The sequence below is a fragment of the Leucoraja erinacea genome, chromosome 1, assembly GCF_028641065.1.
Source record: "Leucoraja erinacea ecotype New England chromosome 1, Leri_hhj_1, whole genome shotgun sequence".
Lineage (NCBI taxonomy): Eukaryota > Metazoa > Chordata > Chondrichthyes > Rajiformes > Rajidae > Leucoraja > Leucoraja erinaceus.
In genome coordinates, this window is record NC_073377.1 from 24,111,020 (window position 1) to 24,171,967 (window position 60,948).

The window sequence follows — 60,948 nt, forward strand, 5'->3', positions numbered from 1 at the left end:
GTGTTTGTAATTCATGTTAGACTGAGCCTGTGGTACAATACAGGAAATATTGGATTGGTCACCTAATATTCAAATTCATCACAATCATTGAAATGAAAGATAAGGCACTGTGTATATAGAGCAGTTCAAAGTTATCTATTCTGGACTACCAACAAAGATGAATTTGCAGGACTTTTGAATTGTGCCATTTTACAATAAAAATAGCAAAATCGAGCAGAGGTTTAAAGTGTATACTGCACCACTAATAAAATTATACGCACTTCGTAGATTTGTACGTGAACTATTATGGTAACCTCAAATTACTAAAATTATGGCTTTATTATTAACAAATGTTTAAAGACATTATGGCAAGAACTCTGAATAAACATGCTGGGAATATACAACAGTATTACAAAGACTTCCCACGCATTTCTCTGACAAATGAGATGATGGCTAATTAGAAATAACATATTTAGAATCTTAGATCCATTAGTTATTATAAGTTTGCAAATTAGCTTGGCAAATCCTTCAAAGATATTTTTCACATTTTGATCAAAATAAATATGTGAATATAACTGCCAATTGTATAAAAGCTAAGAAAATCTGATTCTCATGAGGGACAATAATTCTGAGCTAAAAATAAAATCCAGAAATAAATAAGTATAAGAAATAGTAGGTTATGGTGAAAAACTAAGAATCGATGGTTTGGCCAATCTTTTGGGACATCAGAGTTGATGGCGCTTATGGTCATGTACATTTTGCTTCTGGAAAACAAGCATGATTTTGATTATATTCCTTAACATCATTTCAGTTTAATCTCAGGACCACATCCTGTTCTATTCAAGCTCATTGGCATTGCTGATAAATTATAATAATAATCTGAAACATTGTTATGCAATTAACGATGTGATGGCTTAATCCAAAGTTTGAAAATTGGCACCATTTTAATTAAATTTCCGTTCTAAAGTACAATCTGGAGGTTGCCAACCACTCAAATAAAAAAATGCCAGGTATTTTAATTATACTTGCTATTCATAGCGCTTTGCAAGAAAGTTTGGAAGGTATTTAACTGCCCCTTACAAGAATAATTGTCCCTTTGCAATCACGGTATCTTTAATGTATCCCTGTCACCCTAATACATGTTTTCTTTTCAAGTATAAGAGCTCGATAAAAAAGTCACTTATTTCAATGTCAATCACATTAGTTAATGTTATAGCAGAAGACTGCTATATTTTTAAGTCCATTCCTATGTATTAATTTCTTGAAGAACATCTATGGCAGGATTCTCCTTGTTTATATGTTGTTAATTATTCTCCTGGCAAGTTTATCTGTTAACACGAACTGGTCCAACCAAGAAGATTCCTTCAATAAATATAGAATAATCTGCATCTTCAAAATAAGTGGATCTGCGAGGGCGATCTAGATTCCTTCAATCAATATTATCTTTCAGTGGAAGGAGGGGAAGGTAGCAACTCATCATTTAAATTCCATCACACAGGGTTTAATCAGTTAGCAACATTAGAGACATTACACTGGATGAGAGTATATCTGTCCGTAGGTAAGGAGTAGGCTGTGAGGGTCCTTGAACATCATCCTGCAAATAATAACGTGTTCCCAGCAAACAACTACACTAAGAATTAAAGCAAAATGTTAGAAGTCTTGCAAACTCATAGAAATGACAAATTAATTTTGAAATACCAATTTGTCTCCTCGAAAACAATAAATAAACAAATAAATAAAGACTGCTGGGCTTTGAAATAATATTTCTCCAGGTGAATGCTGCAGAGAGCCTAGAATATTCTATGGACACATTTATTTTCATGACTGTCCCATTGTTTTATTTTCTTGTCGTCATTCATGTACATCTTATTTCACAACATTTTACTATACCACCTTATCACTGGGTGCAGCTATGATACATCCATTTCCTTATACTGCAGTCATGGCGGGATGGTTCATGTTGAGTGCATCATATGAGGTTATCTGTCTTTACTTTAGTGTGGCATCAAATACAGCGTGTTCAAAATCTGTTATATTAATTAAAAATAATTACAATAAAGAAACCTTTAAAGTTTTATCTTTGTTTGATGCTGATGAAGTGGCCACTGCACCGTAATTCCATTCCCAGAGTTTATAATGTCACTGGTGATAGAGAGTTGCTCACTAAAGTTCCACACGACACAGAGCAGGTGGTTGGATGGGTGGTTGAAGTTGTAGCCGTGTACTCTGGCCAACGCTTGCCTGTGAATATGATGGCAGGCATGTATCAACTGAAAGTAATGAGGGTCCAGTACCTGAAATGTTAGATGGAAGTATTGGAAGCCACAGTAACCCAGTGGAAAGGTGCCAAGGTGCTTGCACATTAATAGCATGCATTTGGCTAATGAGTCCTCCAATTTTGAAATTAATTGAAATGGCTGTCCTGTCCTTTCCATAACATCTGATCAGGCTGGGAAACTTTTCAATGCCCATCTGTGATACTAACCCCCCACCCATATACCCAGAGGGTATTGTGTATAATTTTTGGTCAGGCTAAAATTGAGGCCTCACCATGTGGTGAGAGACATACCCGGAGACCAATGAGTTACACCAATTAGATGGCTTAACGGAATCCCTGCTATCAGCCCATTAATCTAGAAGAGCCAGCACCAAAGTTTCAGAACAGAAATCACCATAACTACCCCAGCACTTAACATCAGTTTAAATAATTTCAAATAAACCTATGTGGAATGTTGCCGTAATGAGACTGGACACTTCTCCAGTCTCATTCAGTTATAAATATAAAAAGCGTTAAATTGTTTAATGCGGTATAACCAGACCTTCAATATATCACCGAAAATAAGACAGCCCCCTTCATAGACCTTCTCAGTCCTTGCTAACTTTAATCTGTTCGTCTTTCAATATTTGAACTAAATTTCATACTTTATATGTGGATGTTATAGCACAAGGGATCACAAACACCATTATAACGTGCTTTTAAAGACTATGCAAAGGAAAATGAAGTAAATTATCCAAGTCTACTCCATTCTGCCTGTCATGTTTGCAAAAAGTGGATGAACAGAATAATATTTGACATTAACTTTCTTTTCATTCCTCCAGCAGTTTGATTAGGAGGACAATTTTTTGCGTAAACTCACATTCTCCTTTAATTAATTGGTATAAATAAACACACAATTTTCATTGTTAGTTAGGTTCTTCTCATGTTTTTATTATTTATTAAGCTTAATGTCTGCGCCTGACGCTGTGCAATATCCGTAGCTGTGTAAAACGCGAGTTACAACCTGCTGTATCAGTGTTACGTGTTTCAACTATTGCATAGTTTAAGCTTTTATTGTTGTTGATGTTGACGTATCTGGGCACTTTAAAAACCTTTGATAGGTTCCCAATCCTTTAGTTTCAGTTGCTTGTTTGTATACTGTTTTCTTGCTGTTTAAACATATGGCCTCCATCAGGCGCATAAGTGTTGTCTGCATCATGCTGGAATATGTTTTTTTAAATTATTTTAAAAATTTTCGCTATCATCAAATGGTAGTGCTGTAAATTCTGCAATTATTGTCCAATAAACTGCTTTTATTCATTCCAGATTGAATTTGGAGTAGTTTGTTCCTGCAGTTTCCCTCCTTCCTCTTTATCGTTCTGGCAAAATAATATTGTTTGATGAGAAGTTGAAGTTCAACTACTTTTTAAGTAAAGGTGATACCTCGAAGGGAAAATAATTTGGTCTTCTAATTTACTAAATATCTTGTTCTAAAAGTCTTATACGGTACCATTTATTCTGCTATTCGGATGATAATCCTAGGTTGAAATCTTGGCCGATTTTGGGACTGTTTTTGTAGGCTATTGCTTCTATTCTCAATTGAAACCACAGGTGATTAAACATCAAATATATAGTAAGTCCCAACATTTGTGCATTCACTATCTGATCTTTATTCAGAGCACAGAATCGGTCAGTTTGACCAGATGAAATCCAGACTGGATGTAATAGCTCAATTTAGGCTCGGATCACCACTTGAATCTTACGTCAGGTCATAAACCTGATTAATGTCAACTGGGACCTTCGGGCAAGGGATTAAGAGACAAACATGCAGGCAAATTGCTTTCTTTAAAAAAAAATGTTTTTTTAAATAAATCTTTATTAGAGGCATCTGCATATCATAGTCCAAACCAATACAGACTTTGTTTACCAGCTACATATTAAATATCCAGGCTTCTAGAGTTACCAAAGTAGCTGGGATCCTCCTTTATCGGGTACATATTAACATTGCCTCTAATTATTTATTTATATTTATAGATAGAAAAAATAAAAAAAGAAAGAAATTAGAAAAATAGGATAAACTATCAATAATACAACTTAGGAGATAGGTCCGTAGGTCAGAGAACATAACTATTCATCTAGGCCTGGGTTCAGGCTTCAGTCCGGCCTAGGCGCCGGTCCAATCTACCCCTTCAAATAATCTATAAATGGAGACTGCAAATTGCTTTCTTACACAATTTCACTTTAATTTTTAAGATCAGGGGCATTTATAATAGGCTTAAATCAATTATAAATTGTCCATCTGACAAGAGTCCCATCTCTACCTTTGATAACCTTCACAAGCATCGGTCAAAACCACACTACAGGGCTTCAGGATGCAAAGGTCAGTGGACAAGCTCAGTGCAAGTATTCGGGGGGGGGGGGGGGGGGATGGGGGGGGGGGTGGGGAAGCATGAGAGAAAACTGAATATTATTACTTAATCTCAGGTGAGGGAAGAAAGGTGTAAAATAAATTACAATTCTGAAATGGCAGGTCAACAATTAGAGTTCCTGTTTCTGATCACCTTCAATGGCTCTTATTTAAAATACTTGTCCATGTCGGATTCCACTGGGAAAGTAGTTGGTCTTGGCATTGATTGCCTATTTACTTTATCCACTGGCCAGACATACAGTACTCTTGGAATAATTCACGTCAAGTATCAGATATAAAAACCTCTTCCTGGAATCAACTTCCACCAGGGAGTCTGCAGTAGATCAGAGGACGAAACAAATTATCCAGGTAAGGAAGCTTCTTCACACTCCACAATCCAGTCCCATAATGTGTCATATAATGGAATTGCATCCTGACCTAAGCATTCATATTGTCAAAGTGATCCAAGGCTGAATGTAGTGCAAGACTCTGCCGATCTATTTGTCCTGTCTGTAATTTGCAAGTGTAGATGGTCTGGAATACTGTCACAGATTTGGGCTTTTACCAATCATTCAAAAGAGTTCATAATGATCGATATTAGAGCAACTGGGTGGTAATCATTGAGACAGGTCACTTTATTTCTTATAATACCAGTGTATTAAAATGTTAAACATAACCAAAATAATTTAAGAAACTAAAAGGACCCTAACTTTTCCTTTGCTTCCTTTCCTGTAATCATACCATTCCTACTGAAATCAATTGGATCATGCATCCTGCACCCAATGCCGAATCCAAGAGTTTAGAACCATCTCCCCAATGTGGCTCAGTGTGAATCTCAGTGAGAATTAATTCTGCAGCAGGGCTCCACGAGAAGTTCAGCTGAAGAGTGATTCAGCAGATACAGAACATGGGTTTGACTACACATGTGCAGAAATCCTGGACTTGCTGGCATTTAAATAGTTTAGGCCAGTTACCAATTTGAATCCAGGGCATTTTCCAATACACAACATCAACGCCAACTGAGACATGTGACTATTTTGTACTATAGGTCAAATCACCAATATCATGCCTATTGAGACAGTCAGATATTGGGAAGGTCAATATTAACAGAAAATTGATTAGAGGAAATAATTACATAAGATTAATCTATATGCTTTCTGATCTGCAATTTTTATGCAAAAAAATTGCCTTTCCAGCCTATTATTCAGTGAACATTTTCTATGTGCATTACAACATTGGAAAGATTTCATTTAATTTTACTCTCACTTTTTAAATGTAATTCTTATCATGCAACTGGATTGCTAGTTTTGTTTATTAGTTCATTGTCACATGTACCGAGGTACAGTGAAAAGCTTTTGTTGCGTCCTAACCAGACAGCGGTAAGACAATCTGAAGGGTCTCTAACCGAAATGTCACCTATTCCTTCTCTCCAGAGATGCTGCCTGTTCTGCTGAGTGAACAGATACATAATAAGGGAATAACGTTTAGTGCAAGATAAAGCCAGTAAAGTCCAAAAAAATAGCCTGAGGGTCCCTGATGAGGTATAGTAGTTCAGGACTGCACTGTAGTTGTGGTAGGATGGTTCAGTTGCCTGACAACAGCTGGGAAGAAACTGAATCTGGAGGTGTGCGTTTTCACACTTCTACACCTTTTATCCAATGTGAGAGGGGAGAAGGAGTGGCCAGGGTGTGACTCAACCTTGATTATTCTGCTTGCATTGCTGAGGCAACATGAAGTATAAATGGAGTCAATGGATGGGAGATTGGTTTGGGTGATGGTCTGTCCTCCCAATTTGCTGCAATTGCTATACCCTGGATTGTATGGGATTTATCAAGTGCTGTTGCAGCAGCCATTTATCAGAAGAGTATTCTTTGACACTACTATCTGTACAGCCTGACTGAAGAATTGCTGTGTGATGTCAGTAAACATGTAACCTATGGCATTAGTGTAATTTTGCTCATAATTTATAAGCCTGATTGTTGACCGACTTCAGAACATCCTTGAGAGGGAAGGGGAGCAGCCAGAAGTAGTTGTGCATGTAGGCACAAATGATGTGGGTAAGTAGAGGAAGGAGGTTCTGCAACTTGTGTACAGAGAACTAGGTAGGAGGCTGAAAAGCAGGACCCCTAGGGTGGTTATCTCTGGTTTGCTTCCAGCACCTCGTGCTGGTGAGGGCAGGAGCAAGGAGATGAGGGATCTGAATGTGTGGCTGAGGATTTGGTGCAGGGGGCACGGATTTAGATTTCTAGACCACTGGCATCTCTTCTGGAGCAAGGGGTGACCTGTACAAAGGGGATGGGTTGCATCTTAATTGTAGGGGGACTGACATTCTGTCATGCAGGTTTACTTGTGCTACACGGGTGGGCTTAAACTAAACAGTGGGGGGTGGGGTCAACAACGTGGAAGCGTATGCGTGCCGTTAACGGGAAAGGTAGCGTAGGAAAAGACACATTTAAACTAACAGGGCAAGGACATGGGAACCAATGCAAGGAGACAGAGGGCCGTAAAAGGAGGACAGAGGCAAAAGGTAGAAGGGAGAAAAGAAAACAAACATGAAAGCTTTGTGCTTTAATGTGAGAAACATTCATAATAAGGTGGATGAATTGAATGTACAGCTAGTAGTTAACAGATATGATATAGTTGGAATTACGGAGACATGGCTCCACGGTGACCAAGGCTGGGAGCTAAACATGCAGGGGTACTCAGGAAGGATGGACGGAAAGGAAGAGGAGGTGGGGTGGCATTAAAGAGATTAATGCAATAATAAAGACATTAACTTGGATGGTGTAGAATCGGTATGGGTAGAACTGTGAAATAGCCAAGGGCAGAAAACACTTGTTGGAGGTGTATACAGACCACCAAACAGCAGTAGGGAGGTTGGGGATAGCATCAAACAGGAAATTGGGGATGTGTGTGGCAAAGGTACAGCAGTTATCATGGGTGACTTTAATCTACATATAGATCAGGCCAACCAGATTGTTAACAGCGCTGAGGAATCTCATATAGATAGGGTGGTAAAGAAAGCTTTTGGTATGCTAGCCTTTATAAATCAGAGCATTGAGTATAGAAGCTGGGATATAATGTTAAAATTGTACAAGGCATTGGTGAGACCAAATCTGGAGTATGGTGTACAATTTTGGTCGCCCAATTATAGGAAGGATGTCAACAAAATAGAGAGTACAGAGGAGATTTACTAGAATGTTGCCTGGGTTTCAACAACTAAGTTACAGAGATAGGTTGAATAAGTTAGGTCTTTATTCTCTGGAGCGCAGAAGGTTAAGGGGGGACCTGATAGAGGTCTAAAATGATGAGAGGGATAGACAGAGTTGATGTGGACAAGCTTTTCCCTTTGAGAATAGGGAAGATTCAAACAAGAGGACATGACTTCAGAATTAAGGGACGGAAGTTTAGGGGTAATATGAGGGGGAACTTCTTTACGCAGAGAGTGGTGGCGGTGTGGAATGAGCTCCCAGTGGAAGTGGTGGAGGCAGGTTCATTGGTATCATTGGATAGGCATATGATGAGAAGGATGAGTTATGGATCTTGTGGGGAAAAAACATGTTCATGGACCCCTGTTTCTTGCTGCATATGGTGACAATAATATGAAGGATTTCCTGGAATGTATGCGGGACAAACCATTATGTGGAGGAACCAACTAAAGGGCAGGCCATCCTAGACTGGGTATTGTGTAATGAGGAAGGATGTTAGCGATCTTGTTGTGCAATGCCCCTTAGGCAGCAGTGACAATAATATGATGGAATTCTGCATTAAGATGTAGAGTGACACGGTTAATTCAGAGACTAAGGTCCTGAATTTAAAGAAATTAGACTTTGATGATATGAGACGGGAATTGGCTAGGATAGACTGGCAAATGACACATTGGCAAGAGTTGACGTGGAGATGCAATGGCAAAGTTTTAAGGTTCGCATGGATGAACTATAAAAATTGTTCATCCCTGTCTAGCGAAAAAATAAAACAGGGAAGGCGGCTCAACCGTGGCTAACGAGGGAAATTACGGATAGGAAGAGGCAAATAAATTGACCAGAGGAAGCAGGAAACTGGAGGACTGGGAGAAATTTAGAATTCAACAGAGGAGGACAAGGGAGTTAATTAAGAGGGGGAAAATAAAGCATGAAAGAAAGCTTGCGGGGAATATAAAAACTGACTGTAAAAGCTTCTTTAGATATGTGAAGTGAAAAAGATTAGTGTAGACAAATGTAGGTCCCTCACAGTCAGAAACAGATGAATTTATAATGGGAAACAAGGAAATGGCAGACCAGTTAAACAAGTCTGCCCTCATTAAGGAAAACACAAATAATCTCCCGGAGGAACTGAAGGAAATCTACATTAATCAGGAAATGGTGCGAGGTAAACTGTTGGGACTGAAGGCAGATAAATCCCCAGGGCCTGATGGTCTACATCTCAGAGTACTCAAGGAGGAGGCACTAGAAATCATGGATGCATTGGTGATCATTTTCCAAAGTTCTATAGACTCTGGATCAGTTCCTGGGGGATAGCCAATGTAAACCCACTTTTTTAAGAAAAGAGGGAGAGAGAAAACGTGGGAATTATAGACCAGTTAGCCTTACATCGGTAGTGGGGAAGATGCTCGAGTCGATTATTAAAGATGTAATAGCAGCGCATTTGGAAAGCAGTGAGAGGATCGGTCAAAGTCAGCATGGATATATGAAGGGGAAATCATGCTTAACTAATCTCCTGGAATTTTTTGAGGATGTAACAGGTAGAATTGATAAGGAAGAGCCAGTGGATGTGGTGTATCTGAAATTTGAAAAAGCCTTTGACATGGTTCCACACAAGAGATTAGTGTGCAAAATTAGAGCACATGGTATTGGGGGTAGGGTATTGACATGGATAGAGAACTAGTTGGCAGACAGAAAGCAAAGAGTAGAAATTAACGGGTCCTTTACAGAATGGCGGGCAGCGACTAGTGGGGTGCCCCAAGGCTCAGTGCTGGGACCCCAGTTATTTTTACAATATACAGTGCATTCAGAAAGTATTCAGACCCCTTCACTTTTTCCACATTTTGTTACGTTACAGCCTTATTTTAAAATGGATTAAATTATTTATTTTTTATCATCAATCTACACACAATACCCCAGAATGAAGAAGCGAAACCAGGTGTTCAGAAATTTTTGCAAAGTAATTAAAAATAAATAACTGATAATATCAGTTTTACATAAGTATTCAGATCCTTTGCTATGACACTCAAAATTGAGCTCATGTTCATCCTGTTTCCATTGATTATCCTTGAGATGTTTCTACAACTTGATTGGAGTCCACCAGTAGTAAATTAAATTGATTGGACATGATTTGGAAAGGCACACACCTGTCTATATGAGGTCCCACAGTTGACAGTGCAAAAACCTAGCCATGAAGATGAAGGAATTGTCTGTAGGCCTCCGAGACAGGATTGTGTTGAGACACAGATCTGGGGAAGGGTATAAAAACAATTTCACTCCACCAATCAGGGCTTTATGGTAGAGTAACCAGACGGAAGCCACTCCTCAGTAAAAGGCACATGACAGCCCGCTTGGAGTTTGCCAAAAGGCATGAGAAACAAGATTCTCTGGTCTGATGAAACCAAGATTGAACTCTTTGACCTGAATGCCAAGTGTCACGTCTGGAGGAAACCAGGCACCATTCATCACCTGGCCAATACCATACCTACGGTGAAGCATAGTGGTGGCAGCATCATGCTGTGGGGATGTTTTTCAGCAGCAGGAACTAGGAGACTAGTCAGGATCGAGGGAAAGATGAACAAAGCAAAGTACAGAGATCCTTGATGAAAACCTGCTCCAGAGCGTTCTGTACCTCAGACTGGGGCATAGGTTCACCTTCCAACAGGACGACTGTAAGCACACAGCCAAGACAATGCAGTAGTGGCTTTGTGACAAGTCTGTGAATGTCCTTGAGTGGCCCAGCCAGAACCCGATCGAACAAATCTGGAGGGACCTGAAAATAGCTGTGCATCGATGCTCCCCATCCAACCTGACAGCTTGAGAGGATCTACAGAGAAGAATGGGTGAAATTACCCAAATACAGGTGTGCCAAACTTGTAGTGTCATACCCAAGAAGACGTGAGGCTGTAATCGCTGCCAAAGTTGCCTCAACAAAGTACTGAGTAAAGGGTTTGGATACTTATGTAAATGTGATATTTCAGTTTAATTACTTTGCAATTTTATTTATTATTGCTTTATTATGGGGTATTGTGTGTAGATTGATGATAGCAAAATAATTTAATCCATTTTAGAATAAGGCTGTAACATAACAAAATGTGGAAAAAGTGAAGGGGTCTGAATACTTTCTGAATGCACTGTATATTAACAATTTGGATAAAGGAATTAAATGTAACATCTCCAAGTTTGCGGATGACACAACGCTGGGTGGCAGTGTGAGCTGCGTGGATGCTATGAAGCTGCAAGGTGACTTCGATAAGTTGGGTAAGTGGGCAGTGCAGAATAATGTGGATATATGTGAGGTATCCACTTTGGTGGCAGGAACACAAAGGCAGATTATTATCTAAATGGTGGATTAGGAAAAGTGGAGGCGCAACAAGACCTTGGTGTGCTTGTACATCAGTCACTGAAAGTAAGCATGCAGGCACAGCAGGCAGTGATGAAAGCTAATGGCATGTTGGCCTTCATTGCGAGATAATTTGAGTTTAGGAGCAAGGGGGTCCAACTGCAGTTGTACAGGGCCCTGGTGAGAGCACACCTGGAGTATTGTGTGCAGTTTTGGTCTCCTAATTTGCTCTTGAGGGAGTGCACCGTAGGTTCACCAGGTTAATTCCCGGGATGGCAGGACTGACATATGATGAAAGAATGGGTCGACTGGGCTTGTATGAATACTGGAATTTAGAAGGATGAGAGGGAATCTGATAGAAACATATAAAATTCTTAAGGGATTGGACAGGCTAGATGCAGGAAAAATGTTCCCCATGTTTGGTGAGTCCAGAACCAGGGGGGTCACCGTTTAAATACGGGGTAGGCCATTTTGGACTGAGATGAGTAAAAACTTTTTCACCCAGAGAGTTGTGAATCGTGGAATTATCTGCCACAGGAGGCAGTGGAGGACAATTCACTGGATGTTTTCAAGAGTTAGATTTAGCTATTCAGGCTAACGTAACCCTTTTAGATCATTCCTTCCCAGAGGGAACATACGGAATCAAGGGATATGGGGGGGGGGGGGGGGGGGGGGGGGGGGGGGGGGTGGGGGGGGGGGGGGGGGGGGGGGGGGGGGGGGGGGGGGGGGGGGGGGGGGGGGGGGGGGGGGGAAAAACAAGAACAGGTTACTGATTTTGGTTGATCAGCCATGATATTGAATGGTGGTGCTGGCTCAAAGGGCTGAATGTCCTACTCCTGCGCCTATTTTCAATGGTTCTAAGTGCCACTTCGTTATCTGTGGTGTTCTGCATAAAATTAAGCATTACAGAAGCACCAGGAAGAACAACACTGACCTTATACTAAAGGCAAGTGATACCATGGGTGGACCTTAGGTACCAATTACAGCAAGGGATAGGCCAGCACACCCCAGTTTATTAATAAATTAGCATGAGTGCATGTAACAACCTTCTAATTCAGCTTGGAGGCAGTTCAGTTTATTGACACGTGCACCGAGGTACAATGAAAAGCTTTTGTTGCACAGCAATCAAACATGGCAGTAGGCAAAGCAATTTCGTTCAAATGGTTTTGAGGCAAAGAGAAGCCCTAACTACTGACGAGGCACTCAAATAATTTAAATTCAATTCATTTAAGGAAACTATGACTTTAGTGGAATGCTGATTGAGTTAATCTGAATGTTAACATTTTAACTTCACATATTGGGGAAACTCCAAAGGGAACTATATAACAGAAACCCATTAATGGGCTAATTCCATTTTGAGCATTCATGGCAAGTCCTAGGAATGCTTTGCTGTGAACTTTACATCATTGTTCAATTCAGAATCATAGTGAAGGAATCAGCAGCAATCTGTTAAATGCAAAGACATAATGAAAAGGAGTCCGACAGCACATTTAAAGGTGAAAAAAAATAGGTGGGGAGGGGAGTGGGGGAGGAATTGATAAGAACCTGAGGGGCAACTTAAAAAAAAATACACACAGAGGGTGATGGGTATACGGATCGAGCTGCCAGTTGAGACGGTACTATCACAACATTTAAAAAACATTTGGACAGGTACATGGATAGGATAGGTTTATAAGGATATGGACCAACTGCAGGTAAGTGGGACTAGTGTTTCAGGGGCATGTTGGTTGGCGTGGGCAAGTTGGTCCGGAGCATGTTTCCATGCTCTATGGCTCTAGTGCTGGTCTGAGAAAACAGATGAGATGCCGACAAACTCAATGCATTCCACATTCGCTTTGAACAGGTCAGTGAAATAAAATCACCCACTGCAACAGCCTCTGGTACAGCTGCACACAATCACCGATGCGGAGGAAAGATGAGTGAACCACAGAAAGCAGCAATCCGAGATGGAGTCTCCAGCCATGTCCTCAATGCCTGCATGGAGCAGCTGGCAGGAGTATTTTACAGGTATGTTTAATCTCTCCCTATGTCAGTTTGTATTTCCTAGTTGCTTTAAGACATCTATCATCCTGAAACTGGGTAGCCTGACAATGACTACATGCCTGAGGTTCTAACATCTACTGTCATGAAGTGCTTCGAGGCTGGTCATATCGCACACCAACTCCAGCCTCTGGGACAACATTAATCTGCTGCAACTCACCTACTGCCACTGGAGGTCTGCAGCAGATGTCTCCTTTCTGGCACTACACTCATCCCTGGAGCTCCTAGACATCTAGGTCAGACTACTATTTATTGATTATTTTTCCACTATCACCATAATTTCAACCAAACTCATCTCCAAACACCTGGACCTAGGATTTGCCACCACCTTCTGCAACTGGAAGCTTCATTTCATGAACGATAGACTGCAATCAGCAAGAAGCAGCAAAGCATTCTCTATGATGATCTTCAACACTGGTGCACTACAAGGCTATGTCCTCAGCCTACTTAACACTCATGATCAAATTCTGCTCTAACTGATACGTTTGTGATATGACCTGCGAGGTCCACTCCCAGATGAAGTCTGCAGCTTAGAAGTTAAACAACCCCAAGGGATACAAGAACTGGATGGTTTAAAGAGAGAGTTAGATACTCTAGGGGCTGGTGGAATCAAGAGATATGGGGAGAAGGCAGGCACAGGTTATTGATTGGGGACGATCAGCCATGATCGCAATGAATAGAATGGCCTCCTCTTGCACCAATTTTCTATGTTTCTAACTCAATCCACACCTTCATGGAGCCTTTAAGACTGCCAAGAGGGAATTCTTCATTGAGGAGGAGAATCGGTGGTCCCCGCAATTGTTTCGTGATTGGTAATGATCTAGTAAAGTCAGTGCTTTAGACTGCAGTTGGCTTTAATGAAAGGGATAAAATACATATTTTCTATTCTTACTCCCTATTCATTGACCACTGCTTCCACATATGCAATTGTGAATGCCAATATCTGGTACCACTAGGAATAGTGAGAAATTAAGCGTACTTAAAGCAAGTTGCCAATTTTATGCCCATACCTTAGTTAGAAAACAAACCACCCTGAACACTAATAGCAAACAGATAAACAAATATATATTATTGGAATAACTCTTATCCTGGGACCTCCCAGTACCATTATTTTTTTCTGTATGGGCCAACTAAATCTTTTTACTAGAAAGTGTTCCTATCACAGTGAAGACCAATAGCAACAAGAATAGTTCATTGCTCCATCGCTTCTCATTTTTTTATTAGCATCTTGTACCACATCAACAAGGTTACCATAGGATTAAAGCTATTGCTCAGAAGCAATGGAAGACTGTTCAAATAATGGCAACAACACTCAGGAATCAAATCTCCTGTTGTCCATGCAGATGACACTTGTATTGGAGTCGTTTAGAAAACAGAAATCCAAACTATTGAACACTGATGTACACAACAAATCTTGCAGACTTTGCCTGCATGGTTTTCAAAGTGTCAATGTTACCAATAGATTTAGGACCCCAAACTGCTTACAGTATTACAGCTTACTCAGTAGGTCTAACCAAACTCTGATTCCAGAGACAAAAGTGCAATTTCCTGTCACTGTATGCATTCCAAGCGCTCATCTGTTCCAGCACATGTTCAACCTAAATTTTAGATTTCCTGGAATGCAATTTGAACCCAAAATGCTTTCACATGAGTATTAGCAAATGAAGCAAACTGACATTTCAAATTTGTATCAATGTAACTTAATCTACCAAATAACCAGCAAACAAATTCTCTACCATACCTATCATCATTAGGTTTTTTCTCTCCCTATAAAGACATACAAACATTGTATCAAATCAATGGTGACGGCTTACAACATTATTTTATTTGCAACAGAAAACGATGTTAGAATCTCAATTTCAGATGAAATATCCAAACTCATTATTTTAAAGATCAAGAGGCACTGATTTTTACTTGAAGGATTATCAAAGAGAGAACCAAATACAATGAAAAATATATTTTGCATTCTTGGCATTAACACATAAGAAGGACTGTAAAATACTATTTGAATATGTAATTTAGGTGAAGAATCATCTGGTAATTCACTCGAGCTTTAACATATCAGTTCACAAATTGTAATTGTGCTTTATTGAACTACAGTTCAATGCATACAAGTATAAGTCCGTTATATCACAGCAACAAGAACGCATCAGAAAAAGTATCTGCGTAAAGTATCATTCAGCATAGAGCAATGTATCCACTTGGAACTTATTTTCCAATTTTAAAAGAAACAATGAATTAGCATTAAATATTGCTAGCAGGAAAAAATCATGCAACTTAAGGAAGTGATTTGCAATATATGGTAGTCCTTGATGAGAATGAAATGAACGGTATGTTTATATAAACTTAGAACATGTAACAGGCCTTTTGGCCTACAATGTCTGCGCTGAGCATGATGCCAAGATATTGCAAAGTGAACCTCATTAATCCTATGTATTTCACCTTTGATTAAATGGTGGCGTAATTTAGCTAAGAGAAAACGAATATTAAAGTCAGATTTCAGAATGTGCAATCTAAGGTTAGCATTGTGTTCACTGCTCTTGTTAATCTGCTAATAGTGTGAGGGATCATCAGATCATGTGTCCTGCACTCTTCCGTCAGGGATAGGAAAACGAGATAGCTTTCAAAGAGACAACCTACTCTGGTGGGTCAAGCTCTTCTACAATAATACAGAATGCTGATCACTTTTCAGCACAATTCATCTTAAAAATTTAATTCAAGAGTTAAGGGCATGTCCCACTATGGCGACCTTATTTGCGCGTTTAGGAGAGTTTGCGCTCGCCACAAGCTCGCAGCATGGTCGACACATGGTCGTAGGTGGTCACTGGTAAGTCCCCTTCATGGTGGAGAGGAGTTCCCGCATAGTGGTTGCTACTCGCTTTGGTCGAGGAAATTTTTTCAACAAGCTGAAAACCTTTCTGCGAGTAAAAATTGGTCGGCATGGAGAAAATCGATACTTTTGAACTTGTAGTGCAGTGGTAGTGGGGTCGCCATGTCGTTATAGGTAGTCGAGGTAGCCGTAGGTAATCTCCTTTGCTGACCGGGCATTTTAATTGGCTCATTGGGGGAAAAAAAAACATAAGCTCGAGTTTAGAGAACCAAGGAAAACCGACCGGTAATGTTAAATACCCGCTAAACTTCATAGCTGTGTATCTCTGGCTTATTAAAAGCTGTCTGGCTTCTTAAAAGTGTCTCCCCTCCTTCTTTCCTTCCCCCCCCCACCACCTTCCCCCCCTCTACCCTCCCCTCCCTGCTCCTTTAAAGGACTTACCGTACACTGTGCCAGCCGTCTTTAACCTTCCTGTTCATCGCGGGTATCACATTGGCTTTGCACCGTGTGAATTTCAGACAGCGCTCCCCTGCTTTCCCTGGCCCCCGCCTTTGCGATGTGTGTGTGTGTGTGTGTGTGTGCGTGAGTGTTTTCAGTGCTGCCGGTCGATCCAGCTCTCGGTTTTTCAGGCGAGTGCCCTCGAGCTTGAAGGTCGAAGACAGTTTGCTGAAAAGCCGCGTAAGTGGAACCGGCCCTTTATTTGTTCAATATAAACTCAGTTAGTCGCGGTCATAAGCCAGAGATAGTTTGCCATTCCAACCTACTTTTATAGATCTCCATCAGCTATTAAGCAAAGCTGATAGAGTTGCTGCAACAGAAGATCTCCCCTTTGCCAATGGTGGGTAAAATAAGTTCACTGCCAACTCAATCTCCATTTAAAACAAAATTGAAACATTGTAAGTGACTAAAAGAAAGTTGTGGATATTGAAGAATAGTTTTATGATCCAACATTACTGTATATGTGAGCATATAATACCCACATTATTTAAATGAACGATGTCAGAAGTTATTTTGTAGGTAAAATAGATAAGGCAGTACATTACCATACAACAGCATGGAAGTACATTTTCTAATGTATATTCAATGTCAGTCTTAGCAACAGATTTTGCCTTGGTATATTCCATTAATCACCTGCTGTATTTTACAGCATATTAATGGTCTCCACAGGCCATTAGTATAAATAATTGCTTGATAAGCAAATTTCAATGTATAATCATCTATAAAGCTGGTTGTGGTGCAAGGCCATTGTAGTTCACATTCCACCGCAGTGCGTACATAATTTGCTTCTCGGGTTTCCATTCATACAATATTACCTATAGTGCAGTGGGAAGAGTTTATAGTCTAAAGAAGAGATTCTCTACTGAAAAAGAATCAACATATATTAACAATGAATCTTGTTTTTTCACAGACCAAGTTTTTCCATGCATAATGAAGTCATGCAATGGGGAGAATGGAGTTGGGCAGCGAGGGAGGGTCACGGAGACAAAAAGGAAGAAAAAGATGGAGCAATAAAGACTGTGTAAATATGCCTTTGCACCAGGAAAAAACCATCATGGTAGACTTGCAAGCTGCAGATCTGGCTGGTCAATTTCTACTACACACAATTGCCTGATGGGTAAGCACAGCCATCACGTGCTTAAACCCTTCGTGTTATAGGAAAAGTGTTTTAATCTGCTTAGATAATATTGTACAAATCGATGTTTCCAATAGTTTGGCCATGAAATTGAAACATGGCAACATTTCCTCAATTTCCATATATCTGGTTAAAATTTAAGCAAAATTGTTCCATAAATGTTGTAAATACCCAACTCTCACACAGGTAAAGGTGCAAGCATCCTTAATGTTCATACCAGTATCAGATATGCAGTACATCATACATTCAGTCTGCTGCAACTACTGAATACAGTAGGCAAGTTCTTACACTATAAAGCATGCGCTAGGCGGAGTTATTCTGATTGGCTAACATGTAATAGCCAATCTACATCTCTTCTTGTAGAAATAAAAAGCAACTAAGGCACTTTAAACAATATGCTGAGGGAATATGGTGGGTTAAACAAAATCGCCATATCTAGTGGGTGGCCTACTAACCCACCCGGTCCTCGTGCGGCAGGGGGCTGCCTCATCACCCTTTCTGTCCGTAAAGATGGGGACTGGGGTTGGCAATGCCGCAGGTGACCCGATGGGCCTGAGGGGAGAGACCGCCACGGGGGAACCGGGGGTGGACCGACGCGGGTAGCCTGGGGTGCCGGCTACAACAGGAAACGCAGGGGCAGACCGACGCGGGGAGTGAGTGGTGTTGGTTGCAACGGGAAGTGGAATAGCTGCAACAGGCGTTGATTTGAACACGAACGGTGGGGCATTAGGACCCGCAGGCGCTGGACGAGGCTCCTTCACTAGAAGGAGGTGTTGACGGGGGGTTGCGTCTGTAGAGGACACCATCCACTTCGACCAGGTAGGAGAGTGGTTCCTTCGAGGGGCCGTGAATGTGCTCTGGTTTGGTGTGTCCTTTGTCAGTTTGTAGGCGTACCACTTGTCCTTGTACCAGTGGTTTAAGTGGTTTGCTGGGCTTGTCGTAACACCGCTTTTGCATGTTGCATTTAAACTGCACTCGCTTTTGTACGGCGGTGGGAGAACGGACCTGCGGCTGCAGCTGTTGCTGGGGGACTGGCAATGGTGGACGCATCTGGCGCGACATTAGTCGCTGGGCGGGGGAGCCGAGAACCCTGTCCCTTGAAATGTTCCGCAGGTTGAGTAGGTCAAGATAGACGTTAGATTTTGCTTGGTAGGAGCGCTCCATGAGTTGTTTAGTGCTCCGAACAGCGCGTTCGGCAAGTCCGTTGGACTGTGGGTATTCTGGGCTGCTGGTCACAGGTTGAAAGTTCCACCGCTTGGCAAAGTTCTTAAACCTTTGACTGGTGAATTGAGTTCCATTGTCAGTTTGAAGGTGGATGGGTACTCCATGCACGGACAGGTGGATTGATAGTTTCTGGATCAATATCTCAGAAGTGTTGGGAGTAGGTCAATTTCGAACCAACCCGAGTAGGAGTCCACCAGAACAAGGTAGTGTTTCCCGTGTCATTCAAAGATATCGGCGGCCAGTGAAGACCATGGAAGGGAGGGAGCAACGGCTGGGGCAGGTGTCAAACTGTTGTCAGATGGCGCACGATTCCGTGTCTTTTCGCGTATGTACCAAACCCAGCCTGTCATCCCGGGGCAGTAGATCATGTTCTGGGCCCTAGTTATAGAGTGGCCTCCGTGCCGGGGACCCAGCCTCCGTGGATGTCGTCGTAGTATCTCGATCTCACTCCTTCAGCTCTGCAATACAGTTCCGCAGCAGCTGGTGGGGATGACTGCCTTGTGGCCTTTGATGATTATTCCATCTTGTAGCACCAGTTTGTCATGAAGTACGAAGTAGGGTCGTGTTTCAAACGGGGTGCTAGACTGTTTGTTGGGCCATCCGTTCCTTATGACAGTGGAGCTGAGTGGTCTCACCCCAGCTGACAGGATGTACTGCCAATAACAACTTCATCAACATTTCGTAGTGGGTCTCATCAGTGACAATGATGAATCAGCAGTTGCAAAGTTTTTGTCTGCCGTTGTATGTTCGACAAAGCGGCGTAGACGGTTGGTGGGCACGAACGAGACCATCAGGACTGAGAATTTGTGTTGTTCGATACGGTGACGTTCACTGGTAGTACGCGGGGCTCTGGGAAGCGTGTCTGCGATGTGCCGCAAGCAGGATGTCTTTACCTTTCTTGTATACGATGTAGCTGCATCATCATGCGTTGTAGACGAGCCGGGGCGGCATGGATGGGCTTGTTCAGGATGGTGACTAGTGGCTGGTGGTCGGTCTCAACAGTGAAAGTTTTCCCAAAAATGAAGTCCTTAAGTTTGGAGCAGGCAAAGACGACAGTGAGCAGGTCCTTTTCGATTTGGGCATAGTGTTGTTCAGTGTGTATTATGGTGCGTGATGCAGTGGAGACAGGCATCACGTCCCCGGCTGTCTGTAGGCACGCTGCGTCTAGCCTGTACTGGGATGTATCGCAGGTGATGGTGATTGGCAGGTTGAGGTTGAAATATGCCAGTGTTGGTGCGCTGGCTACACAAAAAAGCTGGAGAAACTCAGCGGGTGCAGCAGCATCTATGGAGCGAAGGAAATAGGCAACGTTTCGGGCCGAAACCCTTCTTCAGACTGATCGGGGGCGGGGGTGGGCGGGGACATTCCAGAAAGGGAAAAGGAGGAGGAGCCCGAAGGCTGGGGGATGGGAGGAGACAGCAGGGGGGCTGAGGAAGGGGAGGAGACAGCAAGGACTAACAAAAGGGGGACGTTCGCTGTTAATTCGATGTTGCATGTGCATGTCCCCGGGATGCAGACTCCCCAAAGCGGAATATGAGGTGCTGTTCGGTCTCCAGTGATTTCCGGTGAAGTCTAATTTTCTCTGCACAGTGAGCTGAGTCCTTTTCGATCCAGCTTTTTCAGTGTGTATTATGGTGCTTGCGATTCTCCCCGCATCTGCAGTTCCCTCTTAAACCATTTGGTGCGCTGGCTAACTGGAGCTTGAGCGCCTCAAAGGCTCTTTGGTGTTGTGGGTACCAGGACCATGCATTGTCTTTGCGAGTCAGTTGTCGCAGAGAGGCAGAAAGTTCGTTGAGGCTGGGAATAAAATTTCCCAGATAGTTCACCATACCTAGGAACCGTTGCAAGCTGGTGACGTCGGTTGGAACTGGCAGCTCGATGATGGCTGCGGTCTTTAGCAGATCAGGGTTTAATCCATTGCTGGTGAACACATGACCGACGTAGGTGACTTCCGGATCCTGGAATTTGCACTTGAGAGGATTGAGTTCAAGGTTGATATCTTTGGCACGGTTTAGTATCTTCTTTAGGTTGGCCTCATGCTCGGCTAAATCACGGCCGTAGAATAGGATATCGTCAACAATGATGGCATATTCTGCCTACACTTGTTCCATAGCGCGTTGGAAGACTTCACTGGCCGAGTTGATCCCGAAGGGCATTCTTACAAATCTGTAGTGGCCGAATGGTGTGGCAAAAGTCGTCAGAGCAGATGATGCCCGGTCCAGTGGTATTTGCCAGAAAGAGCTTTTGGCGACAAGGACCGAGAATACCGTTGCGTTTCCAATTTGAGCAGCCACGTCCTCAGTAGTTCCCATCAGGGAATGTGGACGTTTGATTGCTGTGTTTAGAAACATAGAAACATAGAAATTAGGTGCAGGAGTAGGCCATTCGGCCCTTCGAGCCTGCACCGCCATTCAATATGATCATGGCTGATCATCCAACTCAGTATCCCGTACCTGCCTTCTCTCCATACCCCCTGATCCCATTAGCCAGAAGGGCCACATCTAACTCCCTCTTAAATGTAGCCAATGAACTGGCCTCAACTACCCTCTGTGGCAGAGAGTTCCAGAGATCTTTGGGGTTGATGCAAACCTTCAAATGTTCTTTGTTTTTCTTAGTAGTTACGACCATGGTGGAGACCCAGTCAGAGGGTTCGCTGACCTCGGCAATGACTCCGATGGAGACCATTAGTTTTAGTTCAGTGTGTATTCTTTCCCGCATGCCATGGGGAACACGATGGGGTGCGTGGACCACTGGTGTAACTGTAGGATCTACAGTGATTCTCTATGTTTTGGGCAGCTTGCCAAGTTTGTCGTCGAACAGGTCTTTGTACTGGGATAGCAGTTGCTGTGTTGGCTCCTCTGTCAGGCAGAGTTTGTGGACAGCACGTCCGAAATAGACCAGTCCTAAGTCATGGCATGCACTGATGCCAAGCAGGGTTTCAGAGTTAGGATGGATGATGTAAAACATCAAGTTCTTTGTTTGCTCATTGACGGTGCATTTCAAATCAGCTTTCCCCAGTGGGTGAACGACTTCCCTATCGTAGTAGGCATGTAGGGTCGAGGAATCCTTTTTCATGGGCTCCGTGCTCCTGATCTTGTTGAACTCTGCACCCGTGTCGACCTTGGCGGTCAGGGCCTTGTTGTTTATCACCATGGTCACTGCAGGGTCCAGCAGTTTGCCTGAGGAGCGTAGGAGAGAAAGAACGGCTGAGTCGTTGTCTGTGTTATCGGAATCATTCCCGTGGGAAGCATCGTCGAGTTCTTGGGAGTCGGAGTCAGACAGTTCTTGTTGATGCAGGTGCAGATTTGTCCTTGAAGTAGTGTTCCCACGAGATCGACAACATGTAGCAAAGTGATTAAGCTTCTTGCAGTTGTGACAAACTTTCCCATGGGCAACGCAGAACTGGCACCCTCTAGAGTGGAAATTGCAGTTGGGGCATCTCGTGGCAGGCACATTAGGGCTTTTGCGAGGCACATTTGAAAAATTCCAGCGAGAGTAGTTAGCAAGATTTACGTTATGTTGCTGTTGTGGGCTGGCAGGGTTAAAATCTGCGAGCGGGGCCACGACCTCTGCCATGCGACACGAATGAATGGCTTGCTCTAAAGTCAGTTCAGCGTTCCGAAGCAGTTCAGCTCTCAGCTTGCGGTCGCTCATTCCCCCCACAATCTTGTCGCGTACTAGCGCGTTAGTCAACTCACCGAAGTGGCACCGTGTAGCCATGTGTCGTAAATCATTGATGAAGCGTTCGACGGGTTTATCGACCTGCTGCTGTCGGGCGAAGAACCGTGTTCTCTCTCGAGGATGCGTTTCGAGGGCAGGTCGCATAGCTCTCTAAATTTTCTGAGTAGGACCATCGGGTTGTCGATAGATTCTGCCGGCACAAATACCTGGCCATTGGCGTCGTTGAGTGCTGGGATGAACTCGAAGTTGGCTGCACGAATCACTGCTTCTGGACCCGCTAGATTGAGCAGTAGCGATGTCTTCAGATCATCGGGGTCATTCCGGTGGATGATGCGAATGTAATGAGCATAATCAAGTTCAAACATTCGCCATTGCTCGGCTATGTCAGAGTCAAACACGAGGGAACTCGGCTTTTGACAGGAGCTGGCCATAACATTGAAAAATACAAAATAAAAACTGATAAAGAAAATAAATTGCGGTAAACGAACGTGAGTTGGACCCAGTTATCTGACACCATGTAAATACCCAACTCTCACACAGGTAAAGGTGTAAGCATCCTTAATATTCATACCAGTATCAGATATGCAGTACATCATACATTCAGTTTGCTGCAACTACTGAATACAGTAGGCAAGTATTACACTATAAAGCATGCACTAGGCGGAGGTATTATTGTTAAGCATTCTGATTGGCTAACATGCAAATAGCCTATCTACAATCGTATTAAATATTTTGACTCCCATCCCCATCCTCAAATCTTGTTCACTCTGTTTCAGGCTTTAGATTTGGAAGGGCAGGTAGATTTAAAAACCCTTTTATAAAGAAGGCTAAAATGTTAACAATTAGAGATTTCCCTTTTAATTTGTTAGAATTCGTTTTGGAATGGACAATATTTTTCAAGCATGCTTTATCACAATTGATGGACCTGCATGGAGTAAGGCAGCAATATAAATCGAGCACGAGAATGGAAAAATTAAGTGTGATTTTGAGCATAAATCATTAAAATCTTTGGGGCCTGTCCTATGATTGCAAGCAATCAAGCATAAATCATTAAAATCAATCTTTACTGGAATATGAATCATATTGAAAGGTCAGTTTAATAGCACATGTTGAAATAAACTATTGAAAGTCACATTCAAGTCATGTTCCTGTCATTCCTGTGCTTAAAAGGACCAAGAGGAAAAAAAAATGTATAGAGGTGACGGAATTTCAGCATCTTCATCCACACACGAGGCTTGAGAATAGTGCAACATATAGCTTCATTTAAGATCTGTTCATTATTGTAATAAAGAATAAAACTTTAAAAGTGAAACCCACCCATAGACTGAGCTTACTTTTAAAACTTAGCACAGATGATACAGTAGAAAGAAAATCAAAATGACCATTAGACAGAGACTCTTGAAGGGCAGAACAATCCGGGGCTGGTGATTACCATTTCAAAGTTTCTGTTTGGCAAAAAATGCCTTGGTTTCTTGACACACTGGATTAACACAAAGTGGACAACGTAGACCCAACTGCTTGGAAGAAGTTTCTGCAGATTTTAGATGAGTATTTACCAAGTCTGCCAGAGCCTAGAAATAGACAGTAAATGATGAGGACAAGAAATTCAACACTTTTACTCAGATAAACATCAATAAGATCATTCCCAAATATGCACTTCAAACTAATAGTAAATTCATAATAATAATACTAATAATAATAATTTCAAACAAATAATAAATAATTTCTTCTGATGGCCCCAGTTTTAAAAACACTCTCAATCACCACTTACAATGCTGCACAGTGATTTATCAGACATCGCTTACAATCATAGGACAGGCCCCAAAGATTAGAGATCGGACCTTTGTCGAATCAGGAACACTAAACGCACTATTCTTTACTACTTCCAATGGATTAGAACTCCATCTATTGTTTCCTCTTACAATAGATGCTTGTTATCTTTAACAACGATTTTTGTTAGGTTTTTGAGGGGGCATAAAAAAAATGAACCTTAATTGCTAGCTTGGAGCAGGCCATATAGCAAAAGTGGTTAATCCCAACATTAAAAGGCAGCAACAAACACAATTTATGACAGTTTGGCAGCTGACATGATTGAATTTGAACATATGACCTTTGTGTCCAATGATAAAGAGAAACAGAGATTATAAACGAGGAGGAAAAACGTGGTGAAGGGAAAAAGTGAGTGAAGAAAAGAATCAAAGAAAGAGAAACGGATAAGGAAGCAGCAAAAAGAAAGATACTGAGAGAAAGATGGATAGGTTGTGTTTATGTGGGTGGGAGGTTGAAACGGGGCTTGCTGTCTCTCCCTTCGGGGGAATACGATTTTTTGTCGTATCCCCCTTCTCTGCCTCCGTCTGCGCTGAGGCCTAATGGCGGAGCTGGCGACCTCGACACTCCGGAGGCAGAGCCAGTCAGGACTTGCCCTGGGCTCGCTCCCGTGAGGGCGGTCCGGCTCGGGGCTGGAACGGCACTCCCGTGAGGGGCTGTGACGCTCCCGTGAGGGCGGTCCGGCTCGGGGCTGGGACTCTCCCGTGAGAGCGGCCCAGCTCGAGGTGGAATGGCGCTCCCGTCGGAGCGGCCCAGCTCGAGGGAGGTACGGCGCTCCCGTCGGAGCGGCCCAGCTCGAGGGGAGGAACGGCACTCACGTGAGGGCGATCCGGCTCGGGGCTGGAACGGTGCTCCGGTGGCTGGGACGGCGTTCTGGTGGTGGTGACCTGAGTCCGGGGTCCAGGCTGCGTCCGTTGGACTGGAGGGCGGCAGCTTCAGCCACCCCGGGCCGCGGTGTTTGAGCCGGCCCGTTTGCGGGGTTCGGTGAGCCGCGGGACTGTTTGTACCATCGCCCGGTGGGGCTTCGCCTCAGCGCAGAGGGAGAAGAGGAGGGAAGAGACTGCAGCCCTAAGATTTTTGCCTCCACCAGAGTGAGGAGGTGACCTATTTGCAAATTTATGATTATTGTATTTGTAGTTACTAATGAACTTTGAATCGCCAAGTTATATCAAATAAGCTAATTTAATCTTCTCTGGTTATCGTGTTATACAGCATAGAAACAGGTGCTGTGGCTTATCTTGCCCATATCGAACAAGATGCCCCGTTTGCACTCATCCCACCTGCCTGCATTTTGCCCATATCCCTCTAAACATTTCCTTTCCCAGTGTCAGTTATGGTTATGGAAATTTAATAGTTTGAATTGCTATTTCCAAAGATATATTTCAGCTTTGTTTAAAAGTAATTTCTATTTTAGTTTTATCTTTATTGTGCATTCTAAAATGTTAGTTAAAAACTATGCGTTTTACATTGTGGCTTAAGGAGGTTTCAGAGGAATTGGCTACTCAGCCTGCTTGATAACCAAAGCTGTGAAATATATGCCTTGAATGAGATTTGAGTTCTGGGATGAGTTATTTTACTGAACAATCCAGTCTAAACTCACTGGAGGAAACACAAATTATGCAATAGCAATATTTTACCTTAATAAAAAGATGATTTCCATTTAGCGCTTCAGCTCGCCTAATATTTTCCACGCCGCACTGAAATGGATTTGATGGAAGAACGAAAGAGTTACACTGAAACATCTCAAAGACTTTGTTCATTTCCAGCTTTACATAACTTGACCTTCAGCAATAATAAGTGACCAATAGCTCATAATTTTGCCTATTTACCACAGAGATCTAGTGTGGACTGATGTGTAGTAATTAGTTTGCGTAGGAAGGAACTGCAGATTCTGGTTTAAACCGAAGATAGACACAAAAAGCTGGAGTAACTCAGCGGGACAGGCAGCATCTCTGGAGAGAAGGAATTGGTGACGTTTCGGGTTGAGACCCTTCTTCGGACTGGTTTGGGATAAGGGAAACAAGAGATATGGTTTTGCAGGCTTTCAGATAAAATTGATATGTTGACCACCATTTTTTCGAAGTTCATAATATGGCAATGACAAATATCATACACCCTTTACAAATTGAAAAGGTCTACATGTATTATTTGGCATGACATAAGAAAAGAAGACATATTGTCCCTCAGCCGCCTCCTCTGAGTAACTTGTGGCTGATTTAAACTTGGACATTGCAATTTTCCCTTTCTGTTCCCAGATACCCATAACTTCCCAAATGAAGAGATTTATCTCAAGGTTAAAAGTATTTAATGATTCAGCCTCCATAGACCTATGGGGTAGTGAATTCTAAGAATTTGCAATCTTCTGCCAGATGACTCCCGCCCGCACATGCAATGCACTGCACCCCCCCCAAACATAGCCTTCAACAATAAGTCACCTACAGGTAAACAGTTTACCCAGTATGACAAAGCGCTAAAGCACTATGATGATCATGAATCCCCAATCCAGAAAAAAATCCAAACTTCTAAATAAACTCCTGCGATAAAGATCATATATTGCAAAAACTCTGGCCACTTACCTCATTAGCTAAAACTTGCGCATATTCTATATCAAGTTCATAGAGCGTTTCAATATGATCACTGGTAAAAGCTATGGGGACGAGCAACAGATTTTTCCTTCCCCTCTCACATAATCCTTTGATGGTGACATCTGTTGAGGGGCCAAGCCAAGGCATGGGACCAACCTGTATAAAGTATTGCACAACAGATAAGGTAGGTATCATTTCATCTCCAAACGTTACAGCACAATGTAATCAATGCAAGTCATTTGTAATTTTTTGCACTTGTGACAAACTCAATGTCATTAAACATGCAAATGTACAAATGTACACCTGAACTAAATCAACTTTAATCAATGACAAATGCTAACAAATATCATTTGGCAGTATCACTTCACAATGCCTCCAAAACAAACTATTTGGATTTATATTACACCAGCTCCTTTATTGTCTTGTTCAACTTGGTCAATTAAAATGTATTCAGAATTTCTAACTGGGATAACAGCAAGACAAAAACTCAGAATTAAACAATTCCCAAAAGAAAGCTGCAAAGAGAAAGTGACATATGAAGTCCTATTAAACCTATGCAAGATCAATTGCCTCCAGTAGGTACAAGCACATTTCTCCAATGGAATTACATAATGAAAATAATAAAGGTTGCTGAGTTATTTCATTTTGATAGTCAAAATGTAAGGGATTCAGTACCATGATAATACCACAAATAGTTTGAAGCTACTTTGTTAATTCCCTCAAAATACAAGGTTGGATCACACTTAAAAGGTCTTGACTTTATAGTTTTATTCCAGAAGCTTCTGTAGAAACATTGTAATGGGGTACTTTGCAATAGGGTTAGGGAACTGTCAATAACTGTATAATGTGATCGATATGTGCGATTGGTTTGTAGGGGCTGCCACCCCCATCTAGTTTCGTGCCACAGGGTTCGATGACCTATAAAGAGTAGCCCCCACGAGGATTGGGGTCGATCTTCTGGAGGGGCGTTTTGGACTGCGTAACCTTTTGGAGGAGTCTGCTTGCAATAGGCTTAAGGGCTTGAACAAGCAGAGACAAGGATCGGACCCGCGGTGGTTAGGTGTTGTACAGGGAGTTCGTTATTGTTGGAAAGAACAGTGATCCGGTGCTTGACTCAGTGTTTTACTGAACTAGACTAATGGGGGTTAGCTCTAGGAGCATAATTACATCAGGGGTTATGGAAAGAAGGCAGGAGAATGGGGTTCGAAGGAAGAGATAGAAAAGCCATGATTGAATGGTGGAGTAGACTTGATGGGCCAAATGGCCTAATTCTGTTCCTATCACTTATGACCTTGAGACCTTGAGTTCCCTGGTTCAGTTCCCTCTTCTCCACATGGAAAATATAAAAGCTTGAAAGTATGTACCCGCAAATCCAGCTTCATTGATGTTGTCAGATTATTGAAGTTTATTATTGTCACATGTACTGAGGTACAGTGAAAAGCTTTGTTTTTAATGCTATCCAACCAGATCAGATATACCATTGATACAATCAGTTCAAATTCAAGTACAACTTTTCATGATCACGGTACACATAAATACAAATAACATTAGTGAAGAAAATATTGAATATATTAGTAGGTTACCCTGGACTGCCACACCAGCCTGTATGGGTTACTGAAATTTATTGTTTCCATGACTTTCTGGACAGTTGCTCCGACTTCCTGAGGATAAGGGTCACCTCGATTTACAACCTAAAATAAAAACAACACCAAACCTTTCACTCTCAACTCTTGAGATGCTTGGATAGGATAATGAACAGATAATATTTACAATATGCAGTACATCAATGTTCTTAGGAATAAGAGGTATCTCAGAGAATTAAACTTTGCTTCTCTCTTTGTAGATTGTTCCTGACGTCCTCAGCACAGGAAGGATGTGATTATATGATGTGGTGCAGATTCGCCAATACTTTGTCTGGGATGGAATGGCTATACTGGATTTGTTTGCCTTGGAGAAGAAGAGGCTGAGGGGGTACATGATAAAAGGGAATACAATTATGAAGCCTTCCTCCTTGGCCGAGGTGTCCAAGGCCAGTGGGCATTGGTTTAAGGCGAGGTATCATTGAATAAGAGGTTTAAAGGGAAGCAACAATATTTTGATCTCGAAGTTGTTGCAATTGCCTGAGAGTTGCAATGGCACGCTAGCACAGCAGTAGTTTTTGCCTTACAGCACCAGAGAACCAGGTGCGATCCTGGCTATGGGTGCTGTCTGTATGGAGTTTGCACGATCTCCCCGTGACCTGCATGAGTTTTCTCCAAGATCTTTGGTTTCCTCCCACACTCCAAAGACATACAGGTTTGTAGGTTAAATGGCTTGGTATAGATCTAGGCCCTAGTGTGTGTAGGGTGGCGGGTGTATGGAACAAGCTGCCAGAGGATGTAGTTGAAGCTGGGACTATCCTCTAAACTAAACTAAACTAAAAATGTGGAGGGGGCCAGTAGAAATTAAACAAGCCCAGAAATGGGATTGGTCCGATTCCGTCATCAGGGTCTTGTCACACCTCACACTTGCCCGATTACTCACAGACTTTCCCCTCTCCCACCATCAGGGAGACGAGCTCTGTATTTGCAAACAAGTCAGAGTTTTTTTATTTCAAGTTTGTTTTAAACTGTACCGACTGTTGGCTGCAAAATGTTAAAGTTCTTGGGGCAAAAGTGAGCAGCCTCGATTCTTGCGGGGTAGTTAAGGTGCAGTGCCTCGAAAGCCACTAGCTCGACATCCTGCTTTTTCCCCTTTCAGTTTTCTTTGATTATCTGCTGTTTCTCTGCCTTCCTGCTCATCGGAAGGGTAAATCGGAAGTGTCAGTATTGCAGTTGAATAAAGGGGACTATGGAGCCATGAGGGAGGAGCTGGCCAAATCTGACTGGAAAGATAACCTAGCAGGCAGGGGCGGAAAACCCAGGGGGGGGGGGGGGGGGGACAAAGGGGGGACACGTCCCCCTCATGTTTTGAGAGGTGGGGGACATCCCCCCCCCCTCCAAGTCTTTGTGATCCTGATTGTAAAATCGCCGTTTTTAGCGCTGAATTGAGCCTTCGAAGTCTCGCGCGGTTGTGTGAGCGTGCGTATGCGCGCGTGGCCGCCAAACAATTGTGTCCCCCGTCCCCTCCATGTTTTGATAGTGAGTTCCGTTCTTGCTAGCAGGGGATGGCAGTGGAACACCAATGGCAGGTATTTTTGTAAATAATACAGAAGGTGCAGGATCAGTTCATTCCAAAGAGGAAGAAAGATTCCAATGGGAGTAAAGAGCGACCGTGGCTGACAAGGGAAGTCAGGGACAGTATAACAATAAGATAAGAAGTGTAACATAGTAAAGATGAGTAGGAAGGCAGAGGATTGGGTAACTTTTAAAGAGCACCAAAAGATAACTACAAAGGCAATCCGGGAAGAAAAGATGAGGTACAAAGGTAAGCTAGCCAAGAATATATAAAGGAGGATAGTAAAAGCATCTTTAGGTATGTGAAGAGGAAAAAATTAGTTAAGACCAAAGTTGGACCCCTGAAGACTGAAAAAGGTGAATTTATTATGGGGACCAAGAAAATGGCAGGTGAGTTGAACAGGTACTTTGGATCCGTCTTCACTAAGGAGGACACAAACAATCTTCCTGATATAGTACTGGCCAGGTGATGGAGGAACTGAAGGACATGCACATATGGCAGGAAATGGTGTTGGGTAGACAGATGGGACTGAAGGCTGATAAATCCCCAGGGCCTAATGGTCTGCATCCCAGAATATTTAAGGAGGTGGCTGTGGAAAATGTGGACAAATTGGTGGTAGTTTTCCGATGTTCTATAGATTCAGGATTAGTTCCTGTGGATTGGAGGGTAGCTAATGTTATCCCACTTTTTAATAAAGGCGGGAGAGAGAAAATAGGGAATTATAGACCAGTTAGCCTGACATCGGTGGTGGGGAAGATGCTGGAGTCAATCATAAAAGGTGAAATAGCCGCACATTTGGATAGCAGTAACAGGATCGGTCCGAGTCAGCATGGATGTACAAAGGGGAAATCATGCTTGACTAATCTTCGGGACTTTTTGAGCATGTAACTAGGACAATGGACAAGGGAGAGCCAGTGGATGTAGGGTACCTGGACTTTCAGAAAGCATTTGATAAAGTTCCACATAGGAGATTAGTGGGCAAAAGTAGGGGCACATGGTATTGGGGGTAGAGAGCTGACATGGATAGAGAAGTGGTTGGCAGACAGGAAACAAAGAGTTGGGATTAGCGTGTCCCTTTCAGAATGGCAGGCAGTGACTAGTGGGGTACCGCAAGGCTCGGTGTTGGGACCGCAGCTATTTACAATATACATCAATGATCTAGATGAAGGGATTAAAAGTAACATTAGCAAATTTGCAGATGGCACATAGCTGGGTGGCAGTGTGAACTGTGAGGAGGATGCTACGAGGATGCAGGGTGACTTGGACAGGTTGGGTAAGTGGGTACCCAGACGTGGCGCCGACGGACGAGAAGCCAAAGCAACGAAGTGGAAGCCAAATAACCAAATGGAAATGAAGCCGAAACGCCAACTAACTGAAAGGGTGGGATGCCTAAAAGCAAACTAACTGAAAGGCTGCGTCACCTATAAGCAAACTCACCGAATGGCCACTCTGACGAAATGCCACCTACCCGAAAGGCGGTGTCGCCTACAAGCCAACAGTGCCGCTCAACAGAAAAGTCAAATAACGAACATGACGTTGCCAGGGGGCGGGACGTCAGTGATTGGTCCAGACCCCCGCGACCATCACATCACTGTGGAGTGATGAACATTGTCCCACACCTCCGCTCCATCCGACCCGCAGAGGGTGGTCGTGAGAGAGTGGGGTCTGTCCCGAGGGATGCACAACTTCGGCCGCTTACAACTTGGTGCTTTAGTTCAGATTGCCCAATCACCTATGGCTTGTGTGGGAAAATGACCCCCATGCTCCTGTCTCCCCCTTCTCTCTCTCCCCCTCCCTTCTCTCCTCCTCCTCTCTCCCCCCCCCCTTCTCTTTCTCTCCCCCTTCCTCTCTCCCTCCCTGTCCGCTCTCTCCCATCTCTCTCCCCTCTTTCTCTTCCCTCTCTTCCCTCTCTCTCCCCTCTCTTTCCCCATCTCCTCTCCCTCCCCCTCCTCTCTCTCCCCCTCTCCTCTCTCACTTCTCTCTAACCCTTTCTTTCTCCCCTCCCCCTCCTCGTTCTCTCCTCTGTCTCCACCAGCGGGAGGGTGGGGGTCATTTTTCCACACAAGCCATAGGTGACTGTGCAATCTGAACCCAAGCACCAAGTTGTAATCGACCAGACCAAAGGTGCGCATCCCTCGGGACAGCCCCCACTCTCCCTTAGAAAGCACACAGCAAGTTCCCACTCACAAAACACCAGAATCTGTAAACTGTTTTAACCAAAGATGGACACAAAAAGCTGGAGTAACTCAGCGGAACAGGCAGCACCTCTAGAGAGAAGGAATGGGTGACGTTTTGTGTTGAGACCATTCTTCAGACCTGAAGACTGGGTCTGAAGCGTCTCGACCTGAAACACCACCCATTCCTTCTCTCCAGAGATGCTGCCTGTCCCACTGAGTCACTCCAGCATTTTGTGTCTATCTTTGGTTAAAACAGGGGGAGAGAGAGGGGAGGGGGAGAGAGAGGGGAGGGGGAGAGAGAGAGGGGAGTGGGAGAGAGAGGGGGGAGGGGGAGAGAGAGGGGAGGGGAGAGAGAGGGGAGGGGGGGAGAGAGAGAGAGGGGGAGAGAAAGAAGAGGGGGAGAGAAAGAAGAGGGGGAGAGAAAGAAGAGGGGAGAGAGAGAAGCGAGAGGGGAGAGAGAAGCGAGAGGGGAGAGAGAAGCGAGAGGGGAGAGAGAAGCATTTCCCACACAAGTCATAGGTGACTGGGCAATCTGAATCCAAGCACCAAGTTATAAACGGCCGAAGGTAAGCATCCCTCGGGACAGCCCCCACTCTCCCAAGGCCACTCACTGCAGGTCAGGTGGAAAGGAGGTGTGGGACAATGTTCATCCCTCCACAGTGATGTGATGAACGCGGGGGTCTGAGCAATCGCTGACGTCCCGCCTCCCGGCAATGTCATGTCCATTATTTTCTGTTGAGCGGCATTCGGTCCGTTGGCTTGTAGGCAACGCCGCCTTCCGGGTAGGTAGCATTTCGTCAGAGCGGCTATTTGGTGAGTTTGCTTTTAGGCGATGCAGCCTTTCAGTTAGTTGGCTTTTAGGTATCCCGCCCTTTCAGTTAGTTTGCATTTAGGCATCCCGCCCTTTCGGTTAGTTGGCGTTTCGGCTTCATTTCCATTCGGTTATTTGACATTTCAGCTTTGTTTCCATTCAGTTATTTGGCTTCCACTTCTTTGCTTCGGCTTTTCTTCCGTCGGCGCCATGTCCGCATACAGGGTGAGTGGGCTGATGCATGGCAGATGCAGTTTAATGTGGATAAATGTGAGGTTATCCACTTTGATGGCAAAAACAGGAAGGCAGATTATTATTATCTAAATAGCGTCAAGTTGGGAAAAGGGGAAGTACAACGCGATCCGGGGGTCGTTGTTCATCAGTCACAGAAAGTAAGCATGCTGGTACACAAGGCAGTGAAGAAGGCGAATGGCATGTTGGCCTTCATAATAAGAGGAGTATAGGAGCAATGAGATCTTTCTGCAGTTGTACAGGGCTCTAGTGAGACCACACCTGGAGTATTGTGTGCAGTTTTGGTCTCCAAATTTGAGGATGAACATTCTTGCTATTGAGGGAGTGCAGCGTAGGTTCACCAGGTTAATTCCCGGGATAGCGGGACTGTCATATGTTGATAGAATGGAGCAGCTGGGCTTGTACACTCTGGAGTTTAGAAGGATGAGAGAGAGATGTTGGGGGAGTCCAGAACCAGGGTCCACAGTTTAAGAATATGGGGTAAGTCATTTAGAATGGAGATGAGGAAAAACATTTTCACCCAGAGAGTTGCGAGTCTGTGGAATTCTCTGCCTTAAAAGGCGGTGGAGGCAGGTTCTCTGGATGCTTTCAAGAGAGAGTTAGATAGAGCTCGCAAAGATAGCGGAGTCAGGGGATATGGGGACAAGGCAGGAACGAGGTACTGATTGTGAATGATCAGCCTTGATCACATTGAATGGCGGTGCTGGCTCGAAGGGCCAAAGTGGCCTACTCCTGCACCTATTGTCTATTATCGGAATAGATCAGGTTCAACAAATATCAAAAGGCAATGTCAGGATCTGCAATAGGACCTGTTCAAGTTTTTCATGCTTTTAAATACAAGATTGGTTTAAGCCACTTACAGACATAGGGAGAGAATGAGCAGAGAATAAAATGACTACATCATCCCTTTTATCCGGTGGAAATCGATCAAGTTCCTGCTGTACAAGTTCTGCAAAACACTGGAAGATAAATCAAAACTGTTATGCTTAATCCATTAAAAGTAAAATAACTTTACAATTACAAATATACAATAAGATAATAATAATAATAATAATAATAATAATAATAATAATAATAATAAATGTATTTGTATAGCACATTTAAAAACAACTCACGTTGACCAAAGTGCTTCACATCAGTGCAGGTACTAATTTGTTACATACAAAGGTAAACAGACCTAACAATACATACATAAACTGTTTACAGCGCCCCCTCAGAGGGGCTCAAAAATGCATTAGGGTGTAGAAATAGGTTTTGAGTCGTGACTTCATGGAGTCGATGGTGGGGGCAGTTCTGATGAGGAGCGGGATGCTGTTCCACAGTCTAGGTGCTGCAACCGCAAAAGCGCAGTCACCCCTGAGCTTAAACCTAGACCACGGGATAGTCAGTAGCCCCAAGTCGGCCGACCTGAGCGACCTGGAGGTAGAATTGTGGGTTAGAAGATTTTTGATATAGTGGGGGGGGGGGGGGGGGGGGGGGGGGGGGGGGGGGGGGGGGGGGGTCCGTTAAGGGTTTTGTATATGTATAAGAGGAGCTTGAAGTTGATTCTGTACTGTACTGGGAGCCAGTGGAGATAGGCCAGGATCGGGGTGACGTGGTCCCTTTCTGCGGCGTTTTGGACCTATTGCAAACGGGACAGGAATGATTGGCTGATGTCAATGTATAGGGAGTTACAATAGTCAAAACACTGGAAGATAAATCAAAACTGTCATGCTTAATCTATTAAAAGTAAAATAACTTTCCAATTACAAATATACAATAAGATAATAATAATAATTTGTGGAATTCCCTGCCACAGAGGGCAGTGGAGGCCAAGTCACTGGATGGATTTAACAGAGAGTTAGATAGAGCTCTAGGGGCTAGTGGAATCAAGGGATATGGGGAGAAGGCAGGCGCGGGTTATTGATTGGGGCGATCAGCCATGATCACAATGAATGGCGGTGCTGGCTCGAAAGGCCGAATGGCCTCCTCCTGCACCTATTTTCTATGTTTCAAGGTGGGAGAAGATGAATGCGTGGATGATTTTTTCAAGGTCATCGAATTTGAGGAATGATTTGATTTTAGCTATTGTATGAAGCTGGAAGAAACCAGCAGATTAATAAATCCGATTAATTTGCTCCATGTAAGAAATTTTAAAAAGAGTCTTGTCCAAAAAAATTTACATGAACTGTTTTAGTCATTGTAATTATAATAATGCAATTATCAGCTCCATTATCAAGACCAAATTAAGACATGGTATTTCGTTGAGTGACTTCCCAAAATCACAGCTCCCTTGACTGAGTGCTAGTTGTAAAAGAACACAGCAGACCCTTCAATGTTTCCAATTTTCAGGCTTCAACAAGAACACCCATGAATGAAACTAGAAACAGGTGCAAGACTTTGAACTTAAAGCTCCGAACACACGAATATATCCTATACCTTTGATGTCCAGCGGGTAGGTGGCAATAACCACCATGACTCTCATCATGCTTCCTGAAGTGAAGTCCCCTACCCTATAACCTATTTCCTACATACCTCGGGATGAAACTCGATCAGCATCTGACCTACAAGCAACACCTTGAAGCTCTACGTGCTAAAGTCTCGGCACGGAACAACCTCCTGCGTTGCTTGGCTGGATCTTCATGGGGTGCCAGGACATCTACTCTCCGAACCAGTGCTCTTACACTCGTGTACAGCGCAGCTGAGTACGCCGCCCCAGCATGGTGTCGCAGCGCTCATACTAGCAAGCTAGACGCCATCCTCAACAACACCATGCGGATCATCACCGGCTGCCTACACCCTACTCCGATGGATCTTCTGCCGGTGCTCGCAGGTATTGCACCCACAAAGCTTCGCAGAGAGTACTTCACCCACAGGCTGGTGTGCAAGGCCCCATCAGACGCCAAACATCCTTTGCACCACCTCACCCAGGACTCACAGCAACTGGGGTCTCAACGCCTGTTATCTCGTCGCCTCTTCTCCCGTCACGCAGCGAACCTTTTCAACACACTAGGAGCAAGAGTGGGTCGCCCTGAACCGGCTCCGTACAGGGGTGGACCGGTACAGCGTCTGGAGGGCGTTACATAACCTCTGCTGCCTCAAACGCAAGAGGAAGTGAATATGATAAAAGAAGCAACCAACAAAGGACATCTTACAATTTGTTTATCCACTACCAACCTTACCTGAATTAATAAGGGATGTGTTGGCCACCTGTCTATAGTACTCCATTTCATCTTTGGCGCGATACTCTTGCTGTTATAATATCGATAAATTGCATTTAAACTACTCCCTAAAAAGAAAGAAAGACAATAATCAAAGATTCAGTACTTGAAGCGATTTCAATCTGGTCAGTGTTCATGTTTCAACATCATCTTCCAACAGTAAATAATATGAGCAACACTTGTTGTAGTATATGTGTTTAATTTTAAATTGAGACAATATGTATGGGAGCCAGTGTGCTGAATTGTACCAGCAGTGATGCGCAAAGAAAGACCGTGAGGTGAGAAATTATTACACACTAACAAACCTTGAAAACGGTATGAACCCAAAGTAAAGAACTAGTTCTGTGAGAGGAACTCTAGTTCTTCCATTTTCAAAGCTTACGAGTCGGAAACTTGTGCGATTATGTACAATTTCAATAAGGGCCAAGGGAGCATTTTGACGACATCAGCAAGATTGAGATAGGAGTTTAAAAGCGTAGACCTCGTGGCATCAGTAATGAGGGTGAATGTGGACACAAGTGGTCAGAGTGATTTAATTCTGTTGTACATAAGTATATACATCAAGGTGATATGGGTACAGCTTAAAAATAAGAAAGGTGCAAGCACACTCATGGGATTGTACTGCAAGTCCTCCAAGTGGGAAATAGAGGAACAGACATGCAGACATATTACTGAAATATGTCAAAGGGTTATATTATTGGGCAAATTTAACTTCCTCAGTACTACCAAATGCTTAGATGGACAGACTTTGTTAAGTGTGTCCAAGGAGATTTCTTGAAACGGTACGTGGGTAGTCAAACCCAAGAAGGGAACATACTGGACCTTATGGTGGGTGGGAAGTGGGTCTGGCCAAGTGACTGGCATTTCAGTGGAAGAGCAAGGGGATGGTGATCACATCTCCATTAGCTTTAGGACTGTTTTGAATAGGGAGAAGGCTGGATTTTGCAGGAAGATACTAAATCGAGCAAGTCAAATTTCAACATTATTAGGCAGGAGCTCGGAGGAAGTGATTATAGGGCATATCCACATCTAACATGGGGGAGTCATTTACAAGCCAGTTGATCAAAGTTCAGAACTGTCATGTTCCAGTAAGGAGGAGGGAGAAGGATAGCAAAGTAAGGGAACCTTGGATGACAAAGGAGGATGTACATTTGGTCAAAAGAGAAGCGCATGCAAAGTTTAAGAAGATGAAATTAGGGCCTTTGAGGAATATAAGGGAAAGAGGAAATAATTCGAGAGAGGCAATTAAGGGGTAAAGGGGGCCACGAAATGCCTTTGTCGACAATGACTCGGTTGTAGATTCATAACTGGCTTACTGAAAGAAGATGAAGGGTTGTAAACATTGGTTAGTAAGTTTGTAGTTGACATCAAGATTGCTGGGGGTGGCAGATCGGGAGGAAGGTTGGCGCAAAGTGCAGTGGGATATAGATCAGCTACAGAATTAGATGTAGAAATGGCAGATGGAGATCAAGTTCGACCAGGTGTGAGGGGTTGCACTTTGGGAGGTTGAATGCAAGGGGAAAATGTGTAATTAATGCAAGACCCTTAACAGCATTGATGTACAGAAGGATCTTGAGGTCTAAGTCCATAATTCCCCAAGAGCGTTAAAGGAGGTATATGGTATGCTTGCTATCATTGGTCAGGACATTGAGTACAAGAGTCTGGAAGTCATGATACAGTCTTGAAAGGTCCCAACCCAGAACATCACCTATTCATTTCCTCCAGAGAAGCTGCATGTTTTGCTGAGTTATTCCAGCATTTTGTGTTTTCTTCTGCACATCCTTTCTCAATGGCAAAACAAGGAACGGTAGATGCTGGAAACTTGAGTGCTGGAGTAACTCAGCAGGTTACACAACCTCTCCAGATGAAATAGATAGGTATTTCTGACAAATAAGAAATTGAATGAAACATTTTGAACTTGCGCAATGTCAAAATCAGCAAAGGAGTGAAATTCAGGGGGATCTAAGTGTTCTGGTGCATGATTCATAAAGGGTTAGCAAGTGATATTCAGCAAGTAGTTAAAAAGGCAAACAAAATTTTGCCATTTATTACATGGGGATTAGAGTTTGAAAAGTAGGGAGGGTTAGTTATAGTGTAGGCTCGGCCTGGGATACTGTGCAAAATGTTAGCCCCCTTACCTAAAAAGAGATGTAGTAGCAATTGATGCAATCCAGATGAATTTCACAAGCTAATGTCTGAGATGAGAGGATTGCCCTATCAAGAGAAGCTGGTCACCTTACATCTGTATTCCCTGTAGTTTAGGAAAATGAGAGGTGGCCAAATTCAGCCATACAAGATCCTAGAGGGGCTTGACATGGCAGATGTTGAGATGCTTTCATTTTGGGAGAGTCATGGACAAGGGGACATAATTATAAAATAAGGGGCCAGTCATTTAAAAAAGTATGTGTATAGACATTTCTTCTCTCGGAGTTTAGCAAATTTCTTGAATTCTCCATATCAGAGTGTGGTGGAGATCAGACCTTTTGAAATAGATAAGGTGGAGAAAGAGAAATATTTGAATGGAATTGGTGACTATTTGGAAGCCAGGGCTCAGATTAGAAGTAACATCAGTTCATTTCACAGCTCTCATCTAAGTTTCGTGGAAGAAATGACTGCAATCTCTTCAGAAATTTACAATTATTAATACTGATCTTAAAACAGGACTGGTGTATATTAAGGACAAGTTTGGCAATAAGCTTCGACAGCTATCAGTCATAACCTTGGCGTGTCTTACTTTTATTCCATTATTAGGAGATAGGTCGAGCAACAAAAACCTGAAGCCAGTAAAAACTTCTTTAATAAGTTTTAAATCCAGAAGTTAGCCTAACACTAAAATGGAATTTTCAAAATGTGCGCATTTTTATTGAACAGCAATTTTCAATATCCACATTTAACAAGTGTTACCTGTGGTAGAACAGCTATATTGAGGATACTGCGTAAATGCTACTGCTCGCTCAATGCCATCTTTCTCCATCTCTTCCACTGCGTCTTCAGTCAACGGATGAACATATCGGAAGCCAATATAAAATTTGTGTGGCGCTGAAAAAAAGAACACCAAGGTTTTGATGTCTCGTTACTTGGACCGAATGAAGTTGGCAGTGGATCAATTTAGGCATGGTTCAAACAAATACTGCTTAATAAAAAAAAAAGGTCAAGTGGTCCAGCCACTTAGAAACTGCGTCAACGACTCCAAGATCCTGGAAAATGAATAAATATAAATTTCTGGTGGAAAGTTTGATGTTTAACAGTGAAAATTCAACAAGAACTAAAAAGTTACACACCATTTCGACTGTGAAGCACAATTTCTTTAACATTTTTAATAACTCTGGCACTGGCCACTTAAATCAGCTGCCCTGGACATTTTACGACTGTTTTTACTTGTATTTTAATGTTGTTGTTTTTACCTGCACTTTTTAACTATTGTTACTGTTTTATCATGGACTGATTTGTTTTTATTGATTTTATTTTATGTGTCAAATGTTCAAGTTTTATGTGCGATGCTCTGGTATTCCCTGGGAAACGTCTTCTCATTTTGCACTGTACAACTGTTGCTTTGCAAGATGACAATAAAGGTTGATTGATTGATTGATTGTCAAATAAAAACCCGAGGAAACAGCATTTTAAGTAGGTTTCATCAAAAGGATCACAGACCAACTTCAATGCCCATCCTTAATTTCCCTTAACAAAGTTAAATTTTCCAAAGCAATATCCTCATCTAGTACATCAATTTAAAAGAAGGGAAGGAGATATTATTCACATTAAAATCAGCCCTTGAAGAATGAAATGGTACTTTTCTTGTACAAAATATCCCTCAAAAACTTGTGCACACTGGACCAAAATTGGCATTTCAAGAGAAGACAGATAGACCCCTTTCTCCAGTAAGGGTGCTAATACCAGAAAAGGGCAGATAACTGTAGGTTTGTAGACATTAATATCCAGAGAAGACAAATAAACAGGGTCAAAAATAATATCAAGATGTAATTGAATGGTGGAGTAAACTCACAAGGCTGAAGGTCCTTGATCCCAACTGGTTGATATGTCAAACACAAAGGCCCCAGCACTGATCCCTGAAGCACATCACTAGTCATGGACCTCCAATCTAAACCTTCCACCAACACCTTTTGTTTCCTCCCATGAAGCTATTTCTGTATCCAATTAGCTAGAACTCCCGAATCCCATACGATCTAATATTCAACCAACTACCATGCATAACCCTAGTAAAGGCCTTTAGCATTTTTGTCTTTCTTCAATCTGCTGTACTTTTCCTACCAATGTCATTAGTGCCAATGTGCACAACGGCTTCTGGGTGCTCACATACCCTCTTGAGAATGTTCAGCAGCTACATCTTGCTACCACATCTTGGCATGCAAGGTTGCATTATTTATATAAGCAAATATTTTTTCAGTAGACATTCACTAATACATTTTCATCCAATCAAATCTTAAGTAATACATAGCGATTGTTGTGAGAACTTAAAAACTCGTAGATAGACACAACATGCTGGAGTAACTCAGCGAGTCAGGCAACATCTGTGGAGAAAAGGAATAGATGATGTTTCCGGTCGAAACCCTTCTTCAAAAGATTTTGCTCAACCTAAAAAATACTTTATGGAGCCTCTAAGGATTGAAATTAACGTATCAGCAGAACTGACATTTATTGCTTAATTTGTTCAACAGTTCATGATATGAATTGTTCCATGCATTTGAGAGTGCAAACATATTGTTGGCTTCTCTCTCAACTTTCAGTTCCTCTTATCTATTCAGTTCAGCCGTGTCCCACAGGGTCGTTTGCTGTCTTTGTCCATATTATCCCCTATTTAAATCAAGGAGTGGTTGAAGGGTGTTTCTTTACTACTAATTCTCAGAATTTAAAGAAAACAGTTTAAAGACTTTGACTGTCTGACAAGCCAGAGCTACAAATTTGCAAAATCCTATGTGCACAATTCACAGCAGATATTTCCCGAACATAATGTAAAGATGCAAGATGGAAAGAGTGCAGAAAAGATTTTAAAAGATGTGGCCAGGACTCGCGGGCCTGAACTATAGGGAAAAATTGGGCAAGCTGGGGCTTGATTCCTTGGTGTGCAGGAGGCTAAAGGGTGATTGTGTACAGATGTTTAAACTTAAGAGGCGAATAGGTAGGGTGAATACAAGTTTTTTTTACCTAGTGTTGTGGAATAAAGAACCAGAGGTAATAAGTTTAAGATGAGAGGGGAAAGATTTAATGAGAATCTGAGGGGCAACATTTTCACACATGGGGTGGTGGGTATATGGAATAAGCTGCCAGAGGAGGTAGTTAAGCTGGTACAGGTGCACAACCTTTTATCCGAAGATCCAAATAACGAAAACCTCCGAATAGCGGCCATTTTTTCAGTCCTTGAAGAAAGGTCCTTGAAAACGTTCACCGAGGGCGGCCCGCAGAGGTGACAGCGGAACCTCCGGTCGGTCCTCGAAGAAAGGGGAACTAAATCCCCATTCATAAAAGAGGTGAGGGTATATTGCGCGGGAGGGTTAATAATTGACAATCTGCTGCTGCCTGCCCGCTGGGTTAAAAAGTTCCCACGGTAGACTCACGATACACAGTGTATCGTGAGTCTTGCATGAGAACTTTTTAACTCAGCGGGCAGGCAGCAGCAAATTGTCGCTCCCTTAAGTTTCACCCCACCTACGCCCCTCTGCTTCCAGGCCATGTGTGTGACCCCTTCCCTCCCCTCTCCAGCTCCCCGCCCATTGCACCGGCGCGGGGGTTTTGCACTGTCTTCACGTCGGAGCCGGTGCCAATCACCGGAGACGTCAGGACCAACGGGACACCGGACCCCAGGCCCACTGCAAGCACGGAGATCCCAGAGACCCACAGCCAGCAGCAGCCCAGCCCCGTTCCAACTCCAGAGGAACACGCTCCCCGTAGGGACCGAAGCTGATGGTGTGCAAGGTGCGTCTTGGTCTTGAGGTTGCGGATGAGGGGGCGCAGCTTGGGCTGTGACGTCTCCGGCCACCCCCTGTACAGGAGCTGAGACTGGGAACTGTGGGGTTGTTTGCAGTTGCAGAGGGAGGGGGCAAGGGCAGTACAGTTCCCAGTCTCAGCTCCAGTCCAGAGCGGTGACCGGAGACGTCAGGACCAACAGGACACCGACTGCAAGCACGGAGATCCCAGAGACTCACAGCCAGCAGCAACTCTAGCCCAGCCCCGCTCCAACTCCAGAGGAACCCGGGTTGCGGATGAGGGGGCGCAGCTCGGGCTGTGGGCGAACTGCCACTTGTCGCCGTAGCGGCGCATCGGGCAGCGGATTCCTCTGGAGTTGGAGGGACAGGGAGACACAGCGGCTTTTGAGAATGGTGGGCAATCACTTCCAAAGTTCTGCCCACACAGTCAGTATACCTCTCCTACACTTGTCTCCCGCACTAAGATTATCTCGCAGAGAATGATCCCAGCCTACCCCTCCCTATTCTCTCCTATTCTGCAAGAAAAAACTACATTGAAGACTCAAACTCGCGATCGAGTAACTGCCGGGATCGAGGCGCAAACTCGCGACCTTGCGGATATGAGCCGAGCACTCTACCACTGAGCCAGCCGTTAAAATCTACGCTAAAAATCTTCCATTCCGAAAGCCAAAAAATTCTGAATTACGAAAAGTGTCTGGTCCCAAGGCTTTCGGATAAAAGGTTGTGCACCTGTACTATAATAGATTTTAAAATACATTTGGATAGATGCATTGAAAGGAATGATTTGGATGGATATAGGCCAAACGTGGCAAATAGGACTAGCTTAGATAGGACATTATGGTCAGCATGGACATGTTGAGCTGAAGGGGCTGTTTTGGTAATGTATGATTCTATCACTACTTAAGATATTAACTCCTACTAATTTATTTCATTAATTAGGAAGTGCAGAAAATGGTCAAAGAAATTCACATAGAATAATTTACAATCAACAAACTAATATCCAGCCCACCATGTCTATGCCAGTTGAAGAAAGGAATACCATCCCCAAATCCACCTTCCAGCATTGTGTATAACCGCACAAGTATTTGCTTTTATAGTACACATCGTACAATGTATCAAATAGCACAGTCTATACTACAATCATCCTCTGGCAATAAACATACCTACATGTCCCCTCCAAGTCTTCTACTAATTACTGCACACATGCTTTTGAATCTTTTACTGTAGGAAAAATGTTGTTCTTATTAACTCTAGTTTAGATGAGTGGCACAATGTAGCAATGTTACAACATTTTGAGATTTAAAAAATCAAATCTGCAATTTATCCCATCAGGTAAAGCATAAAAAGAAGTTTAATTTGACACCCAATTCATTTTCATATCTTCAGTATTAAAAAGGTTATGGCCATTTTCATACTCGGAAATTAGCATCTTGTTCCCTATTGATTTTCCATTGACTTAACACAAAAGCTGTGATCGTGGACAGTCTAAAGCCCATAACTTTGATAAAAATTAAGAGAACTGAAATAAATTTTCAGTTATTACAGATTGAAGCATTCTGAAACAAATATTAAACAATCTTACTTGGATGGCCTGAAATTAAAGCATATAATTAGTTAGTTACCCAATTGTAGCTAATTCCAAAATTAAATTACTAAATCTAAACATCCATTTCTTAAGGAAAGATTAACATTTTAAATAGCCTAAGTGTCCATAGAACATTCACACAAGAATTCACAATAAAACATGATTTTAAAATCTCATTGACATTCATTTATAGGCCAAATGGAAGGGATTTAGTGTTCAATTGCTGTAAATTAATGGCCATTTAAATCAGCCATTAAATGGGATTCTGTGGAACGCGCTGGTTTAGAACGCTGCCATTGCGGTGAATTTGTACCCCATGTCGGCATGAAAGATACTGCCGGTTCAGATGGGCCCCCAAGTCAGCTACTCGCAACATAAAATGTTGTATAAAGGGATCTTAAGAAGCCCTTTTTAATGTAAAAATAAACAACCTACCTTGCGTTGTCCCCTACATGAGATCCGTCCCGTTGTCGGGGTTCGCGGCTTTAGAGGATGATTTTTAATCTACTATAACAATTAAATAACCCAATTTAGTTTAAAAATACCTGCAGCGAACGAATTTTGCAGCGATTTTTCGTCAGCAACTAAGTAGGCTGAACTACATCGATTTCAACAGCCTAGAGAAAATCGCGTTTTAAACCCGCCTCCCTCTCAAAGACGCCAAAGTCGCGCACAAGGGCAGCGGCAGAACTGCAGCGCCGCTGAAGGTAAGTTTTGCAACATACCTACGCAATGCATTTGTGGATGATGTACTATAAACACCCTCATTATGCCCCCTACACTTTGCTGTAAATCATTGACATAGATTACGATAGGCTCTTTGTACTGAGCCAAGTGGAATCTCAATGGCAAAAAGTATACTTGTGTACCCTTTGCTTCCTTCCAATATTGGATCCAATTTAGATATTTCCATTGGGGTTTTAATTTTTTGACAAAGTAACTTTACCTCCAGTAAAAGCTTAGAGTCCCAAACTGCTTAAAACCTAGAATTAGGATTCCTGCTCTCTTACCTGGCACCAATTTTAATAAGAGTAAATAAGTTCTTACTACCAGTCCTAAATATAGCAGCATAAACTTTTACTCCTTTCCTCAAATGATAATCCTTCAAAAAGGCCTTTTCAATGCCGATTGGTAAAATGTCTAGTTTCCAAGTCATTTTCCAGAATGGTTTTAATCACCCAACAGGGATGGAAAATAATTATTTACAATAATTTACTGCCTAAATGCTAAGGGGTTAGATGGACAAATGGTCTATCATGAATTAGTGTACTGGTGGTTCTTAGAAAAGTATTACAATATCTCTGCCATAGAATATTTCTGCAGAAACTATTATGGTAATAAATGCCAAAGGGCTAAGTAGCAGTTTCAATGCTGATACCTGATAGAAATAGACCTGATAGAAGAATATAAAGTTCTAAGAGGCACAGATAGGTAGATAGTCAGAATCCTTTTGCCCAGAGTAGAAATTTCAAAGACTGGCTTTAAACTTTGCCCTTTTTATCTTAAAGAACTATTCTAAGTTCTAATGCATTAAGAACTTGAAAGTCATTAAAGAACCATATATAGATGGAATTCATCATCAGGTGAAATGAAACAGGAACAACAATGTTGATGAAGACTCCAGAGCTCTGGAAGTCAAATGAAACAAAGTCTGCTTGAGTTTTTATTATCCTTCTGCTCATTTAGAGATTAATATTCTTAGCGTTTAATTCTTTAGCGTTTAAATGTCAAAATACCTATTAATTGCAGGAAATAGACAAAGTGAAATTGCTGCAATACTGGCATTGGCCATTGGATGTATTAAAATCATTAATAAACATATTAAAGGAAATTAATAATATTCAATAGATGCAGTAGGCCATTTGGCCCTTCGAGCCAGCACCGCCATTCAAGGTGATCATGATTGATCATCCCCAATCAGTACCCCATTCCTGCTTTCTCCCCATATCCCCTGACTTCACTATTTTTAAGAGCCCTATCTAGCTCTCTCTTGAAAGCATCCAGAGAACCTGCCTCCACCGCCCTCTGAGGCAGAGAATTCCACAGACTCACCACTCTCTGTGAGAAAAAGTGTTTCCTCGTCTCCATTCTAAATGGCTTACTCCTTATTCTTAAACTGTGGCCCCTGGTTCTGGACTCCCCCAACATCGGGAACATGTTTTCTGCCTCTAGCGTGTTCAAGCCCTTAACAATCTTATATCTTTCAATGAGATGCCTTCTCATCCTTCTAAACTCCAGAGTGTACAAGCCCAGCTGCTCCATTCTCTCAGCATATGACAGTCCCGCCATCCCGGGAATTAACCTTGTAAACCTACGCTGCAGTCCCTCAATAGCAAGAATGGCCTTCCTCAAATTAGGGGACCAAAACTGCACACAATACTCCAGGTGTGGTCTCACTAGGGCTCTGTACAACTGCAGAAGGACCTCTTTGCTCCTATATTAGATTCCTCTTGTTATAAAGGCCAACATGCTATTCACTTTCTTCAATGCCTGCTCTACTGCATGCTTAATTTCATAGTCTGATGTACAAGGACCCCCAGATCCCATTGTACTTCCCCTTTTCCCAACTTGATGCCATTTAGATAGTAATCTGCCTTCCTGTTTTTGCTACCAGAGGATAACCTCACATTTATCCGCATTAAATTTCACCCTGTATTCTCATAGCATCCTCCTCACAGTTCACACTGCCACCCAGCTTTGTGTCATCTGCAAATTTGCTAATGTTACTTTGAATCCCTTCATCCAAATCATTGATGTATATTGTAAATAGCTGCGGTCCCAGCACCGAGCCTTGCGGTATCCCACTAGTCACTGCCTGCCATTCTGAAAGGGACCCGTTAATCCCTTGTTTTGTTTTGTTGTTTTGTTGATGGAACTGTATGGGCAAATATACCTGTTTCTGGAGATATTTCATCAAGCAGTTTTACCATCCCATCTCCTTGCTTGGCTGTCCACATTTTAATTGGAGACCCTCCACCAATCCTGTCATACTGTTCACGAATCCTTGGAGTACGCCGTTTTGCAATAAAAGGAGCAAGTTTGCTGGAAAAAATATTCCTAAAGTTAAATTGCTATAATTGTCTCTTGGAGCATTACAGTCAACACAAAAGGGAATATGGGATATGTGTTTCTTACTTACCACCAAGATATGATGAGATTTATTGCTCAAAAGGTAACATTTAATTAAGCGTTTAGAAACATAGAAAATAGGTGCAGGAGTAGGTGCAGCATTGCCATTCAATGTGATCATGGCTAATCATCCAAAATCAGTACCCCGTTCCTGCTTTTCCCCCGTATCCCTTGATTCCATTAGCCCTAAGAGCAAAATCAAACACTCTCTTGAAAACATCCAGTGAATTGGACTCCACTGCCTTCTGTGGCAGAGAATGCCAGATTCACAATTCTCTGGGTAAAAATGTTTTTCCTTATCTCAGTCCTAAATGGCCTACTGCTTATTCTTAAACTGTGACCCCCGATTCTGGACTCCCCCAACATCGGAAACATTTTTCCTGCATCTAGCCTGTCCAATCCTTTAAGAATGTTTTATGTTTCTATGAGATATCCTCTCATCCTTCTAAATTCCAATGAATACAAGCCTAATCGGCATGCTCTTTTTGTTTTCTTAAATTTCTTAGCTTTTCATACATTTTCCTTTCAAGGGACATCCAAGAAATTAGTCAATTAACCAAACCAATGCACTCATTAAGATCAACTATGTAAAATAATTGTCGTACTTGGCATATAAATTTATTCCACAATCAAAATTCAGAAAGTGTCCCTTATAATTGCCAAATACAAAAGACATAGTGTTACATGTAGCTTGTTTACTGAAGTATATGCAAATATTTGACCACAATAAAGAATGCTAAAACGTGTAATATTCTACTTAAACGTAGTATAGATCATTCTAATAGTTTTGAAATAGTACACCAAAAATGAAATTCAAGAGGATATGAGAGGGAACTTGCAGATGGCAAGCAAAGGAGAATCCCAAGAGATTCTATAAGTACATTAAGAGCAAAACAGTAACTATTGAGGGAATAGGTTCCTCAAAGATCAACGTGGTCATCCGTGTATGAATCCACAGGAGATGGGCAAAGTTTTAAAAGAACATTTCATCAGTATTTAGCATGGAGTAGGTCATGGAAGCTAAGAGATTAAGGGAAATGAATAGTTCACGTCTTGAAACATATCAATATTACAAAACATGAGGCTTTGATGTTCTTGTTGCATATTAAAAAGGTCGATAAATCCATAGGGCCAGGCTGGATATTGTGGCAAGTTAAGGAAGAAATTGCACAAGGTCTGACAAAAACATTTGAACCATCTTTAGCCACAAAATATGTTTTGCCTTTATTTAAAATTAGCGGCAAAGATGAGCCTGGGGATCTTGTATCAGCATCTGAATGTTGGAGGGATTATATTTTGTCACTAAAAGCTAAGTTTGTTAAACTTTACTACATACGTTATGCATTTACCTTTGGGCTGGAAGGGGGATCAGGTCTTTATCCATGAAAAGTCGAAGCAAGAAATCATGAACATCATCTAATGTTTCAGGACCTCCCATGTTTAACATGAGGATGCCAGTCTTGGGTTTTCTAATAAAATGATGAACAAGGAAATTATTAAGCACAGTAACATGCAATGCAAATTATCTGCCATTAAAAAATGTACATTGGTTGAAACTATATTCTTGTAAAAAAACAAAATTATTCTGAAATGAAGAGCATTACAAATTGTTTTTTGTTTTCTGCTATTTCTTAAAATACAGTCAGTGATCTCAACATAATAACCATATACGGTATTGCTTTACGGGTCTCAAAATAAATTAAAGCTTGGAACCTTTCATGGATCATTTACGGTAAGTACTAAGATTATTGTAAAAATACTGGAGATCAGAACAGCCAACAATATTACTTTGACCCTGTCAATTTTGAAGACCTCTAAAGCAGGGAATGATCCCACGGAGAATAGTAGAAAGAGACACTGCCAGTAAAAGTACTACCATGACAATTAATCCAATCAATCCCATGCTACTTAAAAACATGCAGCCAGTGGCACCTGCTTCCTGGTTATAACACAGTATGCAAGTATTTCAACACACCTAAATAGGCGAGGTGAGATAATAACCTCGTACTGACAAAATCTTCCCCACAAACTCTTGATGAAGCAGTCCAAATGTTGTGAAAGAAAATTAAAAAGGTACACGGAATAGAATACCAGTATAACAGGAAAGAGCAGTAAACTAGTGTCAAGAAAATGTCAAGCATCTACTCTGATTCCTTGCAGTCTCTGCAAATTCCCTCCCCACCCAAAATTTTATTTTAAACACGTGGAGTATACCCAGTAGTCTCAACTGCACTTCTATAAAGCATAGGTTTAATATTGACATCCAAGACAAAAATACTGCAAGTGCATCTATCGGAAATCTGCAGTCTGATTATTTATCTGACATGCAGTGTTCGAATATTATTTCAGCCATTGCCAGTGGGAAGAGCTTTAAGGTAACAAATAGGACAGTCAATTGAATTAGCAATCACCCCCCCCCCCCCCCCCCCCCCCCCCCCCGGACACTTATTATTATTTATTCAAATCGTTTGCTATGTCGCTCTTCAATGGAGATGCTAAATGCATTTCGTTGTCTCTGTACTGTACACTGACAATGACAATTAAAATTGAATCTGAATCTGAATCTGAATCTGAGGTTTGAACTTGGCCTTGGGGACATTGCAAAGTCCCATTAGTATAACATGTGAGACATGGTGAACCTCCAAGTCAAAAGTGGAAGCATCTGTAATGATGTGGCCACTTAAGTGGTGTTTGACTGACTTTAGGGTGAAAAAGTTTGTGGTAATGGAGCATCGAGGAAAGGAGAGTTAGCGGTGTCAACACAGAATGGCCGATAAATGTAAAGTGGAGCCAGCGTTATTCTATATGGAACCCACAAGTTTTGCAAGCAGATTATTGGTTGTTCGGACGTTTGTTGTTTTGACACATCACTGATCAACTATTTCAAGAAAAGGTAAAGGTGAACGGGTGAGTTTTTAAATTTGAGAGGTTGGTAGTGATTACGTTTTTGATCAGTAGCCAACATGTGGCATGTCCTCATGAAGGTACTTTTAACATTGAACTAACTTTTTGGAAGAGAGTTTTTAAATATCCTCTGTGCGAACAGTGGAATTTCATGCAGATTAGTATGTTCAAGCTTGGGGTACATCACAATTTTAACAGTAACTTTTTAATGTGTTTAAATGCACATGCCTAGATTTGAAGAAGGGTCTCGACCCAAAACGTCACCCATTCCTTCTCTCCAGAGATGCTGCCTGACCCGCTGAGTTACTCCAGCATTTTTGTCTATCTGCTCATATTTGAAGTTATACAAAAGTAACTAAATATTTTCCGACAGCAGCTTTGGTCCATGATGTACTAAATGGCCCATCTTTTATGCTTTTTTTCCATCACACAATAATACATGGAGAAAAAGATAACTGCATCATTTAACACCAATGCATACAATGGCATGTGGCAAGTATAATATAATTTTAATCTGCATAAAATTTTATTTTATGTCCTAGATTATCTTTGATCAATATAATGAAGTTAAGATTTTGATAAGTCTTTAAACATATCATGGATTTAAAAGTCAAATATTTGATGCACACACAGCAAATTACACCACATTTAAAGGCAAGATAATTTTAAGAATCTAAAGTAACAACTGACACATTCACAAAACTATGGTTTTGCATGCCTGATAAAGTACCCACCCGTACTGAGAATTGGACACACCCAGCTTATCCAACTCAAAACTATGCACTTTGAAAATCAAGCATTAGAGGGCTCCTAAATGAATAGTGTTATGCCTCAGGTTTAAAGCTTTAGACCTTATAAAAATGAGGCAATATTAACAGTTCCACTTTATCTAAGCAAGCCAAATCTCTACCATCAACTCATTTTGCCATCAAACGGAAGATCATCAAAGTCAAATTCCAGCAATAATAAGATCAAAATACTAGATTAAGTGACAAAAAATGTTACAAATATCCAGCTGGCCACGCAGCTCCTCATCCTCCCCACCTCTCTCAATTCACTTGCGACGATTTAAATTTAGCTTAAATTGCAGTTTACCTTTCTCTCAGCTGGGGCTTTTCTTTCATAGCCACCTGTCCTGCTGCTGCTGCTGCTGCTGTTGCCGAAGTTGAATGCCATTGCCATGGAGAACTTGAGCATTGATTATTCAACCCGTTTTTTGCAACTGTATGAGAAGAAAAATAAGAACCCCACATTATTCACCAACATCTTCATTTTATTGATAAATAATTCCAAAACATACTAAGCAAACACAATAGACCAACCAAGTAATTTTACAACTTCATCCTACAGTTATTCATGGAGTTAACGAAAATATATCGCGCCATATCATTGTGCCAATCTAAAATAACGTTAAACCCAGAAACTTAAAAAAAAAAACTGAAGAAGGGTCCCACCCAAAATGTCATCTATCCATATTGTCCAGAGATAGTGCCAGGCCCATTAGTTACTCCAGAACTTTGTATATATTTTTTGTCTTTAAAAACAAACACGACTGTATGTATTTATGCAAACTTCATTGGGTCTTGGACAAAAATGGCTCAAACACCCATGTCTAAAGTAAATGGACACCACACTCCAAGAGCATATTATTTATTGGATGCCAGCAATACAGAATATTCCATGTTATTCTCAATGTACAGAAGGTCCTTTGTTTGCTATTATGAACCAACCACAATATCCATTTCAAGTGAAGTCAAGAGTCAAGAGAGTTTATTGTCATGTGTCCCAGATAGGACAATAAAATTCTTGCTTTGCTTAAGCACAACAGAAATATAGTAGGCATTAATACAGAACAGATCAGAGTGTCCATATACCATTATATAAATATATACACACATCAATAAATAAGCAGATAAAGTGCAAATAAACAGATAATGGTCTATTAATGGTCAGAGATTTGTTTCAGTTGAGTTTAATAGTCTATTGGCTGTGGGGAAGTAGCTATTTCTGAACCTGGACGTTGCAGTCTTCAGGCCCCTGTAGCAGGGAGATGAGTGTGTGGCCAGGATGGTGTGGGTCCTTGATGATGCTGCCAGCCTGTTTGAGGCAGCGACTATGATGGATCCCCTGGATGGTAGGGAGATCAGAGCCGATGATGGACTGGGCAGTGTTTACTACTTTTTGTAGTCTTTTCCACTCCTGGACGCCCAAGTTGCCGAACCAAGCCACGATGCAACCAGTCAGCATGCTCTCTACTGTGCACCTGTAGATGTTAGAGCATACGAATACCTACATACTAATCTGAAAGATTAGTTGGACTGTGCGAGTAAAGTGACTAAAACAGTGTTAACCTTCCATCCAATTCCCAATGTCAAGAGTCCAGTTTACCTGCACAATTTAGTATCACAAAAATATAAATGTCAGTAGCAGTGGGCCTGGTACTAAGTCTTCCAGCCGACAATAAAGCAAAGCCAATTTCAACTCTGCTTTATCTTCTTGCCCACTTGATTATTAAAATATAAATCTGCCGTTGGAATTTATAAAGAAAATGGATAAAAACATTTGGAAATCAATAATTCAGTAATAATTATATGACTTCAATTCTTATTTTCAACATAGCATCACCAAATTCAATGTGTAAGAAGGAACTGCAAATGCTGGTTTAAACCGAAGATAGACACAAAAAGTTGGAGTAACTCAGCAGGACAGACAGCATCTCTGGAGAGAAGGAACAGGTGACATTTCGGGTCTGAAACATCACCTGTTCCTTCTCTCCAGAGATGCTGTCTGCCCCGATGAGTTACTCCAGATTTTTATGTTTATCTTAAGTCAAATTCAATGTTCTCTGAATTCCAGCTGTGGCTTTCAGTTTCACATATACAGATACCCCTCCAAGCACTGATCTGCAAAGCACCACATTATAGTGTCCTCGTCTCACAGCCAACACACTCTGTACTTTAAAAAACACATTTGCTTAAATTGGGGAAGCTCGTGTTCCAAAAACCGAATCCCTGTCCTTCATTGGCATGTTCGCAACAATGACCTTGTCCCAGTGTGGAGACGTTGGTAGTGGTTAACTATGCAGCAAACCCAGAGAGGTAAACAGCAGCTTCCACCACTTCTAATGAGAGATGGTGAAAGAGACTGCAGATTCTGGGCAATGTTTCCCCCCAAACCCCCGGAATTAAATTTAATTCATAAAAACAAGTGCCGCCCATCCACAGCAATGAGCCACATTAACAAGGCCAGTCAAGATGCAACCCCAAACCCCCTCTGAACATGTGAATGTGAACTTCCCAAAACAGCCTCGAGTGAATTATGTTATGACCCAGGTTCCCAGAAGAATAGCAGGGAAAGCAGGGATTTGTATCAGGGGCCTGAAACAGTGTTACCTGTAATGCATTCTGTATAATGATGCAATTGCCCCTACATCTCAATTTCCAATAGCACTTTTTATTTTTGGAAAAACATCCCTAGGACTAAACAAGGCTCTAACTCATTTCCCCAGTACTACACATTTTACCAATTTCTGGTTTATTGTACAAGGAATATTTCCGAATAAATGACATCAATGCAGTACAGGTATTTCTCTTGCATAAATGAAAAATGCAGTGAAAGAGAATATCTGATAATTTCCTAGAGAAGCAACTTGTTCTTCATCAACCTTTGCTTCATTCATTGCTAAAAAATAGTTGCAAAATGTAAGTCAACATTTACTTGATCAGTGGGGGTTTCAGTTTTAATAATTCATCTGAACAACTGGATCATCAGCCAGGAAACATTCCCTCTCCTAAAGGTTAAGCTTTTGAGTGTAGTTTGAATGTACTTCCCCCTGATTCAAACTCCTCCACTCAGTTATGACCTACAAAATGTGTTAAGGCAGTTCCATACCTTGATATCAGGATTCAGACAAAGAGTCATACAGCATGGAAGCAGGTTCTTCGGCCCAACTTGGCCACTCCGACAAACTTGTCCCATCAACACTAGTCCCACCTGCCTGTGTTTGACCCATATCCCTCTAAACCTATCCTATCCATGTATCTGCCTAATTGCTTCTTAAACACTGCGATAGTCCCTGCCTCAACTACCTCATCTGGCAGCTCTTTCCATAAACCCGCCACTCTTTGTGTGAAAAAGTTACCCCTCAGATTCCGATTAAATCTTTTCCCCTTCACCCTAAATCTATAACCTCTGGTTTCGATTCTCCTACTCTTTACGTCTTTACATCTATTCCTCTCATGATTTTATACTTAAATTGGGAAATGAAAATGGAAAATGAGAGAAGAATAAAACCCCAATGTGAAATGTAGAAAGCAGAAATTAGGATTAACTAATTAATATTGTTGAATTAAACGCCATGTCCAGAATACCATAACGTCAGAAGACAACTGCTGATCCTCGATCTCAGGTATAGCTTCAATGCATCGGTGTACAAGTCCAAGAGCAAAGATCCACATGGGAATGGGGTGGAGAATTAAAATGCTACATTGGAAGCCCAGGAGCAGACCAAAAAGAGGTATTCTGCAAAATGACTAGTATTCTGCATTTGATGCAGCATACAAGATTGAAATACAAGTAAATCACTGCTTTACTGGAAAAACTGTCAATACTCTGAATATTGGGAAGCGGGAAACCAGCTTTGATTTCAGGATTAGATCCACCAACATTTTTTTGTTTGAATGGCAATGCTGCCTCAAGCCAATGACTGGTTGCTACCCGCTCTTTTGTGGTTTTGTTACTGTTTCAACCATCCCACAAAGAGACTGGTATAACTTGAATCTGTAAGTCATAGAGTTATATAATACAGAAATTGACTTCCCAAGTCAAACTTACTTCCTCTAAGTCCATACCCTTGGAAAAAGACAGTGACCATGTATCTTATCATTTTCCCTCATGATTTTACGATACCTCTATGAAACAGACACCTATGGTCCAGGGAGGCATGTCCCAGCCCATCCAGCCCCAGTCATACACCACTGAAACAAGCCCTTTGACCCAACTCATGCAAGCCAACGAAGATGCCCCTTGTAAACTAATCCCATTTGCCTGCGTTTGGCCTAAACCATTACTTGTCCATTAAAAGCATCTTTTAAATGTTGTTATTGTATCTGCCTCAGCCGCCTACTCCAGCAGCTCGTTCCATATGCCAACCACTCTTTGAGTGAAAAAGTTGCTTCCTATCAATTTTTTTTCTATTCTCATCTTAAACACAAGTCCCCTAGTTTTTGATTTCCCACTCTGGGTAAAATACTTTGTGCATTCCCCTATCGATTCCCCTCATGATTTTATACACTTCTATAAATTCACCCCTCAGCCTCCTGTACTCCAAGGAACAAAGTCCTAGCCTGCCCAACCTTTCTCTATAGGTCAGGTCCTCAAGTCCCGGCAACATTTTCAGAAATTTACGCAACTCTTTCCAGCATAATGACATTCTTCCTATAGCCGGGTAATCAAAGCCGAACACAATACCCCATGTGTGGCCTCGCCAAGATCTTGTCCAACGTAACATAATGTCCCAACTTCTATACTCTGTACCCTCACTGATGAAGGCCAATCTACCAAAAGCATTCTTGTCCTCCCTATCTACCTGCGATACCGCTTTCAGGGAAATATGTACCTGTGTTCTTAGATCCCTCTGCTCTACAATACTCCCCAGGGCTCTTCCTTCATCGTGAAGGTCCTGCCCAGGAATGACTTGGCAAAATGTAACAACTCACATTCCTCAGCATTAAACTCCATTAACAATTTCTCAGCCCACTTGCCCAAATGATCAAGAACATTCTGTAATTTTTTATAGCCTCTTCATTATCTTCGATATCATCCACATTAGTGTCATCTGCTAACTTATTAATCACTACTGTACATTCTCATAAATATATATGAAAGAAAGTAGCTTGACAAAATGTGGGAACTAACTAAAGATCCTCATACCGATAACATCTTTGCAATTCTTTTTGGTATTTTTTCCAGCTTTAGAGCTAGGGCTAAAGGAATCAAGGGATATGGGGAAAATGCAGGAAAGGGGTGCTGGTTTTAGATGAACAGCCATGATCATATTGAATGGCGGTGCTGGCTCAAAGGGCCGAATGGCCTGCTCCTGCACCTATTTTTCGACGCTAACATTTTTTCCATAGCTGGGCTAACAGATGGCACATAGTACTCCAAATGTGGTCTCATCAACATCCTATACAGGTGTAACATCTTGTCCCGACTGCTGCGCTCAACACCCTGACCAATGAAGGTGGCGCAGCGGTAGAGTTGCTGCCTTACAGTGAATGCAGCGCCAGAGACCCGGGTTCGACCCCGACTACTCCCTGTGATCTGCGTGGGTTTTCTCCGAGATCTTTGGTTTCCTCCCACACTCCAAAGACGTACAGGTTTGTAGGTTAATTGGCTTGGTAAATGTAAAAATTGTCCCTAGTGGGTGCAGGATAGTGTTCATGTGCAGGGATCGATGGTCGGCGCGAACCTGGTGGGCCGAAGGGCCTTTATCTCTAAACTAAACTAAACAACTTTTAAAAAGTATGCCAAATGTCTTCTTCCCCTCTGTATCTACCTGTTCCACCACTTTCAGCCAATATACTCTTGGTCTCTCCATTTTACAACAGTCTCTAGATCCTCCATGTACTGTGCATGTTTTGCCCTGGCTTGCTCACCAAACTGCAACAGCTCACAATTGTCCATGTTAAATACCGACTGCCATTCTTTGGCCCACTTTCCCAGTTGATCTAAATCCTGCTGTAATCTTGCATAACTCTTCACCGTCCAGTAGATCATCAATTTTGGTGTAATCTGCAAATTTACTATGTGTACTCATAGCTACTTTAATTTACAGGAAGTGAGTGGAGATTACAAAGAGTTGCTCAATGCGAGAACAAGTTCAACCAGAAAAATTCCCATTCCCACTCTGACATTTCTGTCCTAGGCCTCCTCGATTGTCAATGAGGCTAAACATAAATAGGAAGAACAGCATCTCATATTTCGCTTGGTCAGTTTGCAACCCAGTGGTATGAATATTGATCCACCTAACTTCAAGTAACCCCTGCATTCCCTCTCGCTCCATCCCTCCCCACCCGTCGCAGCAGATTCTCATTCTCACCTAGTAATCAGCTAACAATGGCCTGTTTCCTTTATAATCGTTACTTTTTTTGCATATCTTTAGTTCATTTGCGCTATATCTCTCTATATCACATTCTATATCTCTCATTCCCCTTCCCCCTGATTGTAGTCTGAAGAAGGGTCTAGTGGAATCAAGGAATATGGGGAGAAGGCAGGCGTGGATTATAGATTGGACACGATCAGCCATGGATCACAGTGCTGGCTCGAAGGGCTGAATGGTCTTTTCTATGTTTCTATGACATGAAACGTCATTCATTCCTCTCCAGAGATACTGCCTGGCCCGCTGAGTTTCTCCAGCATTTTGTGTCTATGTTCGATTTAAACCAACATCTGTAGGTCCTTCCTACTCAAATTGTTTTTTTGCAGGTACAAGGCCTGTGTCTTTGAAGCAAAAAATTACTGGAGGAATTCAGTGAGTCAAGTAACATCTGTGAGGGAAAACAATTGCCAATATTTCGGCTGGAGATACTGGATCAAACACTTTGAATGTGACAATTGAAAGATCAATTGCTCACTCACATTGGAAAATTGGCTGCATAATCTATCCCCCTCAGTCAGCACCGTCATTCAACTAAATTATGGCTGATGTGTAATTATGAAGAATCCACTCTGTTTGGAAACACGCAAGTGATCCATCTTCAGTGTCTTAGTGTGAAGATCAGTGTAAACATTTTCTCTATACCTATCCCACCAAATCCTTTAATCACCTTAAACATCTCAATTAGATAATCCCTTAATCTTCAATACTTAAAGGAATACAACCCCATTCCATGCAACCTACCCTCATAATGTAACCCTTTTCGATCATTCCTTCCCAGAGGGAACATACAGAATCAAAGGATATGGGGGAAAAAGTAGGAACGGGGTACTGATTTTGGATGATCAGCCATGATCATATTGAATGGTGGTGCTGGCTCGAAGCGCTGAATGACCTACACCTGCACCTATTTTCTATGTTTCTATAACTACTCAAATATTCCTGATGTGGTCTAAAATAGAGCTGTGAATTATTGTGGTATAATTACACTTTTGTATTCCAGCCATGGAGCCAAAGACCACCATTCTTTTTCTTTTGTTTTCAAAGTCTATGTTTGATTCCGCACCCTCACTTTCAATGATTTTGCATATCCATAATTTCCTCAAATTCTACCTCTGAGAAATGACTCAAATACACTTAATTCCAAGTGTATGACTTCTCCATAGTTACTGAAATACTCACGCAAGAAATTTCAACCCGAATTTACCATTAAAGTCACATATCAATTAACGTTCAATTAAGGATCAACTTAAAGTTGAATAGGAGTCTGGAGTGTCCCAAGTCAGAGAGTATATTCAAGTTCCAACACGGAGTTAATACGGGAATCGTTGAGTCGCCAGTGTGACTGATGCAAGAGGAATGCAACACCAGCAGAGCAATGACTTTGAATGTTATAGGGCCTGTCCCACTTGGCCGTCATTTGCACGCCATTTACGAGACCCCGTCGTCGCGTTGAGACGCACGGGTAGCGTGTGGGCCGTGCGGGACAGTCGCATGGAGAAGTGCGGAGGGGTATGGAATTGCACTCTGGGATTTGTAGGGCACAAAATCTTTGCGCGCATTCGGCGTGACGCATCGCGTTCGCACGCAGGTGTCCTGACCTCGTATGTGTAGCATATGGTGACGCATGATTACGTTAGATAAGGATGTTTCAAAAGGTAACATCCAGGTAAGGATTGCAGATTTTATATCCTAAAAGAACACTAGTAACCAAATTAGGTTTTTTTTTTAAATTCCACCAACAAATTTACTAACACCATTTAAAAAAAAAATTGCAAACTAATTCTTAAGTTGGGTTCAAACCCTCAAACTGCTATATTTTGTGTCTGTTGGGAGTAATTCAAAAAGTTTAAAAGTAAATTAATTTTTCCAGCAAACAATAATTTTATCACTGTTTCACTTAACAAATGATGTCAAAACGCGGACTAATTCTACTTGCAGAGCAGATAAAATATTTGAAGGCGCATGATGACCTGTGCGACTGTCCTGCGTCAGTCACGACCGGCCTGTCACGTCAATGACGGCCAAGTGGGACAGGCCCTTATGTAACGCAGTCACGTCAGTTATCAGAGGGATGGAAAAGGTCACTCGAAGATAAGGGATCACTTCTAAAATAGACACAAAATGCTGGAGTAACTCAGGCGGCATCTCTGGAGGGAAGGGATGGGTGATGTTGGGGTCGAGACCCTTTTCAGACTAGTTACCTCCAGTGGCCTGGATACAATCTATCCTTCAAATTAACAAAAGGGGATTATTTTCGTGACCACCTACTGTGGCAGGTGCATTTCAAATGTAAATGCATTTCAAAAGAGAATGTAATTCTTCGCTGTGAAGCTTGGGTGGTCGTTAAAAGCAAACGAAAGGCACTTTTACAATCTTTTGGTTGCAATCTTTTGGTTCCAGGACAAGGGGTCACAGCTTAAGGATAAAGGGGAAATCCTTTAAAACCGAGATGAGAAGAACTTTTTTCACACAGAGAGTGGTGAATCTCTGGAACTCTCTGCCACAGAGGGTAGTTGAGGCCAGTTCATTGGCTATATTTAAGAGGGAGTTAGATGTGGCCCTTGTGGCCAAGGGGATCAGGGGGTATGGAGAGAGGGCAGGTACGGGATACTGAGTTGGATGATCAGCCATGATCATATTGAATGGCGGTGCAGGCTCGAAGGGCCGAATGGCCTACTCCTGCACCTATTGTCTATGTTTCTATGTTTCTAATACATTTCAACATCTCGTGTCGGCTGAACTCTCTTACACCCCCTCCCGCTCCCCCCACAACACATCCCCACCACCAGCAGCACCGACACCAGCAGCAGCGGCCGGTGCGACGACAGACACAGACACGGCCCCGGCCCCAGCCAGGCCCATCCAACCCCGTTGACCGCAATGTCATCCCGGTACTGAACCCATTTGTTTTTCATACAACGACGAGGCAAGTGGCCGTGAAACTCACCGACACACAGGCGACGTCTCACTCCCAGCCCCAGGCTCAGCCTCAGCCCCAGCAGCGCCATGGTGAGTGACTAGTAAACCCGTCCCAGGCCCCGCGCACTGCGCTCCCCACGTTCCGCTCCTCTCCTCTCCTCTGCTGACTCTTACTCACTGTACAACAAATATACTAGAGATCTTTGCTGGACAACGACAAAAAAAACTCCAGGGGGGCGGCACCTGGCTCCTCCCGCAAACTCGTTACAAAACCTCTGGCAAGGCAGTCCATGGAAATCAGAGCCTTCCTTGTTTTGCAATTGATATGACGAGGCTATTCTCAGCCTCGAGTCGCACACGCTGTACGTTGCTTTGTTCACTTGTTTTATTATTTTTTTTGCAGATAGAATCATAGAAAATAGGTGCAGGAGGAGGCCATTCGGCCCTTCGAGCCAGCACCGCCATTCATTGTGATCATAGCTGATCATCCCCAATCAATAACCCGTGCCTGCCTTCTCCCCATATCCATTGATTCCACCAGCCCCTAGAGCTCTATCTGACTCTCTCTTAAATCCATTCAGTGATATGGCCTCCACTGCCCTCTGTGGCAGGGAATTCCACAAATTCACAACTCTCTGGGTGAAAACGTTTTTTCTCACCTCAGTCCCCTTTATTCTAAGACTGTAGCCCCTGGTTCTGGACTCGCCC

At 42.4% G+C, this 60,948-nt stretch overlaps 1 protein-coding gene across 2 annotated transcripts; it reads right to left on the reverse strand.

Annotated features, from left to right (window-relative positions):
• Window positions 1-15,029: 15,029 nt before the first annotated feature.
• fech (ferrochelatase) lies at window positions 15,030-60,438 on the reverse strand. 2 transcript variants are annotated; one of them, XM_055664710.1, is made up of 12 exons: window positions 60,269-60,438; window positions 51,258-51,384; window positions 48,608-48,727; window positions 47,023-47,171; window positions 39,507-39,641; window positions 36,564-36,670; window positions 34,263-34,361; window positions 28,590-28,697; window positions 26,998-27,162; window positions 26,059-26,118; window positions 24,027-24,165; window positions 15,030-16,283 (listed from the first exon to the last, which is right to left on the reverse strand). In XM_055664710.1, exons 1-11 carry the CDS (start codon window positions 60,327-60,329, stop codon window positions 24,031-24,033), a joined length of 1,266 nt encoding a protein of 421 aa, XP_055520685.1. In that variant the 5' UTR covers window positions 60,330-60,438; the 3' UTR covers window positions 15,030-16,283; window positions 24,027-24,030. The 2 variants fall into 2 exon arrangements, with proteins under 2 accessions (XP_055520685.1, XP_055520629.1); XM_055664654.1 differs by lacking the exon at window positions 15,030-16,283 and having other exon boundaries at window positions 23,835-24,165; window positions 60,269-60,437.
• Between the last annotated feature and the right edge of the window lie 510 nt (window positions 60,439-60,948).

Excerpts from the sequence above, each read along its gene's own strand:
- fech (XM_055664710.1), bottom strand. The coding sequence starts at position 60,329 with ATGGCGCTGCTGGGGCTGAGGCTGAGCCTGGGGCTGGGAGTGAGACGT. Across the intron at positions 36,671-39,506 it reads ATATAGCTGTTCTACCACAG|GGAGTAGTTTAAATGCAATT; the intron begins GTAACACTTGTT and ends CTTTCTTTTTAG. Across the intron at positions 28,698-34,262 it reads CTCATTCTCTCCCTATGTCT|GTTGTAAATCGAGGTGACCC; the intron begins GTAAGTGGCTTA and ends TTTTTATTTTAG.